The sequence below is a fragment of the Bemisia tabaci genome, chromosome 6 (assembly GCF_918797505.1).
Source record: "Bemisia tabaci chromosome 6, PGI_BMITA_v3".
Taxonomy (NCBI): Eukaryota; Metazoa; Arthropoda; class Insecta; order Hemiptera; family Aleyrodidae; genus Bemisia; species Bemisia tabaci.
Genome location: NC_092798.1, coordinates 30,443,187 through 30,515,275, shown reverse-complemented (window position 1 = coordinate 30,515,275; position 72,089 = coordinate 30,443,187). Strand labels below are relative to the sequence as shown.

Sequence of the window (72,089 nt, the reverse complement as noted above, 5' to 3'; positions counted from 1 at the left end):
ATTTATTACATTCCCTATGCCTTTTACCTCAAAACTAATTAGTAGCTTTGGATCCTTGACATTTTTTGGGAGGGGCCGAGCAGAATTGTGGGAGACCGGCCCTCTCCCCTCGCCCCGTATTTTCGCCCATGTCAAAGATCCATCGTAGCAAACGACGCGAAAGGTACAGCAAAAAAAGATATGTACTTAAAAAGAAATAATAAAAAAAAAAACTTTTAAAGGAAGTAAGAAAGTAAACTAAAAAGTAGGTTTTGGATGGTAATGGAGGTAATGTCATGTGGAATTTTTTCGAGAAGAACATGCATGAAATTCAGTTCACTCCATAAATTTTCTCATTCTATTCTTTATTCACACATATCTTACGTCGAATTATTAAAGGCTGATTATTCACGACTTTTTTTACGAGCTTTCTTCCGTAAGATTTTTAAACTCATTTAATTTTTTATTTTAATTTAATTTTCTCATGTCCTTCATTGAATTGATGTACTTACAGGAGCCGGGGTTGGCAGCGTCCTATTAGCTCAGAGAGCCTGGGATACAGACTTGAATAACACCAGAAAGGGGAAAAAGACGTTATAAGAATTAACATCAGAGACAGAAGGCTCCAAAACAAAAGAAGAGACCATGGGAATAATCTTTAAAACTAAAACTAACTGGCACGAAGAGAAGGCAAAATAAAAACTGGGAACAGCCCCTGTGATGTATGCAACAGATGCAGCATGAAGTATTACGAGCGCCGCTGCGCCGATGCATCTACTGCGAGCAGCCAAGGAAGGATGTGTAATTCTACCGTTTAAAGACATGGATCGTATCGGATACGAAGATAATTCTGCTTTTTTCATCGCTGAAGCAGCTCCATTTCGAATTTCAGGCTGAATCCACTCTGATCTTCACTGTTTGTTGAAGTTTGACTCCTTAATGTAGGGCTGCTTCAAAGTGTGCTTCTAGTTATTAGCAATATTCCTGTGATTTTCTTGTCATAATAGTTTTTTACACATTTAGAAAGCATCAGTCGAGTATCTTAATATCTGGTCGATGAGAATATCACGAATACGATACGTGATACGTTAAATTGTGCATTAAATTAAATCCCAAAGCGCTCCTCATTATTCCCGCTAAAAATTTGAAAAAATTTGAATTGTCAAGTATTCGCGGGTTCTTGATGGCGGCTTCCTCGCAAAACGGAACGGAACCATCCATCATTCATCAATCATCAATCGTCATAACCTAGAAAATTGGCGTGGTCATTGTTCGTGCAAGTTGAAAGCATAGAGAGTTGAAAGTAATTGTTTTTCTCAATTTTCTGTACTTTTCTTTCATTTCCATCGCTGGGTAAATTTTTCCACAGCCATATTTTCAGTAGTTTTCTCTTTACTTGCTTGATTAGTCTCCTGATGGAACACGATTTTGGTCTGGCATTGCTGCGAACTAGATTCAATGATGAAGGATTTCCCACGAAAACTTCTGAAGAACAGGTAATAAGTGCATCTATTCACAAATGATTTTTCAGTGAGTATTAGGCAACTTTTGACGTGAAAATCAGGTTGTTGTAGTTGTTTACAATTAGGATCTACGGACAGGGCTTCTTTTCTTTTCTCAAAAGTAGTAGACTTTCGTAGCGTGGACTTGAAAAAAAGTCAGCAGTCGAATTTCAGCCGAGGTTCTATCTTGCAGTTAAGGTATAAGCCTGAAACCAGCTTGTACGTGCTTAAGCTGTTTTTGCAAAAATTTGCATTTTGGACTGTCTATGTCCTGAGCCATTTCCCAAACAGCATTGCGCCAATAGCTCAATGCCCAAGCCCACTATAAGTTTATACCTTTTATAAGTTGGGTTGTTAGATCAATGAGAGGAAAAGAGGCAGTCTCAAAAATTGCACTAAGATTAAGGTGAGCACCTGCGGCAGTTAGCAAACTCATGGCTGTCCAGTGAGCAAATTATACTCATCATGGTTATTGATGGGGGCATGTTCACTTGCTACAGTGGCTTCAAGGATCTCTTCAAGTTAGTAAAGTGAAAATGAGGAGGCTGCATCGTACTCATGATGGGTCCAAGCAGATCCAAAACGCAGCCGTTTCTCTGATTGGTTAACCAGGTTAGCCCCAAATGAGGTCACTCTAAAAGGAAAATTTTCTCATATTGAGTTTTTTCCTTTGCGGTGAGTACCTATTTCTGTTTCAAAGAAACAAGCTCCAATGGGAATGATGTTACGTTAACATCACTGTCTTTAATCTGAAAGACATGGCGGATAAAGAATGATGGTCACATTTCAATTTTGGCTGTCATCTTGAATCGCTGTGATGTCAAGAGGGCACAGGTTTTGCCGTGCAATTCGAGGTTGAGCCGGCCCCCTGGCCTCAGCCGTCTCATGTACCGGATACCGTGTGATGTCCAGAGGATACAAAATGCGACCACCATTCTTCATCCGCCTTGTCTCAGAGGTGCTTTATACCTATTCTTATTCATTTTATATTTTAATTGGTCTCACAATTTGAAGTGGGCAGAAACAGAAGCGAAACATTGTAGTGCGTCTAAGGCAAGTGAATCTCCCAAAAACCTACTAATTTAACCTTGCTAATTTTTTGTAAATTCACGGTGAGTATCTAAATGCTTCAAAAAATCAATCAACATCCAGGAGAAAGGAAATTAGTGAGAATTTAAGTGAGGATGATTTTGAATGATCAGGACAGTCTCTTAATAGTCCATTTCCAGCCATGCAAGTACAGTATGTACGTCAACCACTATAGGTTACCTTAATGTATAAAATTAATTTACACTTGAGGGAACCTCTCTAAATCTTCAATTTGCATAAAATCCATGATTCAGCAATCAATCATCGAAACAATTTTAATAATTTTCAGTGCTCACAATTCATACCATTTTCTTAATCTTGAGCATCTTTTCAAAGCCTAGGATGGTCAAACCAATCTGGAATAGATGCCAACATCTGAACTCTCCCTATCAAGGAACCTCATTTTGTTAATTATGAAGTACCTATTTAATGATTTCTTCAAATCATTTTTACATGTGCTTTTCAGCCATTTACACCATATATATCAGAACCCCTCACTTGATTTGATTCTCTTTAGTCTCAATACTTTCATTTTTTTTTTTTTTTTTTTTTTTTTTTTTCAGGAAGAAGTGGAGGAGAGGGTACGTCACCTATACCAGTTATTTCATTTGGCAATGGAAGTAGACCCTGAGGAGCCAAAATTAGACGCTCAAAAACACATCTTATTTCTCAGAAAATATCTCCGAGGACTTCCATCCAAATATGAAGTGAGTTTGTACTATCTATGAAGATGCCATTTCAAATTTGACTTTTAGATAGATAGATAGATGAAACTTTATTATGCTCCTTTTTACAGTATAACAAGATTATTTAAATAAGTGCGAACAAAAGAAAAGTAACATAATAAAACCACCCACTAAGGTTGGACCTTGTGTCGGGTGGGGTCTTATTAATTGAAAAATAAATGTTCACTAATCATTAGAAAATGAAAGAAAGGCGGAACAAGAAGAGAAAAAAAGAAAGAACTAAGAAAGAAAGAAGGAAAAAAAAAACCACTTTATCCCCTTCCCAACCCCCGATTACCCTTTCTCCTTCCTCTCTTTGTAGATTATTCTGGGTTTTTACTTAGGTAATGATTTTTAATTTTTTTTGTGACAGCTGGGAGAGGAACTAAGTTGGATTGGCATTTTAGAGACCATTAACCTCTAAACGCAAACCCCTGATCTTAGTATCTTTTGCACCTTGTGTGTCAATTGTCTTTTGAAAACCGTTGCTCCTTGCTGTTTTTTCCAAACCCACTCGGCTCCTGTAGAATGTATGCAAAGATTAAAACCTAAACCCCCTACATTGATCCTCAGGTTTCTCGCTAGTACTTTTTTTTTTCAAGATACATTGCATCTAGGTAATTAACTAGGATTACAACAGGTAGCTCTGCGGAAATGTGTCTTTTAAGTGAAACACGGTCCAAAGGGTGAAGTTTCAGGTTATACCTACAATTAAAAAGGATAAAAAAATTGAATCCAAGAAAGGATTTAAAGGTTTAAAAAAGGAAAAGTACATTTTGGATCCAAGGAGCGGAATAGGGTCATAGTGATGCTGCCTTTGTGATGCCATGCTCTCGACTCAACACAAGCCTTCGAAAGTTATGAAAGCAGATAGGTCGTGCACAGTGTCCGAAACTCTGTTTGAAGTCTCAGAAGCCATTGGCCAGCAACTTTTTTTCTTAGGGGCCATCTTTGATTTCTCAGGAGCCCAAATGAAAAATATCTCTTTCGAAATGTCTCGATTTAGGAATACCCCATTGAATATCCCAATGCCGTATATGTTGAAGCCACATACAAAACCACCCGGCAATGTTACGCCAAGACCCGTTGTGTCACGAAACTTGACGAAGATGACAGGAAAGAATTGAAAACACAATACGGCACCTTGCAGAATACACTGAAAAATCCCAAAAACGGAGTTAAACAACGATGTTTTTAGCGGCCAAGACTTGGCTGCCAGTTTCATTTCTTAGCGGCCAAAAGCGATTTCTTACTGGCAAATTGCAGTGTGGCCGGTGTGTGTTTCGAACACTGGTTGTGCATGTATTAAGGATACAGTTTATAATGATTCTTTAGCTCCTAGTAACTGTATTCGATTCTTTTAGTGCATTGTTACACAAATTAACTACTTGCACTTAAAATAAAATGGGCACTCTAAAAATTCTCTACAGAGACTCCCCATTCTGCTTTCTTTGTCCTAAATGCAATTTTTTAGTTCTTATTTGTTCTTCAGATGCTCTTTTAATGTGAAACACAAAATTTGGTCCTTTTGACTAGATTTTATGCTCTGAAAGTGCATTTCCGCTGTATAACCTGTTTTGTTCCCATTTAATCCCATGGAATTTTTCTCTCCCTACAAAGAAGATGGTGCTAACAAGCAGTGCTATTCTGCCATGCTAAGAAAGAACGCCGTATGAGCCTTCAGGCATCGCCAAATTACTTTTGATGTAATTCGGAATTCCTCGGAAACTTGTGAATATTTTTCTACCAATTTTTTACAGGATTTTAATCACTATTTAATCTATAGTATCTGAAACTTTCAAGGGGAAATATTCATAACTTTCCTGAAAAATTAACATTTTACTGGAGGAAATTTGGCAACTCTCAAATGCTCATATTGCACTTTTCCTTAGCACGGCAGTATTGCAAGGGGTTCAAACTTTACCTTCACTCTGAAGAGACCTACTTGAGTTTGGTAAACAAAGCAAAGCTAAGGTTTTCAAAGGTTGTTGAATTATGGCACATCCTGCTTTACATTTTGTACCTTGTACCTTTGTACCAACATTTTGTACCTACCTATTGGATCTGTTGTTTTTCTCCTCTTTTGCTTCTTCTTTCAATATTTTGATCATTTGAAATAAAAATGGATGCATCTCAAATTGTTTCAGTGTTTAGATGCCAGTCAGCCTTGGTTACTATACTGGATATGTCACTCACTCACCATATTGCGAGAGGAGCTAACTCCCAAGGAAAAATCAGAAGTTGCTCAATATTTAGCCCTGTAAGTTTTTAACTTATCATTTTTTGTTATAAAATTTTACTCCCTCTATTTTTGGGGAAAGTTATAGGGAGAAAATTACAACAAATAACTAGGATGAAGGATGATAGTCATTATTTAAAATGATTAAATCCTCTCCTTGCTGCTGCATGGTTGATACCTTCAAACGTCCTGCGCTTTGCAACAATGAAAAATCTGGGTCATCGTTGAATAATTTGAACATAAAAGAAATTAGGAAATCCTCATAAAGGAATTTTTACTCGTCAACAGCTCAAAATCATAGGAATCAGCGCGGTAGATATCTGAATGTAATCATAATGAAACATAGTATAGTGGGAGTTATGAAGCCTATAATTAAGACTTATCATTCAAATGTTGCTCCAATTAACTCTTTTCTGTAGGAATTGTTTTTAGCTGTAATACAAGAACTCACCTACCTGAATTATAAATCAAGTGTATCTTGAGTTTTCAAAAGTATAAAACTTGGAACGAAAGTTGAAAAGCTAAGCTCTGTCTTGTTGCAGCGCTTGCCTCCGTCAATTTTTTTTAGTCTCTTTTTGAAGTTAATATCACCAGTTAAAAAGCAAATGAAAAATAAATATTTAAAGCTCATTATTGTAACATTCTGAAACATCATTAAAGAACAAAGCAGGTCAGTGCAAGTTTTGATTTGAAAGTTTTTTCAAGTAGGATAATATTTAATTAGCACAAAAATTGTTTTTCTTTGACTCCCTGAAAAGTTCAATTCTTTTTACTTCATTATAACTTTAATTTTGTGCAGGTGTCAATGCCCAGATGGAGGATTTGCGGGTGGACCGGGACAGAATGCTCATTTAGCACCTACTTATGCAGCTGTCCTTGCATTGTGCACCGTTGGCACAGAGGAAGCTTACAAAGTCATTGACAGGTAAAGTCTCTAATTGTTTGAAGTCACAATTTGCTCTCAGCATGAATTTTAGTATGTTAGGAGCAAGCATGAAGAATAATTTTGTCACAATGTAACCAGGGGCCAGCCCTTGTCAGCGTTCTTAATCTTGGGTTGCTTCAGGTGCTTAGGCACAGGGGTGTTCGAAAGATTTTTGCCGGTAAGCTATTGGTATTGTCTTAAACTGATACTGGTGGCAATGATATCATTAACAGTCAGCCTTATCGGATTCTAAGAGCTCGCTCTCAATGCATTGTTGCCCCGTGTGTCTGTTTGTCAGATTGCCTGGCGCGGCAGGGCGAAAAATAGATTTACACATGGCAACAGCTTATTTTCGTCAGCTCCAAAAACTCAGATTGCCATCAGTGAGAGCCCTCTTATTGTAACTTTTTCTTAACAGAATTGTTTTGGTCGCTTACCGACAACCGATAGAACAGCCCTACTTAGGCATGATAAACAGATCAATATTCAAACCACATTGTAATAATAAATCTGTTTGTCCACAAGTAATGATCTGACAATCTCACAAAACTGCTAATAAGCATGTTTTCTCATTCTAATTTAAACTGTCACATTATTTCTGACTCCGGTCAAAGAATGATCATGAAATCGGTTTGGAACTGCATTTGATGCTGGCAACAAATGGTACTTCTGTCTGATGGTTGCTTTCATAAACAGTGACTTGATGAAAATTTGATGTTTCCCCCCATTTAAGTATCAGAGCAAAACAAAATAAATTCATCTTGAAGAAATGAAAATTTAAGCTTTGTACTGGAGAGCTCTAAATATTTAGTTTTGCCCCGTACCTATTCAACCCTCATGGGGTAAAAGCACTCAATAGCCTAAAGGTATGCAAGTCCTTCCTATGCTTAGAAAAATTGAATTGTTTGCATTTGATACTCACTGGCAGCTGAATTGGCCAATCGAATCAGTACTAAAATGCTTGAACTGACTGTAGTTTATTGTTTCAGGGGTGTTAAGGTACCAGTCACTAGTTAGCAGAGCCTGCCTGCAGCCTGTTTTTTTGTATTCATGCATTTTAATCAGCCACTTCAGCTACAGAAGAGTATAGTGCAGGTTATGAGAATTGCAATTCATTTTGGAACCACCAAGACCGTCATGTGGTTTTTCCCTAAAATCTTGAGTTCCTGAATTGGATTCAGGCAACCCTTTAAATCTTGGGTATTGAAAAACCAAGTTGAATTTTATCCTCTTGTTTTCTGAAGAAGAAAGAATTAAGAGTCAAGTAATGCCTCCTCACAATTGATGCTTCATGTTAAAAAATTGTGAGAATGTTTTCTGTCAGTTCGAATCTGTACATATTGTTTTTATCAATTTTTCTAATCTGTATTTTCAGGGAAAAATTAGCTCAGTTTTTAAGGAAAGTCCGGCTACCGTCAGGAAGTTTTGTAATGAATGTAGATGGTGAAGAAGACATCAGAGGGGCATTTTGTGCTTTAATTGTCGCAAGATTAATCAATTTATCATTGAGTAGTGACATTTTTTGTAACACAGCTCATTGGGTTTCTCAGTAAGTATTCTTTTCCTTCTCTCTTAACCCCTCTCTGTCCAAGAGAATTTGAACCACAGGAAAGTGAAAATTGTTTCTTAGATGTCCTTGAACTGTGAACTTGAACCTTAAACCCGACAAAAGTGATTTTTTGGCAATCTCTTGGACTTTTTTACTCCTCCGTGTGCTAGCTTAGCCTCGTGAGTTTCAAGGATCCTGTTTTGCACCAACTTGCCACACAGATATTTAAGAGAAAACTTTTTGTGATAAAGGTTCTTTACAGAGGAGTGTTCATAAATCTGTAAAATTTCTTTTAAGATCTTGCATATACAGGGTGATCTCCTGAAGTGTGAAGGGTGATCTGTCTTCAGGGGTCTATCTTAATTCACTCAACAAAAATCTCCCTTTGACTGCCTCAGCTTTGTTTTGAAATTCAGTAGAGTGCATTTTGTAAACTGATTGTAGGTTTTCAAAGTATTTTCCAAAGAAAATACCCTATTTTTTTGCATTGATTCCCTCTCATAATGGGTCACTAAACCTTGTTTATTTTATTGAATATTCTGAAAGTGATATTGAGTAGATGATGAAGTGAAGAAGTGATGTGAGTAGATAACGTGGTGATTTTTCCGCATTTTTATGGAGCCGAAATCGCGGAGAAAACCGCTTTTGAAAAATCTAAAAACTGCAAGACATTTCAAACGCACCCGAATGGCGGGAAACTGACGGTGTTGATGTACTGCGGTAGTCATATTGCAGTCTTCTCTCATTTTCCTCTGATGTTTGCCAAAATAAAACTTATTCCAATGTGGAATTGTTGCTTGTTTATTACAGCTAACATATGAATGAGATTCGAGTTTTGAATTCAAAAGATATAATTTCGACTTTAGTATTGTTCTCATATACGAAGAGTAGATAGACATTTGACTGACGTCGTGGAAACCCGTGCCCGCTTCTGATTGGTGCCGGATGACATCATTCGGTGCGGCACGAAACCTGGGCGTTTTAAATTTGCGTATAAGTTGAGCGATTTGAACTGCGCATTTCTCAGTTATTGAGTTACTTTTTCGCGTTTTTAATATGCGCATCGTGTTCTATGCGTCATTTTCCTTCAGAAAACTATATTCGCAAGTCAAAATTCGTTCATGGTTAAGTGACCCATAGTGTGTACCCTGCCCTATCCTAACACCCTGAAATCTAAGTTACTTATCTCTTTTAACATTTTGTTTCGCAGGTGTCAAACCTATGAAGGAGGATTCGGTGGCAAGCCTGGGTTGGAGGCACATGGAGGCTATACTCTGTGTGGCTTTGCGAGTCTAGCATTACTGAATGCTATCCATTTATGTGATATTAATGCACTGCTGGTAAGAATGATAATTCACTCTCTTGGGCCATTCAAGCAGAGGTACATTTATTGATGAGCTTGTTTTCCAAAGTGCCTTTCGGAAGATAGAATTTTATTTTCCAAAATGTTGTCTTGCAATAGTTATTGGAATAATAATTAATTTCTCTATTACAGTTTTATTTCCGAAGAAACATAAAAACTTTCGTGTAATTAACTGAAATCTTACTTTAAGTGCAATTTACGATAATATTACTTTGTGTGCAGCTCCTCCTATGATCCTATCATATGGCTCAAAAGTTTAATTTTACTGAAATGCATGCCAGCGACGACAAGCCTCTATTCCTTCGGTCTCTTTTGAAATCTGAAAGGAAACCTAAATACTTGGTGTCTGAGAGGGACAGTCCTCTGATTGTAAGATTTTACTTTCGCCTTATATCCTTAATATCTGTTCTCTTCAATTTTCTATATCGATGAGCTCCTCCAAATAATATGCAGGTACATCAATATGTACGGAATATATTCTTTTCACACCAGTAGGTATAGTCAATATATTATTTGCTCGTCATTTTATATATATTAATATCAACCCAAAGAAAAGTCCATGAACTTGACCTTAAATACCAATGCCTGTCGCAAATTGAAATAACTAGCACAATATTAAGTATAATATAGATAACATGTTTTATATAATGTGAGTATGATACTGCATTATGTATGATATATTATACGATATCGTGTATTATGATATTGCATAATTATGCTGTACCTAAAAACATTCAGTGAATGGCTCATTTTTTTCTTTTCTTTTCTTTTTGATTTCAGAGGTGGGCAGTTATGAGGCAGATGAGTTTTGAAGGTGGATTTCAAGGTAGAACAAACAAATTATTTGATGGCTGTTACTCTTTTTGGGTCGGAGGCATCTTTCCACTTATTCAAAAATTTTTATCCAAGAAAGGTGAGCCAACCACTTTCCCATTGTGTATTAAAATCATGAACACTTTTGCACTACCTTACATTGAGATGAATTTAGGAGGTTTTTCATCAGTTGTACATGAGCTGGAACCGCAAATCTCTCGCCTCTGAGTTGAGTGCCTATCTTACAGGGCCACATCGATACATGGCTTCAGCAGTGGCATCACAGGAATTTGAACTCTTTTCAGTCCAAGTAAGGCCTTTGCCTTATTGTTTGAGGGAGAGGTGTGAAAAAATAGCACTTGGTGACTTTTGGCACAACCTTGGACAATAATAAATGCCTCTTATTTTATCATCTTCATTCATTAAACAATTGATTATTTGAAATAAAGGATCATTTTGGTCTCTATATGCCTGAATAATTGAAATTGTGTTGGAATATGGTTCTTAATCAGCAATTTTTCAACATATGTAATGTTTCGTATTTTTATTTTCAATCCTGAATTATTGAGGCGAGACAATAGATCCCTTGCCGACTTGAATCTTCTACCATCACTTCATCTATGCTCACCCTACAAAATGCAAAGTATGACTGCATAATACCTCAAATGTCTTAAGGATCTCACTAATTCAACTTTTTAATCCAAAATTTTATGACCTTCAATGAAAGTGCTCAGCAAGTGTATATCACCCTTTGGAACAATTCAGCAACAGCATTTTAAACACCCTAGAGTAGTGGTATTTATGTTTGACGTGACAATAGGAACGCAGGATCATATATCTTTTTGCGCACTGTATTTTAAGTATCGAAAAGAAATATAATAACACGGATTCATTAGCATTTAAAATAAAGAAACTACCTACATTTGCAAAAATCTATCAACTTTAAAGATTAAAGGATTAGTAACTTTTCAACAAGCATAGCAAAATTTGCAGACAATTTGCCACCCAATGTCCCATAAGCACCTGAGGGACTAGATATTATGTATCAGTCGTAGGTCACATATTACACATAGATTTCATTCAAAAATTGCCAAAAACATCAGCAGTGCAAAAAATGACATACAAAGCCACAAAGAAGTCACTTCTTGTTTTGGTATTAAACATCGTACTTATTTACTGGTAAGAATAATGCATGAACACAACCCAAAATTCATCGAAAAACAAACATGAGGAAATGATTAGACAAGCCTCAAATGCATGTGATGTATTCTAGCCTTGTTCACCTATTTTCTTGTGTTTGTTTGTCTTATTTACTGATCTTTAAATGACTATTAAGAGCATACAATAATTTTCTATTGCAAATTTTCAGCAACAAATTCAATTTTAGATGAACATTGGCTCTTCCATTCACAAGCCCTTCAAGAATGCATTTTAATTTGCTGTCAAACAAGTAAAGGTGGCTTCTGTGATAAACCCAAAGTGTAAGTATTACAAATTAGGTTACCTCCAAGATTTTTTGGAATAGCTGTAAAGAAAGTTTTTCGGATTGATAAAAGACTGGGGGTGGCTTTACTCCCATTATAATTTGTGAGCCACCCGTATCTTTCCAATTTTTCCTCTTTTTTGAAACTGAAGCCCATAAGTATCACTGCATTTACTTTTCTCGGTCCTAGAGTCCGCATGCTTCATAAGTTCACATATTTTTTAGAACGCAACGAAAGATTGGTCATCTTCAGTTTGTGTTGATAGTCATTACAAGACTGAAAATTGGACCAAGTTCATCAGAAAGGAGCCAACCCACATTTTCACAAACATTGAGTTAAGATTGTTTTTGAGTTCCTGAAGTGGTATATTTTCCTCTACCAAAAACTCTAAGTCGCAAAAAAAATATTAGTTTGTGGAAAGAGGGTTTAATTTAAAGTTTACTTTCTACATTGAGTCTTATGGAAGAATAAAACTTAGAACCTCTTTTTCTCTGTTTCAACTTGATGTTCGTTGGTTCCTTTCTGATAAACTTGGTCCAATCGTGCACTACTTTTTCACCTCAAAAGTGGGCAACTTATTTGGCATTGACTCTGAGAACTTAGAGTGAACAGCTTAGACTTTCAGGAAAGCAGAATTTTTTTTTTTTTTTTTTTTTTTTTTTTTTTCCAAGTCCGAAACTTTTCCATAGGAAAAAAAGATCACATTTTTATCACAGTGTCTTTAACTTGGCGCTAAGAGGTCCTTTGTCTTGTTTGAGGAATATTAGCTTCTGCAAACAAGAGAAAATCAGTTCGTTCTCTGCTTAAGTGCCGTGTGAGTGTGGCTACATTAATATGAATTAATCTCAATTTAGGTTTATAATCTCACTATTACCTGTATAGGCTACAGATATTAAATATCTGTGTGTAAGATTCGTCAGTGTAAACTTTTCTTCCAATTGGCACGATGAGAACCTATCATAAGTGAGGCCCACCTGAAGCATGTTGAAAACATTTGCCCAGGCTGTAAGCTCTCCCCCCTATTTTTGCATTGAAAACTTCGTAGTGTTATTTGTAACTCTAATTCTTAATTTTCGTGAAAACGGTTAAGGAGTTTTAAGCACTACACAAGAGTACGTAAAATTTAAAATTTTAAACAATTTAAAATTTTAAAACTTTTAAAAAACTTTTAAAAAACAATTTGTGAAAACACTCTTTTGCATAAAATGTTAACATGTCAAATGTTAAATGTAAATGTTGCAACATTTTATGCAAGTGAGTGTTTTCTTAAATTGTATTTTAAAAGTGTTTTAAAAGTTTTAAAATTGTAAGTTTTTTAAAATTTTAAATTTTGTTCTTAATTTTCGTCTTGTGACTTTGATTTCTCCTCAGAATAGTTATAACCCAGCAATATTACTGGTCAACTTGGGTAAGTTTGCCATAATTTGGAATAGGGATTCCTGTTAGATTTTTATCACTAATTCCAAAATTGACCTCCATTTTTCTGGATCAGTTTGATTTTTCGGCTTTTTCCCTAAAAATCGAGCTCTCTCAGAGAAAAAATCTATTTACCAGAAAATCTATGGATAATGGAGAAAAAACCAAGGTCATTTTCAGATTCCACAGCCAAAAATACAATGGAAATTATTTATTGCATGCCTATCATGATTTCCTTTCTATTTTTAATTTGTTTCAAGATTTTTCTAGTCAAGTGTTCCTTTCCGCCCTTGTACCAGTATGTAAAGCTCATCCAGTTGTTTTGCGTTGGAAAAGAAGGGAAACATTTATTCTCAGGTATTGAGCCGGGTTTTACCCACTTAATTTTTGCCGCTAAAGCTGGAAATGATATCCGTTCTCTTCCAAAACCTTTGGAGTGTCATGTCTCTACAAAAAGGATTTTTTTCTGAGCTGGAAAACGCAGTTTTGAAAAATCAATTTTTTAGAATTTTGGTAAGCTTTCAAAGAAATTGAAGGTCATTCATGGCTATAGGGGCCAAAATTGAGTGGGAATAACCCCACTTGTTACCATTGAACAAATTTTTTTCCCTCCTTCCCTATGCAAAACAAATGAATGAGCTTTACATGGTGGTTTATGCGTAGAATGGAGCACTTGACCGAAAAAACCTATATATTAGGAACAGAGAGTAAATTTCTATAGGCTTGCAATACATGGTCTCCATGGTATTTTTAGATATCAAATCTAAAAATGACCCCAGTTTTTTCTAGCATGCTCAGATTTTCCGAAAAATCGACTTTTTGCTAGAAAAGCTCAATTTTTATGAAAAATTCCGAAAAAATCAAACTGACCATGACGAACGGAGGTTATTTTCGGAGTCAGAGCTACAAAACTACTTGGAGTCTGTTGATAGTTTTTTGGCAGATTTAAGAAGAAAAAAACATGTTTATCAGTGATATTCCATAATCTTCCGTTCTATAATATACTTTCTATAAAAAGGAATCCTGTGGGTCAAATAGATTCAGAAAGACATCTTGTGATATTCATGATATGTTTGTACAACCTTATTAGGATTTCAGGAACGAAAACAGTGAATAGTAACTTACATATGTGTACATAATACGTATCTCCTAACCTGTACCTGCCTGTTTCAGACCTGCTGATGTATATCACACGTGTAATACTCTCTGTGGCCTTTCATTAGCCCAATATGAGCCCCTTTCAGAGTCTGCTGAGTATCCAATCGTATGTTTTTTTCTAAATTCTTGTAGTTCATAGTTTATACTTTAAATAATAAATTAATGCTGATCGTCATAATTAACTAAATGACCAATTACACAGATTTGTAACTTTAGCCTGTTCAATCAGGTTTGTGCACAGTTTCACATCAAACTGAGTGTTTCTTTAGGAACTTAAAAATTGTCTATAATGACACTTACTAAAAAAGCACCACTAATTGAAACAGACAAATCCGAATTGATTTGTTGTGAAAATGAAGCTGAAATTGGAGGCTGAACAACAAAAGACCATTTTTAGGTTTCAAGAGGAAAAGAGTGTGGAAAGTAAGGTTCCATTATTGCTTAATTTTACCTGCCAGTCCAAGGTGTTTTTCCTCTCTATATCTTGATCTTTTTTACTCATATTTTGAAGGTAGAATACTCCATTCATTTGAGTTTAATATGTAAATGGACATTTCTATGTCTGTAGGTACATTTTTCTATTCATTGTAGCTGAAGTTGACTTGCTCACTCTCATGCGTGAGGCTGAATATTCAATTTGCAAAATCTGAAGAAAACGCTAAAAAAATCAAAGATAAATTATTTGGCCTTTTTTCGCATCCATTATTTTTGCCCTATGAAATTTTTCTGCCATGTTGAGCATTAGGCTAGTGCACAATTTCTTCTCTTTTTGATTGGGAACCAACCCGGTAATTATCCAAGAGTTCTGTCACAAGCATTCAAGCTGAAGCAAATGCTTTTATAGTCCATTTCATGAAATCGGAGACTTTTTATTCGGCATTAAAATCTGTAAATGGCAACGCCTCAGACTCAGTAACCAGACCGCTCGCCGGACACCATCTTTTGTTTGTCACAGAGTCCGAGACTGATGTGTTGTCATTTACGGATTTTAATGCCGAATAAAAAGTCTCAGGTTTCGTGAAATGGACTACAATGAATTTTGTGGGTGAAGATAGGAGGTAGGATTTCAATAGTTCATTTCGTCACTTTCCGGCCAAAGTATCACAAGTGCTGTTTGTGCTTAGGCACTATCTTGCCTAACTTCTCAAACTCATCCAATTTTTGAAGGGAAAACTATTGAATAGAATCATTTGAAAAGTTTACCCTCTATTTTTTTTCATTTTGAAGATTAATCCTTGAAATTGTCAAGAAAGTTTCTCAAAAGTTGCATGGAAAATTTTGACTCCTTCTGCAACCTCTGTACTGAGAGTATAATTACTTTTCCCATTTAAATATTTTCTTTCTTTCTGGCTCGATTAGGGGATAGTAAGACTTGGTATTTCTTGCATCCTTGAACCTAATGCTGCAAATTACTTATTGGTACTAAATTAGTATCAGAAGTATCCGAGGAGCCATGATTGAGCATTCGTTGCCGAGATAAAACAATACAGTTAGACATATATGATTCTAGTTATTCTATTACGTAAGCAGTTAAATTGTGCCAACAATGAACTATTAGTTAAAATTTTCTTGTTCTGAAATCGAGAATATATTACTTTCTTTTTTCAATTTTAAGTTTTTTTCCTTCTTTTGCCTTTAAGGTGAAATCTTGAAAACAATTCCTCATGTTTTTCCTCTTTTGCAGGCCCAGATTCATCCTTTTATCAATTTGGAAGTCAGTCGATTACGAAATGCACTGGAGTATTTTTATGCGTTACCTCAAGTTGCCTAGTCTTCAAGTCCAAGGTTTCTAACTGGCAAGTTTCTTGTTCTTCCCCTTTTAAACAGTTCGCCAAAATTGAGTCTATTCTCTTAGGTTTGATAGATGGATCTCAGCCTCAGCATAAAGTCATTTCCTCTTTTGAAGTGACCAAGCACGTTTAAGGTCAGAAAAGGATTTAGCAAATAAAGAGTCATCAATTATCACGTACCTAAGTTAAAAAAGGTGCCGCACTTCTCTAGGTGTCCATGTGTCAGGCTAGCAATGAATTTAATTGCAATCTCATGTGCTAATTAGTCTGTTACTATCTCCAAAGCAAACAAGAAACTTTACAAAGAAAACAATGAGATTCAGTCACTAGTGAACACTTTCTGCCAGTTGATGCTGTTAAGCAGTAAAATAAAGTTTGATCGCTCCTTATCTAACTTTGGTGAACATGATTCATGATCGAAATCTTTTTTAAACCCTTCGAATGCGAAATCAGGGAGTTCACCACATGAAGCGCCGGGAGGTTATGACCGTCAGAGGCTGGTGCAGCACAGTTGGTAGCATGTCTATTTGAAGGGGCGAATTGTATCTCGAAACTCAAAAATTTCTTCAGGTACTTTTCCAAGAAATTCGCCAGTTTTGAGGTCCAATAACTTTACAAAATATTGAGCTGAATTCGAATTGGTGGAAACAAAGGAAGCTTTTAATGTTCAAAAAATGGTTTTGCGGCCAGTAGGCAAAGTGCAGGGAACAGGCAAGTTGTGTGAACACAATGGATCCAACACCACAATAGGCCTGGTTTTAGGGTAATAGGCCCTCACTGTAATCAGAAATTGCAATTATCTGCGCGCTCAATAATGCTCTTTTATTTCTTCTGTATGATCGCATTGCCCAGAATTCTGTGTTGCTACAGACAACTTATCTTTGAGAAGGATATTTTAACTAAAATGTTGCTGTTGAGCTTTTCTCTCGGTTGACAGAAATTCTGTGCAATTGAAAATATCACTATAGACGTTCTTAGGTGGCACATCAAGTTGCTCGTCAGGCTGCCTCATGAGCCTCCTGATGGCCCACTCAATGAGCTCTCCATCAGAGCACTCGTTATCCAAACTTAGAGTTCGTTCGGTGGAGGCCTTGTCGAGCAGCCTCCAGGGCCTGACAAGCGGCTTGATGCGCTGTCTAAGCGCATTTCAATAGCTAAGATATAAAGTCAACACTCTGATTTTTTTTTTTTTTTTAAACAAGAATCAAAAACTGACTTATTCATCATAATTTGGAACTTAAAATTTCTGGTGTTTATAAAAGTACAAAGATAAAGAAAACAGGAATACATATAGTTTGTAGTATATTTCCACGTCTATACTTTGTAAAAAATTATGCTCAATAGGAACTGACTGGAAAAGAGTATATAAGGCACTAAAGAAGATAAAGTAGTAATGTAGATAATCCATTATATCTATGAAGGTAACTAGAATTTTGAGGGAATGTCATAAATGCACTATTTGGTACTTGTTTACAAAAACTCCACTATTCTGATCTAATCATCATCAGAGTCATCATCATCACCTGCTTTGTATTTCTTGTCGCAAATATATACGTGGTTCGGAGTGAATCCTGGACTTACTGGGAGTAAGTCATTAGCAATGGCCGCCTTTCTCTCATCTGTTATTTCTGTGGATTGAGCCTTAGCGACAGTTGCCTTAAGATATTGGCGAATTAAGTTAATTAAAATTAAGCGAAAGTAGAAATAGAGGGAGGCTTCATTCGTTACAAAAAACTGTGTCTTTTAACAATTTTCAGAAATAAAATTGGAGTCTCCTTACGTTCTTTTTTAAAAATACAATACCTAGGGAAACAGAGGATGATCGCTTTTAAAATAGATGGTAACTATCGCCAATCCAGAAATAAAACTGTCACTCACTTGAGTCCATTTTGACGAAAATAATGGAGACACTACAGAAACGGAGGATGACTTTACGTCGTTTTAGGACAATGACGTCAGCTAAGACATTTTAGAAAAAAACTAAAAGTCATTTGCGTCTCTCTATGAAAAATTATTGGTTCATCGTGGAAAATAACTTCAGACTATACCTACGTACGTCTTTTTCGACAAAATGAGTACGAAAATGAAAATAAAGGAAGGCCAAAGTCGTTCCAAAGATGCGTGTCACTCAAGCCATTTCAGGGATAAAACTGGGGTTTACTTACATCCTCTATGATAAGAGTGGGAAAGGAGTTTACGTAGGAATTTACTTATGACAACAGAGGATGAACTACGTTGTTTCGAAAAATCATGTCACTTGAGTCATTTCAGAAATAAGGCTAGAATTCTGCCGTGCTAAGGATGAACGCCGTATGAACCTTCAGGCGTTGCCAAATTTCCCGCCGTCATTTTTGTGTCAAGGCCTCCATGAAAGGTGGAGGGTCACCATGTCCAGGGGGGGGGGGGCATTTGCCAATGTCGAGTAGGGGGGGTTCTACAGGGAAACCCCATAGGGAGGTCCGGGGGACGGGGCCTCCCTCGAGAACCACTCTACAAAGAAACCTCCTCGGATCCAATTTTAAGGCAAATGCTCTGACCCATAATGAATATAAGAGTTGTCTATCAGAAGTATGGGTAATATAAATTTTGAATACCTCACAATATAACAATCATCCCAATCACTTCTTTTAAACACTTCTTTTAAACACTTCTTTTTAATATTCTTTAAAAGCATCAAAAATTTTGGAAAGTCGGTGAGAAAAAGGTTTCATAACATCTTGAATCTCCCTAATTCTATAGAAATAATAAGAAGAACCCGGAGGATTCATTGTTACCAGTTCAGATGTTTCGTTGAAGCTGCTTCAATGCTTAATCCCGACTTCGGCAAGAAACCATTGTCGAGGGACAAACCAATTAGCACGCGTTGCTTCGGGTCAAAATGCAAATTTTGCACCTAGAAAATAAAGAAAACCAAAACTAAACATTACAGCTTTACTACAGGGGGGGGGGGGGCATTTGCCATGTCGAGTAGGGGGGGTTCTACAGGGAAACCCCATAGGGAGGTCCGGGGGACGGGGCCTCCCTCGAGAACCACTCTACAAATAAACCTCCTCGGATCCAATTTTAAGGCAAATGCTCTGACCCATAATGAATATAAGAGTTGTCTATCAGAAGTATGGGTAATATAAATTTTGAATACCTCACAATATAACAATCATCCCAATCACTTCTTTTAAACACTTCTTTTAAACACTTCTTTTTAATATTCTTTAAAAGCATCAAAAATTTTGGAAAGTCGGTGAGAAAAAGGTTTCATAACATCTTGAATCTCCCTAATTCTATAGAAATAATAAGAAGAACCCGGAGGATTCATTGTTACCAGTTCAGATGTTTCGTTGAAGCTGCTTCAATGCTTAATCCCGACTTCGGCAAGAAACCATTGTCGAGGGACAAACCAATTAGCACGCATTGCTTCGGGTCAAAATGCAAATTTTGCACCTAGAAAATAAAGAAAACCAAAACTAAACATTACAGCTTTACTACAGGGGGGGGGGGGGGCATTTGCCAATGTCGAGTAGGGGGGGTTCTACAGGGAAACCCCATAGGGAGGTCCGGGGGACGGGGCCTCCCTCGAGAACCACTCTACAAAGAAACCTCCTCGGATCCAATTTTAAGGCAAATGCTCTGACCCATAATGAATATAAGAGTTGTCTATCAGAAGTATGGGTAATATAAATTTTGAATACCTCACAATATAACAATCATCCCAATCACTTCTTTTAAACACTTCTTTTAAACACTTCTTTTTAATATTCTTTAAAAGCATCAAAAATTTTGGAAAGTCGGTGAGAAAAAGGTTTCATAACATCTTGAATCTCCCTAATTCTATAGAAATAATAAGAAGAACCCGGAGGATTCATTGTTACCAGTTCAGATGTTTCGTTGAAGCTGCTTCAATGCTTAATCCCGACTTCGGCAAGAAACCATTGTCGAGGGACAAACCAATTAGCACGCATTGCTTCGGGTCAAAATGCAAATTTTGCACCTAGAAAATAAAGAAAACCAAAACTAAACATTACAGCTTTACTACAGGGGGGGGGGGGGGCATTTGCCAATGTCGAGTAGGGGGGGTTCTACAGGGAAACCCCATAGGGAGGTCCGGGGGACGGGGCCTCCCTCGAGAACCACTCTACAAAGAAACCTCCTCGGATCCAATTTTAAGGCAAATGCTCTGACCCATAATGAATATAAGAGTTGTCTATCAGAAGTATGGGTAATATAAATTTTGAATACCTCACAATATAACAATCATCCCAATCACTTCTTTTAAACACTTCTTTTAAACACTTCTTTTTAATATTCTTTAAAAGCATCAAAAATTTTGGAAAGTCGGTGAGAAAAAGGTTTCATAACATCTTGAATCTCCCTAATTCTATAGAAATAATAAGAAGAACCCGGAGGATTCATTGTTACCAGTTCAGATGTTTCGTTGAAGCTGCTTCAATGCTTAATCCCGACTTCGGCAAGAAACCATTGTCGAGGGACAAACCAATTAGCACGCATTGCTTCGGGTCAAAATGCAAATTTTGCACCTAGAAAATAAAGAAAACCAAAACTAAACATTACAGCTTTACTACAGGGGGGGGGGGGGCATTTGCCAATGTCGAGTAGGGGGGGTTCTACAGGGAAACCCCATAGGGAGGTCCGGGGGACGGGGCCTCCCTCGAGAACCACTCTACAAAGAAACCTCCTCGGATCCAATTTTAAGGCAAATGCTCTGACCCATAATGAATATAAGAGTTGTCTATCAGAAGTATGGGTAATATAAATTTTGAATACCTCACAATATAACAATCATCCCAATCACTTCTTTTAAACACTTCTTTTAAACACTTCTTTTTAATATTCTTTAAAAGCATCAAAAATTTTGGAAAGTCGGTGAGAAAAAGGTTTCATAACATCTTGAATCTCCCTAATTCTATAGAAATAATAAGAAGAACCCGGAGGATTCATTGTTACCAGTTCAGATGTTTCGTTGAAGCTGCTTCAATGCTTAATCCCGACTTCGGCAAGAAACCATTGTCGAGGGACAAACCAATTAGCACGCATTGCTTCGGGTCAAAATGCAAATTTTGCACCTAGAAAATAAAGAAAACCAAAACTAAACATTACAGCTTTACTACAGGGGGGGGGGGGGGGGCATTTGCCAATGTCGAGTAGGGGGGGTTCTACAGGGAAACCCCATAGGGAGGTCCGGGGGACGGGGCCTCCCTCGAGAACCACTCTACAAAGAAACCTCCTCGGATCCAATTTTAAGGCAAATGCTCTGACCCATAATGAATATAAGAGTTGTCTATCAGAAGTATGGGTAATATAAATTTTGAATACCTCACAATATAACAATCATCCCAATCACTTCTTTTAAACACTTCTTTTAAACACTTCTTTTTAATATTCTTTAAAAGCATCAAAAATTTTGGAAAGTCGGTGAGAAAAAGGTTTCATAACATCTTGAATCTCCCTAATTCTATAGAAATAATAAGAAGAACCCGGAGGATTCATTGTTACCAGTTCAGATGTTTCGTTGAAGCTGCTTCAATGCTTAATCCCGACTTCGGCAAGAAACCATTGTCGAGGGACAAACCAATTAGCACGCATTGCTTCGGGTCAAAATGCAAATTTTGCACCTAGAAAATAAAGAAAACCAAAACTGAACATTACAGCTTTACGGAGAATTTAATTCTACCTCACATCATGGCTTTTATTTCGATCTTCGCAACTCCGCCTCCTTCAGGAAGAGTTTAGGTATAGAATAGCGCACCTGTACTGTTGGGCCTGATACCTTTCCTCTTGAGAAAACTTGTTTCCCTCTCTCCATTTTACGATAATCATTACAAAATTGACTAAAATAGTTGGCAACTCGGGGGTGGATTTTTATCGAAGATGTTTTAAATGAATCCGGTGGCATGAACGAAAATATTAGGGCAAGGGGCGCCTCTCCCCCCAAAAATCTACGTGGCCCGTGCCAAGAAATTCGGGTGTGATTTTTTTGGCACAAATACGGAGTATACCGCCTTTGCCATCGATTTGACCCCCGACTCGATACAATGTATCAAATCCGTGAGTTGCTCACCGGAAAGTGACTAGTGGGGCTCGTGCTGGAACTTTAAATGCTTGTAAAAAAGTTACTGCTACTTCAATCTTTTAGGTTGATTGATTTTCGTACTTTACTGTATTTTCTTATTGTAAATCTTAGAGATGAACGGGCTCCGTTATTTTGTTTTTTTTTTAAATACTTATAAAACCGTGTCAGGCCAATTTAAACATGGCTGAGGAATTCAGCAATCCTTGAATGTGAATATCACTTCTCCAGGATGTTTGAAACGCTACCTTTGAACATATCTGGGATCCCGATTATTTCTTGCTTACGGTGGTAGCCCTTATAAGTAAGCCAATTACCCGAAAGTGGAATCTGTGATGAGCCTCGAGACTAATTAGACTACGTGCTAACCGTGGCACATACATAAATCCACTTAGACATGCAAAAATCCACTTATCCCTCTCCTCCCTATGACATTAGACTCGGCATAAAATAAAGAGACTGACGTAGTCTCTTCATTCTATGACATTGGTTCGCGATTTTCGCGATTGGTTCGCGCATTGGTTCGAGTTTTCTTCCGTTTTTTGCAAGATTAGTGAAAAATGTGCTCCGCGGAACCTTTCGTTTGGTTTTTTTTTTTTTTTTTTTTTTTTTTTTTTTTGAAAAAATTTACCTGCTCAAGTTCGAAAGTAAAAAAATTGTTGTGATTTAGTCTTCACGTCGCCAAACATAAAAGAAAGATATTAAGTTTTACTGTTATTTACACGTAAAATAAGTAAAAAGTAGATTATTTACAATGCAGTACAACCATAAAATTACTGAAAATTAGATTATGTGAGGTTCGGTAGGAACAAATACAAGCATGAAGTAAGTAACATTAAATTAACATTAAATTAATTAGAAATATTCAATTACAATTACGAACATAAAATAAAAGTATTAAGTTTACCAAAAAAAATTAATTAGAATTATCCGATTACTGTTATGTACGCGTGAAATAAGTAAAATTTGATTATTAGAGATTATGCAGAAACAATTACAAACATGAAATGGGGAAGCATTAAATTAATAGGAGCAATTACAAACATAAAATAAGTAGAATTAAGTTAACATTAAATCAATTAGAAATATTCGATTACTGTCATTACAAACGTAAAATTCGGGATTATGCAGTGACAATTACAAACATGAAATATGTAAACATTAAATTAATGGAAGCAATTACAAACATAAAATAAGTAAAATTAAATTAACATTAAATCAATTGGAAATATTAGATTACTGTCATTACAAACGTAAAATTCGGGATTATGCAGGGACAATTACAAACATGAAATATGTAAACATTAAATTAATGGAAGCAATTACAACATAAATAAGTAAAATTAACATAAAATTAATGGAAGCAATTACAACATAAAATAAGTAAAATTAAATTAACATTAAATCAATTAGAAATATTAGATTACTGTCATTATTCGGGATTATGCAGGAACAATTACAAACATGAAATATGTAAACATAAAATTAATGGAAGCAATTACAAACATAAAATAAGTAAAATTAAATTAACATTTAATCAATTAGAAATATTAGATTACTGTCATTATTCGGGATTATGCAGGAACAATTACAAACATGAAATATGTAAACATAAAATTAATGGAAGCAATTACAAACATAAAATAAGTAAAATTAAATTAACATTTAATCAATTAGAAATATTAGATTACTGTCATTACAACGTAAAATAAGTAAAACTTTGATTATTCGGGATTATCTTGCATACGAAAATATTAAGTAAATTACTATTATTCGATTATGTATACAGCCTAACTACCAATACGGAACATTGGAGCGAAACGATTGAGCAGTTTTTCACATTTAACATGTGTAACGACTAGGTAACTTGCGATGGAGAGCCCATTTACTATTTACTCCTCCTCTTCGTCTGATGTGAAATAGCCGTCATCTAATCCTGATATAAGGTTCTTTAGGTACGCTTGTATTTTTAGGGCGTCGATTTCGGCTCTCTCTTCTTCATCGTCTCCTGGGAACGGATCTTCGTACCAAGAAAAAAATGTCACTCGCCAATTCGTTATCTTGTGGTGTTTCGTACTTTCCATAGACAATGTTCTCGAACGCTTCGATTAATTGACGCGGTTCAAGTCTATTTCTTTTTAAGAAAAGTTTTTCTAGGCGAGTCATTACTTTAGATTCGTTCCTGTTTGCTTCCATTCTGTTTTTTTTTTCACTTATTCCTAAACATATGAAAATAATGAAATCGATTAATTTATGTGTTTCTTACTTATTTCTAAACATAAAGGAAAAAAAAAATTTATAAAAAAAATCAATTAATTTTTGGATTTCTTAGTTAAAGCATGTATAGACTCAGTTAATATTGTACATTCAAAGAACAAGAGATCTTTCCTGTAGGAAGACTCCTCGGGAAACATCACTCTCTCTCTCTCTCAGACTTTACCACATGTAAGAAGAAATAAAACACATGTCCATGGAGAATGGAGAATGAATAACTGTTAGGAGGAGATTTGGCGGCGTTGCGCAGAGAATGCATTCAGGTAACCGAGGGAGTTAATTCTTTAAATTAGATCGCGGCCTTGTTTCTTTTTCATTCTTCGGGGATACGGCGAGTGCCGGAATTCTGTTGTTTCTGCCTCACATTGCGTTTTTTCGTCTTCTTCTTCTTCGTCTCCTCCGCTGGTGTTTGTGGAGTTTGTAGCCGGCGCGCTTATGGTTTCTGATTCGGGACGCCTAATTCTAATTGATCCTAAGGGGACGTGTTGATATATCACTTCTGGTTTTTGTGTTTGTTTTAAAGGCCACCATATACTCAACATTCCTCTTCCCCCCTTAATTATGTGTTTGCGGCAGAAATATGTTAAAATTAATAATAATAAGACTGAGAATAGGGAAATGTAAGCAACATGGCGGTTATCGTGGCTCGTCTGGAGCCCGGTGATTTCTGCGGCGTCCAGCAAATTTTTAATTTCGCTTATTTTTCTGCCTGTCTCCACGACTTCGTGGAGGTGGATATTCATAGGGAGTAAATGGGAACTTATGTTTATTTCCGCCGGTCTTACTCTAGCCATTGTCTCTTCCACGAGAGTGGGTAGTGAAATTGAGGTCAAGGGGATTATTGGTCTTTGTACTTCAATGGCGGATTTATACTTCCCGACTCCCCTGAGTTGGGCGCTGTCTGACAAATACATACACCCCCCTTTTAAGCTGAGGAATCCTCTTCCTGACAGTGGTACTTTTATTGCGTTGCCCGTAGTGAGAGAGCCGTCTCTACACGTGATTATACCAGATTCAGATGCCGGAATCACGAAGAGCCATAGGTTCGGAGTTGGGGTTCTAATCCACAGAGGTCTTTTTAATTCTACTACGCGTAGGTCGCATTCGGAGCCGATTGACATTCTGTTTTTAAAAATTCCTACTGTGCAGCTTTCTGTGTGACTGTGGAAGTCATGGACAATGGATCCTAGAGGGCATAGTCGGCCGTTGCTGATTCGTTTACATAGTTTCTGTTCCTCTCGCGAGAACAGCACATAATGTAAATCCTGGTTAGATAATCCTATAAATTCGCTGTCTGGTTTAATAAAAATGTAGGTTCCATTGTTATAGGGCGATTCATAAGGGAACGGAGTAACCTCGTTCATCGTGTACGTTTCGGAGTCTACTGGCGGGACCTTAATTATCAATGTGAGATTTCCTCCTACTGTGAAAGCCGAAACGTCAACGATGTCATAAAAGTAGTGAAAACCTGTATTTGTGGGTTCGATTGGGAAAGCTAATCCAGGTGGAAGTTTGATTTTTCTGAGTTCCGGAATTAAACGTTCAGGTGATAAAACTAAGGGATTTATTTTTCCCTGCCTTGCGTCCTCGAAAGTCTTCAATATCAACTGCATGTTATCCTTCGCTGACGTAATTAACTCTGTTAGAATGTTGTGAGCTTCCGTCTCGGTCCGGATAACCTGAAGTTGATCGAAAACGTTCGCCACGTCGTGGCTAAGCCCACGTTCCATTGCTGTGATATTACCTATTGCTTCCTCTATCCTGATTCTATTTTCCTCCCAATCTACTAAAGTACCATTCAAAGAATGTACTGTAGCAGACATGAGCGTCGTCTGCTGTGCTGCCAGACTGTAGATATCATGGGTACCTGCACTAATCTCTTTTAATTTTTTCTCGAAGTATTCTCCGTCAGCCGCGTCTAAATTACCTGAAATGAGTTTTATGGCCGTTCCTAACGAGTTGAAAATTCCTTTTCTGACTCTCTTAACGCGTTTTTGTACTTCCTCTTTTCCCGAAAAATTACTAGTCAATGAATATTCTACGAACTTAGTTCCGGGTTTTCTGCGACCTATTTCTATCGCCGGTTTTGTTAGTAATGATTTGAAAATTGGCAACCACCTGGCACTCTCTACGATAATATTTCTCTTTTCTCTGTGTTCAGGTTTACCATCTCCTGACAATAATGACTTTAATGCTATCAACCCCGCGTGGAGCTTTATTATTTCCGTCCCTATGTTGCTTAGATCCGTGTTTGAGACGCTGGACGTCTCGTACTTATTTCTTATTTCCGCTAAGGAGTGAAACAATATTTTGGCTTTGTCTGCCTGGTCATATAGGTGTTCCGTCGAGATTTCAGAGACTAAAGTCCAATGGTCCTGTATTAGTTTGAATTGAAACGCATTTTTGAACAGTAGCCCTGGATTTGTCCGTCCTTCTGTCACATTGAAGACGGATTGTTTATCTGACGATGCTGCTCTGTCCATCCATGCCACAACTAAAATGAAAATCAGGCGTGAGCTGAAGATCATCCTGCGGATGGTCGTACCGGAGTCCGTCCGAGCGGCTTGGCGTTCTCCTTGGTGTTCGCAGGTCTTTTGATAGTCAGGCTCTTTGACCGTCAGGTTGGCTTGGTTGTTGATGTTAGAGCGGCCTTCAGGGTGGTACTTCTTCAGCTGCAGCGCTTCAATCGGTCTTGAAAATTGTGAAAACTGGATCGCGGCGCGGTAGCACTAAGGCGCAGGTGGGCACGAGTTCGCCGCTGGGTGATTAGTACGTTTAACCACCCCACACCTGACACCAAATTTGTGATGGCAAAGGGGGAGAATCGGGGGATGATGATAAAAAAAAATATAAGTCCGGAAATATGGCAGATAAGAATATAATACGTGAAAAAATATGGCAACAAAAAAAAAACTCAGGAAATACAAAGAAAAACAGTGACGAAATCGGGAACTCAGGAAAATATCAGATCAGAAAGAAAAAAATGGGGCTGAACCAAATCGGTAATCTGGGCAAGTCTCTCGAAAAAGGAAATGTGTCCTCTAAGAGAGTCGCGGCGAGAGTGCCGTGGCCTCCCCTTTCGGGAAGGCCCCGGACTCCTCTCGTCCTCCCTTTTGCCATTTTCGCCGGACAACCCCCAAAGTTGGCCATTGGTTGTCCTAGGTCAGGAGAGAGGGATGCTGCGACACGGCGTTGCGACTTCGGGGTCGCTGGGGTCGTGGACCAGGCAGGATGGCCCCTGGTCGGGTGGCAATTTGGGGCCCCCGCAAAGGCGCGGCTTGTGACTGGTCAGTCTGGGCTGACCAGTGTGGACCCCGTAGCTCGAAAGAGCCTAGGCCCCCCCGTCGTTTCGGGAGCGAGGATGCGTGGTCCAGCGGGGCAGTGATAACGGCCCATAAAAAAAAACTCAGGTGGCCGCGAGAGGGATTTTGAATGGTTTGGCCCAGTACGGCGAGTGACCATTTGTCTCTCTTTTTCCTGCCCGGTCGTGCTGTAGGCATCCTCGTCGCTCTGGTATGCATTGTCTTGGGCCCGGTGGTGCCCGGTCCCCGATCCCATGCTTCTCCGTGTCGCTAAGGCCGTATCATCACAGTATATCATTTTGATCAGGTCTCGATCGGGTTGTATTCTGAAGCCGAATTCGAGGCACCCATCGGATATCTTTTGGAGAAACTCAACCGTGCTTTCTCCAGTTTTAACGACAGCTAAAACTGTCTGCAAAAGCAATTCCACACCAAAAGTGGGGAATTTCCTCTTATGGGCAGTCATACCAGCGACAAGGATCAGCGTAGCGTTTTCAGCTGAGCCTCCTCTTATTGCAGCCTTAAGGGCATCATCATCAGCAAGGTCTGGGTACAATTCGGTAGCTTTTCTGCGAATTGCTGCGGAGACATCTACATCCGGAAAATCCAATGTCTGCGACATAGCCATCTTTAAGAGATCTTGTGCTGGACTTTGCTGGAGGCGCTCATTGTGCAGTTTAGGAAAAATTGCTTCTTCAATGGTGCCCAAAAGTAGGACTTGGTCTGAGACGGCTGCATCACCTTGTCTCCCATGGCACAAGATCCTAGCCCCATTGACAAGACTCGCAATGTTAAATCCGCCAGAATGTGGAGGCAAGTTGATGTTTCCTAAAACAAACTCTCTGAGGAGAGGTTCTGTTTGTACAAACTCACCCCATAATGGCAGTTGGTCCGCAAAACCGCGGATTTCATTTGCGTGCGCAAGAAGAGCTACTATAGGATCTTAGGCTTGCTCCATTGTTAACCAGGCTAGATGTTCAACTAAAGAGAATGATGGAAAAGAGGGATGATTAAGTAAAATAGAACAAAATTTTGAGAATTAAATTTCTAGAAATGAGAAGCTGAAACTGATAACTTGAGAGACGACTAAGAGATATGTTCTAAACCAAGTTAATGATTTATTATTTCTCTTGTGTAGTCCACTCTGATTTATGAGGAGGTAAATGTTCCAGCCTTTTAACAAATGATTAGGTTTTTAAAAATTAGACCTACTAAGGGGCTCAAAAATTTAATTTTCAGCATGAGACCGAAAACAAAAGTACATTAGAGCACAATTTTCCTTCAGAGGCTTCCTCTGTATGGTGCAACACTAGTAATTACCAATCAGGAAGGCAACCTTGGACACGTATTAGGACTCCATCATCAGCACAGCTCAGTATCCTAATTTTCAGTTTTAAAACTCAGAGACATCATGAAAGCTATGCTAAAGTTTGGGCAAGCAGCTGTAGCTGATCATTGAAGGAAGGAAAAGGATCAACATTTTACTTACCTAACTCATCCCTGAAAGATTTTTCCGTCAGTGCTGCGATCAGCTTTCTAGGAGAACAAACTTTATTCAACGACATCACAGAATAAAAATAATAACACTTTCGCAAAATTACTCAAGAGAAATACTGAAAGAGCCAACTCACAGCATAGTCATGTGCATCAGAAATAAAAACTAAGAAAAAGGGAGCATTTGAGGCGTTATCCGTTGAACCAAGAAATTCACTTTTGAGGATAGGAACAACACGTTTTTGTGCGGATCGACGCACGATGGATCGGATGAAAAGTATAAGATCTAGATTAAGTTGCAGATTTCAAGAGATGTATACATACGAAATGTTATTACTTACCATCGTCATTTTCTTCACTCTTTAATGTGGTCTTGCACATGTCTATTTGGGCCCTCGCCACTAATAAGGCAGTCCTACCGGAGACCACTTTCCTTAAAAGTGACATACTTCACACCCAGTTCAACACATAGCACAGGAAACAACTTCTCTTTTTTTTCAAAAAAAACACGAATCACGAATCTAAACAGCTAAATCACGCACTGTAGGTGATAATTCAGTTACAGCACTAGCACGGAGTTTGCATCGCGAGAATTCGAGGGACATTCTAATTTGAGGTTATGTTGTTGCAGTTACCACGCTAAAATCCACGGTGACAGTAAAAGTCGCCGAGCTCCGTACTCCGTAGGCGGATGAAAATGACGCGGACGGGAAAGTACGCTTACTATTAGCGCTAGTGTGGCTGACTGTCTTGTACATTGCAAGGCAGAAAGTGACTCACACATAGTGACTCTAGTCACTTTCTTCAGAAGAGTCACTTTGTGCCCTAACCGATACGATATATATATATATATATATATATATATATATATATATATATATATATATATACCGCGTGACAGTGGGTAGGGCATGCTGAGAAAATTACGGCAGAAGGTTTTTTTGAACAGCTTTAAGCTTCTTCACCTCGTATTCTTAAAATTCTAGGTGGCGGTAGCCACCCAGGCCCAATCCTAAAAAACTCCCCCTAAAAAATTAAAAAAAAAAAAAAAAAAAAAAAAAAAAAAAAAAAAAAAAATCTGACAACGACGGGTGGCTGCTGCCTAACTAGATATACACGAAACATCTCAATCGGGCTTTTCTGCGCGGTTTGCGGCCCATTTAGCTCTCCTGCTAATTATGTCGTAAAGTAAAGCCCAAAAACCCTATAATATTTGGGTAGAGTATGCTCAGCTCTACATGTAATGCCCACCCTTTTTAAATTTAGTTAAATATTAAAAAAGTTATTAAGCTTTAACGACAAATTTTGGACTCACAAAACCGGCTATGAAAAAGACCGCGAAACGCTCGCCCGCCCGGGATTTAGTTTAACGACCTACAGGTATAACCGTAGAAAAAAACCCTATAAAACTATAGATATTCTGAATCAGCGTTTAATGAACTACAAATGCATTTTTTTATATTTGATATTGTGGAGATATAAGCTAGAACGACCTATAATTAGGTCATTTATTGATGTTTTCAAATCGATCTGTCGTCACGGCTGCGGAGGTAAGGGCGGCATAAAACCCATTAAACTAGGTATAATTTTAATCTGTAGACTCCGAGGATTCCACTTCCGAAAAGTTTGCAGACTTATATTGTCGTAGAAAAGAGAATTAATCGAAAGAAGTAGGGTCCCTAATTCTTCAAAAAAATTTGAATTTGAAAAGAACATTCGTAGAACCGCGCGGTGGATGGTGAGATTCGGCGCAGAACACGAACCAAACTTTAGGTTATGTTTATGTTATTATGGCCACATTATTTATTTGAAATATCTTAATAATAAGAACAAGATGGATTAATTCATGCGTGTTTCAATATTATCATAGCGAAAGAGAACTGGATTCATTTCTATAAAATTCTTTTATGATTCCTGCACCCCTGTTAAGTGCTCAGACCAACCAGCCATTTCATCCCAGCGGCACTGATCTTAGTGATTTTTTCAAGCGATTGTTTATAATGGTCGATTGATTATATCCCATTATAGTAAGTCCTAGATACCACATCTCATTACTCAGATTCAGGAATTGTTTCTAGCAGAGCATTCTTTCTCTCATTACGATGAAATCTGTCGGGCTCGGGGTGTCAATCAATGTTGAATGAAACAGCGATAACTGAAAGTGATTCTCATAAAATTGTCCTATGTCCTCTCGGCCTACCGCCTCTGGAGTTAATGTGTCATTTTACTGGTGTATGAAGCCCAAATCTTTTCAGACTTACGATAAAGGAGCAACGCTTCATTCTGGCTTTGCTGTGTTGAATCGGTATAATGAAATCGACTAATTGTCACAAAATCAGAGATACTTGACTTCAAGCATTTTCTTAATTTGATTATTAGCAAGTCTCTTTGATTCTGCGTCAGAAGTTGATTGAATCGTCACTTTTGCCTGTGTTTTAATTGATAAGATACTTCAAATCAAAGTCTTTCTCATTGACCTCTGCAGAAGGTACGTAGCCTTACAATTTCCTTAGTTTGATAAAATTAAGAGTAAAAGTTAACCAGTGCAGGATATATTTGGTGATAACCTCTCAATTCAAGGGCGATGGAAAGTTTCCATCATGACCCACCGCACGAAGGAGACTGGACAATACAGTCATCATGGTATGACATGAAATATAACTTACTCCTTTCCTCTTGCTCATCCAAGTCCTTACCTAACAAGTTCGCTCACTATGAGGGTGCGACAATCAGCTGTTTCATTTTATCGCTGAGAGTAAATACAAGAATTAATTCTCTGCCCCACCCGAAAGTGCGTTTTAACTCATTAGATGAGAACCTTGGATGACTGGAAGTGGCATATTTATTAGTGAACGCTATCAATTGATAGCATGAGCATCCACAGACAATTTTCTTTGATGAAGAGTAAACTCCATTTCTCAAATGATTGCCAGAGTTTGAGGAGACACCTCTCATAAAACAGAAAATACTACCTGCTACTGTCTTCATGAAACGGTAAGCTGCTGCCTGGATCTGCTGGCTGAGATGATGGAACGCTACATAACTAACATTACCTGAATTGAGCTGTAGAATTTAGTTTGCATTCTATTTTGCTTGATAGAATCATAAGATAAGATAATTGTCGCATGACGTACGATATAAAACCCAGCCTTAGGTATATATATAGAATAGATCATGTTGCAACTATAAACTCTGGTTTACCGCCTACAGTGCACAAGAGACTGAACAATTCAGAATAATCATAGACCATGAGTGGCTCTAAGTTGTTGTTCATCTGAGTCCTTAGCTGATAAGTTCACGCATATTGAGGGTGTGACAGAAAATCGACTGTTTTGATTTCATCATTGGTAGGAATTGAAACCGAGAATTAAAACAGTATCTCTGTCTTACCCTGATAGTTGTGCATTTAAACTCAAACACTACGGATTCTGCAAGACCAGAATTGTTGTTGGCAGATACAGGTCGGGCAAAAATGGCTCCCATGTTGTTGATTATCTATGCCTTTGCCTACCAACTTCACCAACTTTGAATATTTATCCATCTAAGTGAAGACTCCTCTTGAAATTAAAAACAAGTGAAGATTCCTCTTGAAATTAAAAAAAATTAAAAATTTATCATCATATTAGAAATAAAAAGTCAGGAAATCAAAAAGACACAGAAAAATCTCCACTTTCAGAAAAATGTTTTTATTCAATTAATAGAATATTCAATTAACAGAAATCATCGGCGACCGCCCTGAAACAAAAGAACATAAAAAAAAAAGTTACTTAAATTATTACCAGTCCTTTTCTAGATAAGAGAAAGCGAAATTTGTAATTAGAAGATTACTATCCAATGAATACCTAATGTTTATGATTTCCAAATCGATTTTATATGAGGCGTTTATAAATAAATATTCATAATATAATCAACACCCCAGGTAAAAAATTTTCTCCTGTAACTTTTGCTTTGCATTTTGTGTTGCGTGGGATTGATCAAGATTCCACCACAAAAGACCGAAGAAAAATCAAATAATTATGCAGTTAGCCAGGTTCTAGGCGGCAGCATCCACCGAAGCCCAAAAACAAGGTAGAACAAGTAATTATCAATGTTGTATGTATATATCTCACTTTGGAATGTGAAAAAGTAAGTATGACTCGTTTTCTGCACTTCCGTACAACTGCCTTTTATTTAACACCTAACTTACCGGTAGATCCCTTCTTAATCAAGCTAGGATTAATATATGAAAGGCACATATTATGGGAGGAAAGCTGCTCCCTAAAAATAAAAGAAATTCAATGAATTTTATACTTGAAAAAAATGAGATTGTATCACCAGATCCACAACCTACGAAGCGTGCAAACTAAGAAAATTCTCTAAAAAAAGTGATAATCGCAGAATCAATCACAATATATAAAAAATATAATTACTAGTTGGCGAATAATTACTAGTTGGCGAAGAAGCCACTCTCATATTATACAGCTCATTACCATTGGAACTGCAGGGCAAGGGGAAAAAAGTGAAACCTGGAGGAAACTATTGATAAAGAGACAAATCATCAAACGATCAAACAACCAACCAGGCAAGCTTAAAAAATTTGATAATAAAAAGCGATTCACCAACTTGAAAGGAAAAATAAAATAATTAGAAATTGGTGAAGAAGCAACTCTGATATTATACACCTTATATATCAAACCGATGAAGCCACTGTTATTACATTATATGAAGCCACTCTTATATTATATGAAGCCACTATATATATTATATACAGTTCATTACCACTGGAACTGCAGGGCAAGGGGAAAAAAGTGAAACCTGGAGGAAACTATTGATAAAGAGACAAATCATCAAACGATCAAACAACCAACCAGGCAAGCTTAAAAAATTTGTTAATAAAAAGCGATCCACCAACTTGAAAGGAAAAATAAAATAATTAGAAATTGGTGAAGAAACAACTTTGATATTATACAGCTCACCCCAGTTGGAATTCCATTGTATGGAACATACCGATGGAGCCATTCTTATTCTTATATTATGCAGTTCATAATAACCGCTGGAACTCCAGGGCAAGAAAAAAAAAGAGTGAAACCTAGAGGAAACTATTGATGAAAAAGAGTCAAATCAAACTGTCTAACAACCAACCAGGCAAAAGTTGAAAATTTGAGAACAAAAAGCAATTCAAGGACTGGGAAGGAAAAAAAGGAAAATATTTACAGCGTTATAATTGCAAGCCTTTAATCCCTTCCATTCATGATAAGGGTGATGCAAAGCCTGAAATCTTTGCATCACTTTTTCTTACTTACGATGATATTGACTGGAAGAGTGTAGAATAAAATGAAAGACCCCTTCTCCCGCCGGAATTTCTTTAGAAAGCTGGAATAAATTAAATTTTCTTTATAATTTTGCAACTGTTGACGCCCAGGTAATTGAAAAAATTCATTGCTGAGCTATTGATTGACACCAAAAATTGTAGGACCAAAAAGAGAGCCAAAAAGGCCAGAGTCCAGAGTCTATTTTCGTGCTGTTCAAAACTAAAAGTTGTGACCGTCGTGGCTGATTATTCACTTCCTTTCTAAAATCATGATACCGAAATGCATGAGGGAAAAAATTTACATAATAGATTCACACTATTATATACTTTCTCGAATTCTCACATTGGACACCATAATGATGAAAGGCGAGGGAAAAAATTCCCCCCACTTTTCCCTCCTCTCATTAATATTGGCTCATCCAGCTCAGAGCCTTCATCAAGTTTCTTCACTCCTCATTATTTTATTATGTCAATCAAGATAAATATTCAAGACAAAAAAATCACAAACTTACCTTCCTTCTCCTCTTCACTTTGCTGCCTCCTTCTTGCTCCTTCCTCTCTCTTTCTTGAGCCTTCCTCTCATCTTCTTCTTCTTTTGATTTTCTTGCTCTTTCTTCTTCCACCTTTCTCTCTTCTTCTTCTTTCAACTTCTTCACTCTCTCTTCCTGGGCTTTTTTCTCTTCTTCAGCTCTCCTCTCTTCTTCTTTTGACTTCCTCGCTCTTTCCTCCTTCTCCCGGGCCTTTCGTTCCTCTTCTTCTTTCAATTTTCTTTCTTGGCGCTCTCTCTGATCTCTGCGATCTCTCTCTCTCCTTTCCGCTTTCTCTCTTTCTTGTCTCTCTCTATCTTTCTTCTCTGCTTTCTTCCTCTCCTACAAAAAAGAAAAATGTAAAGTTAAAAATTTATTTCATGACCCCTTTTTTTCTCTCTAATTACAGTAAAAAGTATTAATTCATTGACTTATTGAGTGATGGCCAATTGTAAAATTAAAAATTTACTTGATGACGCCTTTTTCTCTCTCTCCTCACAGAAAAGACTAATTCGTTGACTCAGTAAATGATGGCCAATCACAGTCAGATCAAAATTCTTCTTAGTTAAAATTTTAAAATTTTTACAGCATTCATTTCTGCCTTCGCAAAGCTTCCATCCGATTACAAAAATCCAAATGAATAAGAGCAGCCAGAAAATTACATTAAGTCTTTTCTTCTAAAATCTGCCTGTTTAATATAATTAATCCGTTACCTGGTTCTGAAATATTTAAACGTCTTCTACAAAACCTCTCCAGGGAACCATTTAAAAAAGTATCAAATTATCCGAAATCAGGAACTCTTTATGTGACATCAATCTAAAAACCGTGCACTCAAAACTCTTACCTCTTCCCTAAACTTCCGCATCTCTTCTCGTACTGCTTCCTTAACATCATCTTTCTGAAAAAAAAAAAAATAAACAAAAGAAAAAGATAGAAATTAAAAAAATTAAAATAGTAACTTAAATTATGTTCCAGAAAGACAGGTAAGATAAAAATGGGAGTCTGTCATGCTTTCATTCTTCCTACTTTTATATTTCCTTGATGCACCTTCTGAGGATCTCCTAGAATGCTTAATCTTTCTTGTCTTTACTGACTACTAATCAAATTTAATATGCTACTCATGAAATCTTCAACACTTACTCTTGCCATAGAAAGCTGCCTTGCCACACATGTTAACAATTAAAAATCAACACGGACATAGGTTGTTATACACACACTCTGTTTCAGAGACACTTATTTTTCTTAATTATCACCCTTGTTAGTCTCAGTATTTTTAACTGTTGCCCAGGTGTTATAGGTGGAAGGAATTTGGATTATAAAATAAGTCAATTTGACAGTGAGAAAGGTAGGCTGGAATTGAATGGGATTAGCCCTTGATGGCTAGTTGAAGTATAAAAAAAAAGAAAAAAAAAAAAAAATTTAAAATAGCCAAATGTAGAGGTGGCACCTATTCTATATGATTGTTCCTCTTTCTCTTTCTGATTGCACTCTACCCTCTCACCCTTGCATTTAAAATTCTGATATGTCCTTCCTGATTTTCTTGTATATTTGTTTACATACGTCAGTATTTGGAATGGTCCATCAAATTTAATTATTTACAGTTTGAAGAGAAATCAAACGGCTGAGTGTGTAAAATAGACAATTATGATACATCCCACTCAAAGTACCTTCTGCAATTCAGCACTTCCACGCAGGTTCGCAGGCAGGGGCGCGGGCAGGGGCGCGGGCATGTTCGGAGGCAGGGGCGCGTGCAGGGGCCCAGGCCTCGCCCACCCAACATGGGGCCACCCTGGAATCCCTGGATAGTATGACGGCTGCAGTGCGGGCGGGTAGGACGGTGGGGGCGGCGGTGGAGGCTGCACCTGCGCAACATATTGCAGGATTTGTGCTTCCGATACTCCATTCACTGGAACAAAAAAACAAAATGAGTCCTATGTATAAAAAACATAAGGAACTATTTGAATAATGAATAATTGAAATAAAAAAAAAATTACTGATCACCTCATTGTTTCAATCGTTATTATCGGATACATCATAACTGCCCCTAAGTACTTTTTTTCATATTCAATAGAAAGCCTTTCTTAGTCAATAAAAATATTTCACTACATTTTGCGCTTAGGAACTACAATTTTTACCATTTCCATTAAAACACTTTTGAGCATAACAATACTAATCGTGCATAAGCACCTACGTCATTTTTAAACTGAGCTGGAAATTTGAGTTCCTAAAATTGCAAGATGAAGTCCAATTCAAAGTATATTCTATTCTAAAGATACTTAAATGTACTCACACAAAATGATTCGTTCAGGAAAGCTATGGAGAAAATGATTTTTTCATCAAGAGGAAAAGGCACAGCATTCTCCGCCTCTTCCTCCCCCCACGATTTGCCGTTCTTCCTGCTGTTTTTAACGATTTTCTTCTCATAAGGGCGTCCATGCACATGGAGAGGTATGTCTCCCGATGAGGACGATTTCAATTCGATTGCGAACCTGTAACAAGAGAAGAAAAAAAGTATTCATCAATAATTTAAACTTAAGTACTTAGCTTTAACATTGAAGCGACATTTAAGTAGGTCGGCTTCCGGAGAAGATGCTTCCTGGGCGTTTTCGATTTGGTGCCCGGGTGGGCCAGGGAACGTATTTTAAGCACCGTTCATACTGCTGGCTCATGCTCCGGTAGGCTCTCACCAGAGCCTCGTGGTCCTCGTAAACGTATATGAGGAGGCCGATGATAAAAGAAGTAGTAGAATTAGAACTAGATCAAAGGCACATATGCTTTACTGCAATAACAAATTCTTAAACTAGTAGCTGCCAATGTTTCAATTCTTTGGGCATAACCTAGCATCACTAATATGTAGGTGACACTTATTTCTAAGCATCACTAGCACTGTATAGAGTATAGGTAGCACTAACAAGTTGGGAGGGTGAAAACATACGTTGACGTCTTATTAAAAATATCGCGCATCCTAATAAAAATATGACTGAGAAGAGCCAAAGGAAAATCTGTGCACAATCTTGCAGCTATGACGCAACCTTTGAAAGAAATATTGACCAAAAGGATATTTTATAAAGTTTTAACTGCTTGGAGACTACTGTATAATTTAACATTTCCCTAAGCAGATGTATAATAAAGTAGAATAAATAAAATAAGTAGAAAGCTAAGAAAGAAAAAAAAACAAAAAAAATTAAAAAATCCAAAAAAAAAAAAAAACAAAAACAAGATTTTTAAATTCTGGTGCAGGTTGAAAGGCACAATTCTTTCAGACTAAGTAAAGATGACCAAATAGATTAGATTATCATTGTAATCAATATTTCTGATGATCGCAATTCACTTTTTTTTGAGCTGATTGTGGATGTAAATGCAGACTGATGAAAAGGGTCTAGCTTTGAGGAGTGGTTCTTGTTCATACATTTTCTTGCTTTTTTGTCTTGAAGGGGCAATCCTTATCTTATTACCAAAATATTTAGAAATAATACTTCTTTGTTCATTAGTCCAACGAGGTCTCTTGGGTTTTCGTTCAGCTGCACCTGATTCAGAATCAGACTCCTTATCTGGCTCGGAACCTGATTCAATAATTTGGCCAGAGCGTCTTTTCATTGGTTTTACCACAGATTCATCCTCCAAGTCACTGTGTTGAGAATCAGCAGTATCTAAGGTATCCATTTTGTAGCTTTCCTCTGCTGCAGTTACAGCAGGAGAGGTTTCTTGCAGATCTGAAGTCAACCTCTCAGAAGTGACATCTAAGCGATGTTCATCTACATTTTGATCATTTGTTTCTTCTTCTGGAGTTGAGGAAAAAGAATGTTCTTTAGGATCTGAAATCAAGCTTCTAGGAGAGACATCGGAGACACTTTCATCCTCATTTTGTGTATTATTTCCTTGTGATTATCTAAATTTCATCAAGCGTGCTCCTATTTGAGACCTAAAAATCACGGATATTGGCAGCTTATAGTTTTTCAGATGGACTTTCAGTGTATGCCCCATAAAATCGGCTAAGTTGTTTGTGTACGCCGCATCATGGTGATGAAGTTGTGTATCCGTGGCAATATGATGCCGTAAACCGGTGCAAGTCATGTCAGCTGGTTTCTTTAATGGAACTTTTTTGACAAATTCAGATAACACATTGGAACCATCAAAAGCAACCCAGTCATTTCCCTCTGTTTTCTTCGAAAATATAAGATCCTTTTCACCTGAGGGAACTTGTAATGCACTCCTTGAATGAATAAGACACTGAATACCTGCTTCCATATGTTGTGTCAGGAGTATGGGCACCTGTTTGTCGTTTTTGCCCGGCACAAAAAAGACAAGAAGATTTTGACCAGCCTTTTTCTCTTCCATGCTTAAAATTTCATCAGTGGAAGATTGGCCATCATCATTTGTTCTTAAGGAATACTGTTGAAGATTTGATAGACATACCTCCCCTGGCCGCCGACGACAAAAAACTAAGATATCGGCAATGACTACCTTGCAAAGTTTTTCAAATGTCTTTTGGTCAGGTTGATTCAAAATGAATCTTTGCCTCTAAATTGGCAATAATGTTATCAACATCATATTCAGATGCTAAATTAGCTAATCCCCTACCTTGCTTTCTTTGATGGCTTTGATAAGAGAATTTAGGTCCTAAAGCTACAACTTTCAATACATATTCTGGAATAACTTTATCAGATGCATTTAAAACCCAATGTTTCCAAGTTAAGTCAAACTGCTTGGTCTTTGATAATATTCCTGCCTGATCTTTTAACCTTTCTAATTTTTTCTTTGAAGGAACCCTAGGAACCTATCATAAACACTTCTTGGCACAATGACCGACAACGGCCGCCAATGACTGCGGGTAGCCGCAGCGTTAGACTATTGAAGAAGACAATATGTTCGTGATCTTGAGCAACAGGCACAAACAATTGAGTCTTCGATACCTGGGTCACATGTGTAATATTGTAATAGTAGTCTTTTTATATTCTGTTAAATAAGAATTTTAGATAGATTCAGTTTGCTAACCTCAGACAAACAGGCTCTAGGGGTCCAGGCTCCACTGCTACATTACACGTTAAGTTCTTCAAGTAGGTGGAACTCTTAGGTGCACGATTTGATTCTGATACACTAGTTGAATTCCTAAGCGCAGAGACTACGTCCAACAAACTTTTTTTCAAACTTGTCAAAGGGGTATTATGCAAAAAATTGATGCTGCTGAATCCTCTGAGTGAGAGTCTCCTTCAGGATTTATGAGACTTTGGTTGTCTTGTTGATTATTCGGACCTTCTGCCATTTCACAGTTGTAGTGAACAGAAACTTGGGTTTGTGTTATTTGAAGGGTTTTGTAAGGTAATCTATGTCGTCGGTCGTAAGCCTTAGGAATTTCTCTTTGTATTTCAGGGTGAAGAACTTGGAGTCAGCCACTCCATTCAGAGCCTCTTGAAATGGTCGTAAAGGGTGAATGTCCTTGATGTAGTGAGAGGGGGGGGGGGGGGGCTTCGGGACTGCCTTTTCGACCGGAAGAGCAGAATAGGCGTTTGCAGTTGGCGTCAAGAACTGGCTGGGCTTATTATGTTGTTTTCTAGGTTTTGAATATGGTACTTGAGACTACGAACGAGAAACATCTGGGGTTGAGCTGAAAGAGGGGTTCGTGAGTTCTTTCTGATGCATTTAGCCAGTGGAGGTACCGGCCGCGAGAGAAGGGGGGTTTGAGCGAGTGCTATGCTGGGGCTTGGCAATTTTCGAGGGGGGAACTCGAGTTAGATCTGAGTCCGAGGACGAAAAGTCATCTTCGAGGGTAAAAGATACCATGTCCATGTCAGAATGAGAAGCAGATTGCTTATTTTTTATTTTTTAACCATCGTGAGAGATCACGAGAGTAAACGAGGAGAGGGTAAAATTTTTACGGACTTTTTACGACCACGCGCGGTGACGATCGACGAGGGTCCCCTCGTCTCGGCCGCGAGAAGACGGGAGGGGAGGGGGGACGCGCACCGGGGTGAGCCGAGCACTATCACTGCACTCCCGCACTGTAATTATCGGATATTTCCAATTGAAATATTTAATCGGGGGAAGGATTTTACAGATTATAAATAACACTAGCACATTGGTAAGGTCAAACCACGCACTTTGATGTAACTCCCGAATTGATAGTCGTACCGAGAGCGCGGTTACCGCAGATTTAAACGGAGCGCCACGAAACACGTCGTTCCGTGACGAACCAGAGCGGCCAACTCCGACGTTATCAAGCTTCTTTTGACGCTTGCTTTCCAGGCCCGGTGTTGAGGTTATGTTGGCATTTTATGCTTTCACCAAACAACACCAAATACACCGGTTACTTAAAGAGGATGCCAAACTGTGCATTTTCGAAAAAAACCAGTTTCGTAGGTGCCAAACTTACCGAGTTATGACTATAAATCGGAAATAAATCAAAATTGTCCCTATTCACCCGCCTGTCCCCATTCACCCCATATTACGGTACTCCGATGCTACAAACTTTTCTTTCTCATACTTCTCCCTCACGGTTGGAGCTTGGTGTAAATTAAGAGATACGCTGAAGAGCAGCCTTGATTGCTACTCCAATCATAGGGTCTTATGCTCTCATCGTCCGCTTCAACGCGATGTCCACCGGACTGAATTACAGTTGTGTAGTGTCCAGACTCGATACTCGAACCATGGTGACGGACATTTGCGTGTAATTCGTACCGATCTGACCCGAGGGTAAGATTTTTCGTCGCAAGCTCTGTCACTTGGAATCGATCATTTTTCACGAAAATACCTTCCTGAATTTCAGTTGTGCGTAGAATTTGAATGGCCAACACATTGCCGGGGTTTCGTACGACTGTGCGGCTAGTACATTTGCCTGAGCTTCTTTGGTCATCCGCTAATATACTCTCACAGCGGGTGTCATCGTTCGGAGACCAAGCGCTCAGCTCTGACTCTAAAACTCTTTTAAGAGTAAATTCTAAAGGCAGCGGCAAATGGAAAGTCCTCCCCACAACCTTGGAGGTCAAGTGGGTCGACGGTATTTTCCAGTTCATTACCGTCCCCGCTTTGACCACAACTTGAGAAGGCTTTAACAAGTTGAATGAACATTTTCTCGAAGCTGTTCAAACATCCAATTTCTGGTGGAATCGGAGAAGCTTCCATTTGATTGATGGATGCAGTCGGAGGTATGGTGTTGTTTGTTATTTTCAAGTGACAGTAGTCACAGATCCAATCGCAACACGCCCCTTACTCGCAACACGAGGACGGATCCCAGGAGTATTGACAGAGCAGCTACAGCGAACATGATGACGTTTTGGATAAGAGCCGTAGACGGATCAAATTCTACTGGTAAAGAATGTCCAAACGCAAGAATCGCCTAATCAACCACCCCCTTCCCGTCGCTTACTCACACTGCTCTATGTATGGATTTATCGCTGCAATAATCTTCGCCCGGGCGCGCGCTGTAGTCGCACGGGGGCGACTTTTCCGGGGGGGGGGGGGGGAGTATAGGCGGGCGGGGCGGGCGTATGTGAATCGCACGCGGAGAGCAGGGTGGACCGAAATTGTTATTTTTCTGGAAATCCGGAAACGGCTCGGGCTCAAAAGTTCTCAGTAGGCATCAAAAACGAGAAAATAATCCCATGCAATAACTCCTTATCTTGATCATCAACATGGACATCGAAGCTTTGAGGGCTGAATATGCCGATTTGTCGAGTTTTTTTTTACAATAAAATTGCGCTTCACGGCCCCCTTTGGGTCAAAACTTGTCCAACTACAGGTACTCCTAAGTAGGTATTTTGAGTCGAGGAATCCTTTTTTGAATGAAAAGAAACGATATTACTTGGAATAAGGAGTAACAACGTGGCGAGCCCCCTTTTTAGTTTTTTTGCCGGCAATTGATGGTTTTGTATTTGAATTTGAATCAGGCGGTTAACCTTTTTTATTATTATTTTTTAATCAATGAAGGTGTCAATGAATTCAAGTAAGGAGATAAAAATAGAACTAAAAAGAAGGTACGAACAAATTAAAACGATTTAACTTAATCTTCCTGAAACTCGACCTTAAGGGTTTGCAATATTCTTTTGATTGTATGATCAACCAAGCTCTGCAAGGTGGTTTTTGCAGTCGTTTCGCTTATTTCTGTCTCATTCAAATCAGGATAGCAATCTTTATTGCATCCTGAATTTTTTTGTAGGTGGGATAAATGTTAGCACATTGTTTTTTGGCACTTTTTTGAATGAGTTCGTAAGAATCTCTAGTAAGACGTGCGTCTATAAATAGTGCCAAACCCTCCTCCGGAGAGTATTTACGGATCTGATTGTCGTCCAACCACATTTTTTTAAAAGTAATTGCTACCTCGGGAGGCGATTCTGAGAGTTCTCTCACAATGTTAGCAGCATCTCTTTTGCCTGATTTATACAGGCTAGAGGAGGCTGCAAAACTGAGTTCCTCGCCAGACACTCTCTCAACCAGAGGTGCTATTTTTCGTCGCTTCGCAGGTGTGCTCAGTGACGGAAAATCTTTTTCTGGCCGACCCGTCCTAGGTTTAGGTTCTCTTCCGCTGGTCAAAACAAATTTGATCTTATATTTAAAAAAAAAATGCTCCCTTTTAGTCGGAGTTTCATACTTTCTGAAGTGCTTCTCCCATCTTTTCTTCATTGATGGATTAAATTTCCCGATTTTGTTGGTATTCGCCAGAGAATCCTGCTTATTGAGCGGTCCGCTTACTTTCTCATCTATGAATTTCCGAACTAGCTTATTTTTTTCTACCATGGTTGAACCTTTCTTCCATTCGTCGAAAAGTTCTTGACGAGTGACTAAGCAAACCTCTTGAAAAAGCGAAAAAGACACATAAAAGTTTCTAAGCAACATAGCATGATGTGTGAAGGTATAAAAAAAAGTATACAATTCTGGGATTTGAACTTGAGTCGTGTAAATGAGAGTCAAGCAAAAGTGTAATTGACCTGTTTCCGTGATCGTCTATCACAGGAACTAATCAACTATAATAGGTTTGAAAGATATGCCAAACGGCTAGGGTTCCATGCGCCAGATCAGACAGTGACCCGCCGCGCCGCGCCTAGTGCATCAAGAACGCCTCGACGCCGGGCCATTAATCTTCGCATATCTCTCTGAACCGCAAAAAACCGCAAGATATCTCTACAGATTATCAAACTACATAAAATTCTGCGTCACCTAGTACAAGTCTGATATTGGTATTCGCCGGTATTTGATACATTCCAATCCTCTGAAGTTTAAAAACACAGATGTTTCAGAGCAGGTGTTAAAAAAATAGAAACTATAAGAAAAAATGATGAGGAAATAAAATGAATGATTTGACTTACTTCTCAGGGGCTCTGCCATGCTGGAAAACCATCAATTGCATAACCTGTTGCGTGAACATCATCAGTATGGAACGCATTTGTTGCGTCTTCCATCTGGGCTTCCAGTCTTACCTGTTTACGCTCACGGTTCATCATCAATTTTTTGATAACAAACAAGATTCTGGTGAATTTAATCACTGATTTGGTGTCAGTGGATATCTGAGAATGAAATGCAGCCTCTGGTATCTTTCTACCAAACACTTGAAATTTCGACTTTTGAGCGGCTAGATTGGTCGTTTTCCTCACTGTGCGTTCATACTGCTGGCTCATGCTCCAGGAGGCTCTCACCAGAGCCTCGTGTTCCTCGTAAACAAATATGAAGAGGCCGATGATATATATTATAGTGATACAAGTAAGAGCTATTAATGCTTTATCTGTAAGCGGTACAAGTCCCCACAACCTGGAAAAAAAGAAATGAAGTTTAAAAGTCATAATGGACCTGTTCGGAAAATCTTGGTCTCATTACATGAACTTAGCAACGCAGCGTATAAATCCAACGTTTTTATTGCAGCAGTTTCAGTGGATGCGAATGTTTAGGCTCCGGCCCCCCCCCCAAAAATCTCCTCTAATCTACGTCGCGACTGTCGCACTACCTTCCAGGACTTGTTAATTCACTGGCCGTCAGTGTTGCCGTTATTTCAGATAGGTGCACCGTTGATAGTTGCACGTGAAGTGCGATAGTTTTTTCAACGGCAACTTTTTAATAAACTCGGCCAATACCATTGAGCCGTCATAAGGTTCAGAGGTGTAAGTTTTTGGAAATAATAGAGAATTTTCGTTACTGAGAATATGCAGCCGCCGTCTAACACTAAGCAAGCACTCGATTCCTTTCTTCATTAGAGGGGTGACAAGTATCGGCACCTGCTTGTGACTCTTACCGTTCACTCGGAAAATTTGAAGAGTGTTTCCGGTTTTTTTCTCCTCTTCCGTTAATACGTCTTCTTCGTAATCAACATCTTGTTCTTTTTCGCAGTTTTTGTATTCTTCTATCGTCGCATGAGTTACTTCGAAAGGCCGCCTCCGATTTAATATCAAAATATCAACAATGATGAGCTCGGTAAGAGCTGCAAAGTTTTGTTCACAAGTGTTCTGTCGTAATTTATCTGTAAGTCGTTGATAAGACTCCTCGACCTTCTTTGTGACGAGTGAAAGGTCTTCATCAGAAGGGAGAATATCTAACTTATTTCCATAAATCCTCCTTCTTGATTTCTCACAATTTGTCCCTATTTCAAATTTCCACTGCTTCTCTATACAATACAAAAAATCTGTGACGCTCTCTTTGACAGCAGCTTTTTCTTCAGGGGTCAATTCCTCGCTTTGAATCGCGTTTATCTTCACAATATCCGCGCATTCCTTCAACATACTATTAAATCGTCCAGAGATGCTGGGAACTCCTACTTGCCCCGTCTCTTCATTTAGTTGCGCAAGTCCATGGATTGCCCTCATCAGCTTTTCAAAATTTTGGGCTTTTAGCAGGTCTTCAAAGTGCACGATATCCTCTTCATTTTCGTCAGCTATATAGGAGGAAGAGACGTGCCAGATCACGCATCTTCCTCCTAACTTGATGATGATGAACCTAAAATGATTTTTTCATCAGGAGGAAAAGGCACAGCATTCTCGGCCTCTTCCTCCCCCCACGATGCGCCGTTCTTCCTGCTGTTTTTAACGATTTTCTTCTCATAAGGGCGTCCATGCACATGGAGAGGTGTGTCTCCCGATGAGGACGATTTTAATTCGATTGCGAACCTGTAACAAGAGAAGAAAAAAAGTATTCATCAATAATTTAAACTTAAGTACTTAGCTTTAACATTGTAGCGACATTTAAGTAGGTCGGCTTCCGGAGAAGATGGTTCCTGGGCGTTTTCGATTTGGTGCCCGGGTGGGCCAGGGAACGTATTTTAAGCACCGTGCATACTGCTGGCTCATGCTCCGGTAGGCTCTCACCAGAGCCTCGTGGTCCTCGTAAACGTATATGAGGAGGCCGATGATATATATTATAGTGATACAAGTAAGAGCTATTAATGCTTTATCTCTAAGTGGTACAAGTCCCCACAACCTGGAAAAAAAGAAATGAAGTTTAAGAGTCATAATGGACCTGTTCGGAAAATCTTGGTCTCAAACGCATCCCAATCTCCTCTATCAAAACATTCTAAAAAGTCACCACAGTCTAGCCTAGTCCTTCCATCCTCCTTTTTTGCCTTCCTTTTCTTTCCTTGTGGTGGAGAATTATAATTACTAGGTCCACCTTTGCCTGCAAATAATAAAAATAATATTGATGGTAAAAATAAAAATTTCTCATCTTTAGGTATTAGCATAGTTTCCAGATTTTTGACAGGACTCGGCGTTTTAGGTACATTGTCACAAATTTTGGTGGATTTAGCCTTCTTTTGTAGGGCATCGAGGTATCCTCTTGATAATAGGTCGTCCAGTGATGACCAGTCCCCGGCGTCAAACATCTCCACATAATTAGAAAAAAAATTTGATTTTTTTGGGTGTGGGGCAAGGTTTCTTGATTCATGCCTTTTTCTTTTGACATCCCTCTAATGGACGATCAGGTTTTCTTTGTCTTAAAGATAGAAAAAAGCACTAATTAATTTCATGAAATTTACTATGAACAAATGAAAAATAAAAGCTATCTCTTCTTGTTATTTAAATGGTGGCATAATGACAAATTGTGCTAACATGAAGTTGACAGATCTTCTGTCGCAGTCTAAGGTCAGCGGGCCGATTATTGAAATTTATAGACAAAACTATAGACAAAGAAGGCACAGGGAGTATGGAGCAATCCCATTGGTTGAAACTGGTGGTCTTTACAGACTAAGAGGAAAAATGATGGACTAACTGTCAGATCTCTTGTCGGTTGCCGTTAGTTAGTCTATCACCTACCTTCTTTGTCCATTGCAACCACCCGCTTCCACCAATAGCATCCCTCCTTATCCTTTTTGTCTTCTTTGTCTATTGCTATGTCGATCAATTTCAATTAATCGGCCCGCAGGTCATGCTTGTTTGGCTTTAACACTGAGCAATCTTAATGTAAACAAAATAATTTTAGGGCCATCGTTTGAGGGGCAAAGGGTACATTTGCCACAGATATTGAAGATGTAGGTGATGCATGGACCTCGTTCAGAAGACAGCCAGCGGAGATTCTCCAACGTTCCGCATGCATCTCTTTGCGTTATTTAACCTTTTATTAGGGCGCAAGATTGGAAACTTCGAGTGGAATTGGAACTCGAGTTAGATCTGAGTCCGAGGACGAAAAGTCATCTTCGAGGGTAAAAGATACAATGTCCATGTCAGAATGAGAAGCAGATTGCTTATTTTTTCTTTTTTTAACCATCGTGAGAAATTACGAGAGTCAACGAGAAGATGGTAAAATTTTTATGGACTACGACCACGCGGTGACGATGGACGAGGTCCCCTCGTCTCGGCCGCGAGAAGACGGGAGGGGAGGGGGACGCGCACCGGGGTGAGCCGAGCACTATCACTGCACTCCCGCACTGTAATTATCGGATATTTCCAATTGAAATATTTAATCGGGGGAAGGATTTTACAGATTATAAATAACACTAGCACATTGGTAAGGTCAAACCACGCACTTTTGATGTAACTCCCGAATTGATAGTCGCACCGAGAGCGCGGAAGCAAGGAAGAACCAGCTCAACGCAACCCCAAGAAAATCTGCAGCAAGTGAGTGAGATCAACTGTAAAAACTGCGGACAACTTCATCCCATCCTCGTCGCCATGTTTGTAGGTGTGAAGGTGGTGGGCTGATATTTGATGTAATGGACCTGATTCCCATTGGACACTTCATTTGCTCTTTGCTTCCCAGTTTCCACAGAACGACAAATCTTGACTACCTTGTCTAAATCAAACTCTTCACCGAGGAGCCTTTCTTGCACCGTTTTGTTGTTGATCCCAACAACTAATCTATCACGACTGAGTTCCGCTTTCAGAGTTCCAAAGTCGCAATTATCGGCTAACTTCTTAACCGAGAGAAAGGAGGCCTCGAATTCCTCCGATTCCTGCTGACAACGGGAGTTAAACAGAAACCGCGAATAAACAAGGTTTTTCTTAGGTTTGATGTAAGAGTCTATTGCTTGAATGATGTTTGAAACTTTCGAACTTTGTGCTTCGGATAAATTTAACGTGTTTAGCAATTCACAAGCCTCCTCACCAACGATATTCTTAAAGATAGCGACCTGGACCGCATCACTTTTCGCGTCTAATTCGTACCCGATAGAATAGTTCTTGTAACTTTCTTTGAACCGTTTCCAATTTTCGCTAAGAGATCCCGATAGTTCTAGAGGTGATGGCACTCTCAACTCCATTGTTAAAATTACCGAACAAGAGCACACATAAAATGGAACAAAAGAACAAAAATCGAAATGAGGCTAAAATTGATTAAAACTGGTTATTTAAAACTGAGCGCCACAAAACACGTCGTTCCGTGACAAACTAGAGCTGCCAACCCCGACGTTATCAAGAGAGGTCATACGGCAACACTGTCACATGAAAGGCGGCAATTTTTGCCGAGCGGGTGTTCTCAAATTAGAACGATCGGGTTTGTTTTTGTCATATAGCTTAGAAAGGGTAATGTTGGTTGCGTTGTAATAGTAATTTTTCTTCTTGTTCAGATGTGATGATTCCGAGACAGATTACTATTTGTGTTATTTAGGGGTCTCCTGTGTCCGCATTGAAATAGATATCCAGGATGTGGTGTCTCTTCAATCTTCGGGTTGTTTGGCTATTATCTAATAAGGCGAGAGCAAGTGGATTAGGATGATTCATTAGTCTGAGGATATGGCGATGGGTAATGGACGATACATAATCCTCGACGAATGGAATTTTTGCATTTCTATGGATTACATCCACATATTGAAATTTATGGCATCCTGTTATATGGCGTAGGAACTTGTTCTGTGCAGTTTGAAAGCTTCTTTTAACGCTTGTTTTCCAGGTCCGGTTTTGAGGTTATGTTGACATTTTATGCTTTCACCAAACAACACCAATTACACCGGTTACTTAAATAGGATGCCAAACTGTACATTTTCGAAAAAAACGAGTTTCGTAGGTGCCAAACTTACCGAGTTATGACTATAAATCGGAAATAAATCAAAATTGTCCCTATTCACTCGCCTGTCCCCATTCACCCCATATTACGGTACTCCGATGCTACAAACTTTTCTTTCTCATACTTCTTCCTCACGGTTGGAGCTTGGTGTAAATTAAGAGATACGCTGAAGAGCAGCCTTGATTGCTACTCCAATCATGGGGTCTTATGCTCTCATCGTCCGCTTCAACGTACTGTCCACCGGACTGAATTACAGTTGTGTAGTGTCCAGACTCGATACTCGAACCATGGTGACGGACATTTGCGTGTAATTCGTACCGATCTGACCCGAGGGTAAGATTTTTCGTCGCAAGCTCTGTCACTTGGAATCGATCATTTTTCACGAAAATACCTTCCTGAATTTCAGTTGTGCGTAGAATTTGAATGGCCAACACATTGCCGGGGTTTCGTACGACTGTGCGGCTAATACATTTGCCTGAGCATCTTTGGCCATCCGCTAATATACTCTCACAGCGGGTGTCATCGTTCGGAGACCAAGCGCTCAGCTCTGACTCTAAAACTCTTTTAAGAGTAAATTCTAAGGGCAGCGGCAAATGGAAAGTCCTCCCCACAACCTTGGAGGTCAAGTGGGTCGACGGTATTTTCCAGTTCATTACCGTCCCCGCTTTGACCACAACTTAGAAGGCTTTAACAAGTTGAATGAACATTTTCTCGAAGCTGTTCAAACATCCAATTTCTGGTGGAATCGGAGAAGCTTCCATTTGATTGATGGATGTAGTCGGAGGTATTGTGTTGTTTGTTATTTTCAAGTGACAGTAGTCACAGATCCAATCGCAACACGAGGACGGATCCCAGGAGTATTGACAGAGCAGCTCCAGCGAACATGATGGTGACGTTTTGGATAAGAGCCGTAGACGAATCAAATTCTACTGGTGAAGAGTGTCCAAACGCAAGAATCTCCTAATCAACCACCCCCTTCCCGTCGCTTACTCACACTGCTCTATGTATGGATTAATCGCTGCAATAATCTTCGCCCGGGCGAGCGCTGTAGTCGCACGGGGGCGACTTTTCCGGGGGGGGGGGGGGAGTATAGGCGGGGCGGGCGTATGTGAATCGCACGCGGGGAGCAGGGTGGACCGAAATTGTTATTTTTCTGGAAATCCGGAAACGGCTCGGGCTCAAAAGTTCTCAGTAGGCATCAAGAACGAGAAAATAATCCCATGCAATAACTCATTATCTTGATCATCAACATGGACATCGAAGCTTTGAGGGCTAAATATGCCGATTTGTCGAGTTTTTTTTTACAATAAAATTGCTCTCCACGGCCCCCTTTGGGTCAAAACTTGTCCAACTACAGGTACTCCTAAGTAGGTATTTTGAGTCGAGGAATCCTTTTTTGAATGAAAAGAAACGATATTACTTGGAATAAGGAGTAACAACGTGGCGAGCCCCCTTTTTAGTTTTTTTGCCGGCAATTGATGGTTTTGTATTTGAATTCGAATCAAGCAGTTAACCTTTTTTATTATTATTTTTTAATCAATGAAGGTGTCAATGAATTCAAGTAAGGAGATAAAAATAGAACTAAAAAGAAGTTACGAACAAATTAAAACGATTTAACTTAATCTTCCTGAAACTCGACCTTAAGGGTTTGCAATATTCTTTTGATTGTATGATCAACCAAGCTCTGCAAGGTGGTTTTTGCAGTCGTTTCGCTTATTTCTGTCTCATTCAAATCAGGATAGCAATCTTTCTTTGCATCCTGAATTTTTTTGTAGGTGGGATAAATGTTAGCACATTGTTTTTTGGCACTTTTTTGAATGAGTTCGTAAGAATCTCTAGTAAGACGTGCGTCTATGAATAGTGCCAAACCCTCCTCCGGAGAGTATTTACGGATCAGATTGTCGTCCAACCGCATTTTTTTAAAAGTAATTGCTACCTCGGGAGGCGATTCTGAGAGTTCTCTCACAATGTTAGCAGCATCTCTTTTGCCTGATTTATACAGGCTAGAGGAGGCTGCAAAACTGAGTTCCTCGCCAGACACTCTCTCAACCAGAGGTGCTATTTTCCGTCGCTTTGCAGGTGTGCTCAGTGACGGAAAATCTTTTTCTGGCCGACCCGTCCTAGGTTTAGGTTCTCTTCCGCTGGTCAAAACAAATTCGATCTTATATTTTTTAAAAAAAATGCTCCCTTTTAGTCAAAGTTGCATACTTTCTGAAGTGCTTCTCCCATCTTTTCTTCATTGATTGATTAAATTTCCCGATTTTGTTGGTATTCGCCAGAGAGTCCTGCTTATTGAGCGGTCCGCTTACCTTCTCATCGATGAATTTCCGAAAAAAATTAGCTGAAATTTCAAAAAAGTCAATGGCTAGACAAACAACAATCAATGATTGGCATGTAACCAAAAAAATGTTGGTAGAAATTCTGCAACATAGCATATGTATTCCACCCCCTAAATATGAGGAAAAGTTATGAAATATAAATCAATACTTGCACAAGTCTTGATTTGGAATAAAAATAACAAAAATGTAATATTAAATGAATAAAATATATAAAAATAATCTATATATTAAAAATAATAAAGTAAAAAAAACTCATTTCCCGGAAAAGGTGAGAATGAAAGAAAAAATGTAGATATATCAAAGAGATGTATGGTTTGAAAATTTTCGGTCAGCTTGGATACAATGATCTTTTTCCTATTTTTGTTTCATTCTTTTTTCAACCATAAAATGAATATGCGTGACAACAGGATTTAGACCTCTACTTTTTAATGCTGGTTCTTTTTCCAACATTTTTGCTATTTTAGATCGTTCTGAATTGATCCCAGCTGCCATTAATTTTCCAAAATACTTGTTAATTATGCTTTCTTCTTCAGGAGAGTAGCGCTTCTTTTTTTTTATCTTTTTTGGAGCCATCGAAATTTCTTCGTCCGACGAAGCTTCATTCTCTAAAATTAATTCATTGCTTCGCCTTTTTCGGCATGTAATTGGAGAGTCGTCATCAATATGTGTCTGGATACCCGATGGGTAGTTTCCTGAGATTAACAACGAATCTTATTTACGAGCATTTAAAACATACTAACATACTCTAATCACTGGTGATAAGATGATCATGGTTGTTGTACTTAATCGTCATGTTTCCCTTGACCTTTTCAATGTCTCCATAGGAAAATCAATCATATACTAACCTTTCTTTTGGTGCTGCTCAATTCCCAGCATCTGGAACATTTTACTCGTACGAGAAGACATCACAAGCCGGGTACTTAGTCATTCACAAGAGAAACACTTGAACTTGCACTTAACTTCTATTATACATTCAATTTTGACATTTTCGTGAGTAAAATAAAAAACTTTCACTTGAACAGGTGTAAGGTGGAAGAGAGGTAAGGTTATGTTATGGTTATGTTCAAAGGCGATCCCGCTCCGCACGCCGCGTTGCGCCGCTGCCTCGTATCTAGTAATTTCGCCGACGGTACGATTCTGAACTAAAAGCGCCACTTGTTTTCTCTGTCTGGATCACAATATCCCGCATGGGCCACAATATATAAAATCTCACTCCTTATCCTAGGTAATTCCAAAAATGTACGTCTTCAAGGCTACCATAGAGATTTCTCTCGCTAAAAATAATGTGACACATAGAAAGAGCAAACAAAAACATACCATTTTGGAAGCAGAGGCAAGCCACTTAACCTGAAAAATATTTTAGTTAAAAGCACCCACTTAAGCTACAAAAGAGCAGCCCTGCTATGTTACAGAGCTTTATTGCTTCTTCAAGCACCAATTATTAAACGCCCTAACAATGGGACCGTGTTTAGCAGAAAGGAACTAAGCCACATCAGCTATTGCCAAATTTAACTGGGCAATTTAATTTTTACAAGAGAACGTTGGTTTGGTTTCTTTTGAAAATTTTTAAGAATTAACTTCGTAATGTGCAGAAAATTCACCGAAATTTACAAAAAAAAATACGCACAATCGTTTTAATGTAGAAAATTAAATAGCTTCATTAAATTTGGCGATAGCTGATGAGGTTTGGTTCCTTTCTGCTTAATGCAGTCCATATGATAAAATAAATCTAAGAAAAAAACCATGAGGAATTACCAGTCCAATTAGCGAGAGTTGACATACTCTAGAAACGGACTTGTAAGAAAACTCCTTGTTTATATTTGAGGTGGGTTGTATTTAAAATACAAAAAAAGATAAAAATTAGAAAACTAACTGTTCTGTAGCAGCTTAAATAGTGAAAGAACAAAATTCTTCGCTTACTCAAAGCAAGTAATGGAACGAAAAGGTAACAAATTAGAATTAAGACACCTTAATAGCACCTTAATGGTGGAAGGTAACATCATTTGGACCGCGTTAAACAGAAAGGAGCCAAGCCACATCAGTTATTGCCGAATTTCATCGGGCAATTTAATTTTCAACATGGAAACGGTTGTGCGGATTTCCGTGCAAATTTCAGTGAATTTTCTCCATAGACCAAAGCAAATTCTTTAAAATTTTCAAAGGAATCCGCACAAACGTTTTCTCGTAAAAAATTTAACTGTGCAGTTAAATTTGGCAATCGCTGATGTGGCCTGGTTCCTGTCTGTTAAACGCGGTCCAGTTTTTGGTTAACAGCAGCCTAAAATGAACCAAAATTCAATTTTTTTTTTTTTTTTTTTTTTTTTTTTTTTTTTTTTTACAAAAATATCAGCTATAAGCTAAGAGAATGTCAATAGAAATAGAGATATATCTACATTGGGGTTTTGATTAATACTAATCTCTAATAGTTTGCTCCTAGGTACATATGTTAGATATGCAAGTTGTCTTTTTTTTGCGCATCATTGTCAGTCTATTAAATTTTTCAATACATCCGATCTAAAACATTTTGATTTTCAACTATTAAGGGAAAAGCATAAAACACCTGATGTAAATAGCTATCTATTGCTAAATGACATCCAATTACAGTGACAATCCGTCATTGGAATTCACTGGATACCCAAATAGGTACTTTTTCCTTATGTCTCATTCACTGTCACTTAGGTCACTAAAATAACCTTTGGCTAATTTTCCTTTAATGTAATTATTAACTAAGCCATCTACCTGGGTCCAAGTTCTCCCTCCCATCTGCAAAACCCTCTCTGCGCGGATGCATGCCTCACTCCGCTTCTGTTTTGGGTTTTCTTTGTCTCTCATGCAGTCCCACAGCTGTCTTTTAACTGCCTTTCTCTCTTCTTTTCCCCATCTTTTCTTTGAGTGTTTCGTCTCCTGTGGCTCTAAAACATAATCTGTTTTTGTGGCTGCGCTTTTCTTAACTTTTTTCCCTTTCTTGCCTTTCTTAGGCAAATATTGGAGTATTAAAGCCTCCAAATCTTCAGTTGGTTCCTCTTCATCCTGGTTCATCTTTTCATTCTGAACCTCATTTTCTTTCGCTTCCGGATCTTATAATCCATCTGAAATTTCTTCATTTCGTGAATCTTCTGAATCACTTAAGATTCTCCCTTTTTGACCAGAGGATGTGTGCAAATTTTGATTCTTAATTCTATCGCTAACTGAATTACTTTCAGGATTATGCTCATCAGCGACACGTATTTCACTGTCTGATTCATTGGATGGTATTGATGTTTTGACATCTGCTGATAATGGTGCTGACATATTGTCATGCTTTGACTGAGAGCTTTCACCTCGATTTTTTGATGAGGTTGCAATTAAATTGCCTCGTGCTGCCGCTAGTAGCACCTCCCCGACGACACCTCTTTGTACTTCTTTCTGAGGTAGAGCATAGTATCTTTCGTGAGTTGACATGTCATGGCCAAGAGACTGCGCTATTTTGGCCTTCTTTTGAGTATCGAAATTACAAACTGCGGACATGGTTGCGAGATTGGTCCGTAATCCTCGACTTGTCATGCTTGACGGATCTTTTAATTTGATTTTTGCTCTAATATCTCTCAATATTTTGGTCCCATCATAAGGATACTCTGAGTAACACTTTGGGAAAAGGTATGGATTGTCTTTTGATACACCAACTGCATCTCTCATGTCAATGAGCAGCTCAATGCTTAGTTCCATCTGCTCGGTGATAAGAACAGGCACACGGCGCGTTCTTTTGCCTAAAATTTGAACTGACTTGAATTTCTTGGCTGCAGTTTGTTTGCCAAATCAGAGATATCAAAACCTCTTCCAGAGGATGGCAATACGTTACCGAAGGTAGTTTCACATATGTTCTCTTGGTCTCCAGCAGCAAGGTCCAAGCATTTAGAATTATCTTTTTCAGTAGACTTTCCATCAGCACAAATGGGGTGTTCTGAGATATCAAAACCTCTTCCAGAGGATGGCAATACGTCACCGAAGGTAGCATCACATATATTCTCTTGGTCTTCCACATCAATTATCTGACCACTATTGTTCACATCATGACTCTGTGAAAAGAAAATAATCAAATGTGAAATTCATCAATAAATGGAATTTTGGTCCCATACTCTCAACCTGGTAACCTAACTCGAGGTTCATAGGCTGTTCTTACCCAAGTATGGTTCTGCATTTACGCAATCTCCAATTCCAGGTTTCGTTGGAAAAAGTTACAAAGACATCATTGATACCACAAATAATGGAATCACAAGTTTTTAATCACGACTTCCAGGAACATAAAAAATCGTTAAGAATTCGAATAAAGGTAAATCATGAAAAATATCAACAGGTCACCAGGAACGTTACGTGTCTCGTTATTCCTTCCTCTAGCATCGTAAGGTAACGTTGTGATATAACGTCTTTCTCGTAACGTCGTCATCGCAACATCGCTCAATCATACGTTGCATTAACATCCTTCTATAACGTTGACAGATACGTTGATACAACGCTGTATCGATAACGTTATGTTTAACCCATCGCAAATCGCGTTGTTACAACGATGTAGATTGTTACGTTACGTTAAAATAAAATGATCAAGATTCGTCTTTCTAAATGTAACACTTCATACCTTTTGAGCTACCATATTCTAGGAAAAGTTCATGTACCATGGACTCAAAAACTGAATAAATAACAATCTTCCTAATTTTTTTTGAGTATGGAAAAGTATCGCGAAAGCCGCTAGCTAGGTATTTCAGACCTAGAGGAATCGTCTCGTAAACTAATCCGAGTACCATTTATTTACAGAAAAAATCACGAGGTGTTCGATTTGCACAGCCGTTTTGAACTTCTAAATGTGATTATGAATTCGTTAATTTCTCTCTGATATTCATTCCTTTCAAAACCCTTAATCAGTCGTATAATATATGTTAGAATAGCTACTTACTGTTTCAATGGTCAAAGCTGTTATCTTTGCCGTGTAATTTGCGGTGGTTCGTTGAAGCATTTCAGAGTAATTTGCGATGGTTTGTTGAAGCATTCCAGAGTACTTTGGGATGGTTTCTTGATTCGTTTCAGTGCAATTTGCTACATACTCCCTAAGCAGTCTGTTTTCCGCTTTAAGAGTGGGCACATCTTCTAACTTCTCACTCGGGTATTCCAAAAGCCTGGGCAAATAACGCACCTTTGAAACACATCGAAATACATGTTTAATTATTATTTTTTAAAAATAAAAAAAAAAAAAAAAAAAAAAAAAAAAATCCTACTTTCGTACTTTCCAAGATTCCCCTCCCCAAAAGGCAGTACTTACTTAAGATTTAGATTCAAGGATTATGGGTCTTTTTGACGGGGAAATTTCGTTCTTGGGAGGCATTTCATATTGCTGCAGGGCCTCAGTTCAATATCCTAGGTGCAAACGACTAATTAAAGATGACTTCTCCTTTTTGCTGTCTGGTGTTGATACGATCAAATTCAACATTGACTTTTCCTCAGGTGAGAGGTGTTTCTCTACCTCATCCACGAAAATTTCTTGAGACATTTTGCTAGTCGAATCGGAAGATTCTACTAGATCTGTGTTGGTTATCCATGTCTTGGAAATTTTATGGGGAACACTTTCTTCCAACACCTTGCCTGGGGTTACATTTAAACTAAGCAAATAGCTAGTACTTTCGTGTAATTTTGTATCAAACGCATCCCAATCTCCTCTATCAAAACATTCTAAAAAGTCACTACAGTCTAGCCTAGTCCTTCCATCCTCCTTTTTTGCCTTCCTTTTCTTTCCTTGTGGTGGAGAATTATAATTACTACGTCCACCTTTGCCTGCAAATAATAAAAATAATATTGATGGTAAAAATAAAAATTTCACACATTTCGACTATATCTTAAAAAATGTTTCATACAGATTGGATCATCCATGAATACTAATAATGATAGTAATGGATAAAAACCCTTCCCTGCCTCACACATGGGGTCTTCATTTGGTTCTACTGAACAACGGTCTGAGTTAAGTTAAGTTAGTTCCAAGTTAAGTTCCGTAACAAAAATACTACAAGATTGATGCTGAGTTTAAAAAACAGGAAGGCGATCACACCCAAAAAAGCGCATGGCATATCTCCTCTCCGCACTCATCATTTTCATGATGACCTGCTTGGAATGTTACACGTCTAGGTAATTGAGCCACTCGTCACGGTAACTATGCTACGCGCATAGACAGAGGTCAAGAACCTGTGCTACGCCTACATAGCATAGTTACCTGGATGAGTGACTCAGCAACCTTATTCCGAGCAGGTCTTCATGAAAATGACAAATGTGGGGAGGAGACAACAAGATTTGGGCCCTACAGGCTGATTGTTAAAATTTTGTGTTTGTTGGGTAGACAGAGATGATATAGGTTAAAAGGCAGAGTGTGATTGGTTGGCTATGTCTTATCGCTACTTTATGATGCCTTTGTCAAGTGGAATGGAGAACATACCATCAGAAACTTGAAGAGGTGCCTTTAGCTTGTCGTGAGTTCCACCGGACATAGGCACGACAAAGCCGACCAATCACGCTCCGCCTTTTAACCTATGTCATCTGTGTCTACCCGACAAACACAAAATTTCAACTATCAGGCTACAGATCCTTGAGTACTTCACCAGTTAAGGTGATTCGTCAAGCTCAAGTGACGTGGTCGAACTAGCGCACTGGGGCTCAACTGGCTTTAGAAGCTTCCAAGCTCCCACTAATTTCTATGGGACATAAAGGAGCCTGAGTTAAGGACATTTGGCAGAAGCTTCTAAAATCTAGAATTGTTGGTTAGTGCTGAGTAGAGGTGTGGTCCGAATGCTATTTTGTGAAGCGTAAAGCTCAGTCTAGAGCAATGAATAGACCTCCTTTCAACCAAAGATCAGCTCTGAATAAAAAAGAGAGAAGAAAGCAATTTGGAATGCTTCAAAGAAGTTCCTTTCACTTACCGCACACCATATCAAGCATCATTTGGCCTCGAGTCATTTTCCCCAACTGTAAAACGCACTACTGTGCACTCGCGTCACGACACGACACGCACGCTGTTAATATCAAAACATAACCTACAAATAATAACCAAAACAAACTCGATCACACAAGCAAAAAACCAAAACTCAACTCGGCACCGACTTTCCGACACAGCGGCTAAATTTGGCGTTAGCGCTAGCTGTCTTTGCTGTCCGGCCACAATCGGATGTTTCATTTCCGGCTCCAGACCACGATCGCACGCTAATGTGCCCCCCATTGCGGTCGGCAATTGTGTACGGGTGGTGGCCACAATCACTGGTAATTATAACCACAATCGGCCACAATCGGGGCATTCAGGGATCTATATGTATAAAACCCGGTCTAGTCACAGCGAGAGACCAGTTTAACGATAACAGGAGACATGACAAACATCAACACAAACAATAACAATAAGCCCCCGCCACTGAGAGGCAGTACTCATACATAATGAAAGTTTTCAACGATTAGAAAAATATTCCTCAAAGTGAGCAAACTCAGTCCTAGAATTTATGACATTTTGGTTATTTAAAATACACAACCCCTCTAAATTCAACCTAAGTTGTTCATTCTTCTCTCTCTTCAACACCCTGGTGTTATTGAAATCAAAGGAATAACCCTTTTCTCTCATGTGTTGCTGCATGTGTTCGCGGTGTGTGTGTATGTGTGTGTGTATATATATAGTTAATTCTCATTTGATTTTGGTCATTTGAAACCAATTGAGCCTTTGTCCCCTCAGTTCCGAAGTCAACAGCTTTTAGGTAGTATTTTGGACGCAGACCAGCTAATGCGTAAGATTTTCCCGTGATGGCCTCAACATCATCATTTAGATCATTAAAAGTGAAGTTAGCTGGTATTATTTCATTCGGATTCAACAAAAGTGGATTCTGTGGGGCATTGTCCCATTGACAACCAGGTATCGGATTATTCTGGTAAAATCTGATTCTTTCTGCTACTGGTGTGGCAGCTAAGCTCAACGCCTCAACTGTCTGGCGGAGATTGGTAGCAGTAATGTTTTCGGGTCGTGGTACAAATCTTTCACCGCCTGCTAGTGTATCCCTCGCATACATGGGAAAGTATGATACATCAACTTCCTTCACTACTCCGATCTGGTTTATTGGACGAGACAAACAATCTGGAAGAATGATATAGGATCGGACTACATTCTGGAAGTCACTCGACAGGAAGGGGGTGTCGAAGGATAGATTATCACGAATTGGAAGGTTGAATGCTTTCTTGAGGCCATGCATTTTGGCGTGGTGTGTAAAGATTGCTACACGGTAATACTCGTAGAGAGTACCTCCAACAGGAACACGATTTGGAGGCATTTGTGCCAGAGCTGTAAATATACATGCAACTCCAAAGCCCATCTGACGGGTAGTAATGGCAATAACGACGGCACGGTTGGTATTGTACGACTCAAGTCTACTCGCTGCATTTTCTCCCGTTTTTACTCCAGGAAGAAGTTTATTTGTGAGGTCGCGATTTAACGCTTCTTGCAGATCTTGGTTTTGTTTTGACCGATGGCTCTCTTGTCGGTTACTCGAACGACTGCCTTTGCTGTTGGTGTTGGTTCGCCGACCACCAGAGCGCTGCTGTTGTCCTTGCTGCACTATGTGAGCACCTGCATTGTAAGACTGCTGCGGGCTGGAAGCGTTGACAAATGCATTTGAGAATTCGGCTGGGGTAGCCCTTCCCCTAGTAACGTACTTTCTGTTTGGCATTTTTGCGCTTTGAAAGGAACAACGGATAGCCTGAAGTTTCTGAGATATATATATATATATATATATATATATATATATATATATAGTTAGTTGTTATCGCAAGTGCGACGGCTCGATTTGAGTTATACGATTCTAGACGGCTTGCTGCGTGCTCGCCGGTTTTCACACCGGGCAGTAACTTATTCGTTAGGTCACGATTGAGTGCCTCTTGCAAGTCCTGATTCTGTTTCGAACGATGACTTTCTTGTCGATTGTTTGATCTGCTGCCTTTATAACTGTTGTTATTAGATCTTCGACTACCAGAGCGTTGTTGTTGACCAGATTGCACAATTTGTGCTCCCGCAATGTAGGACTGCTGAGGTGTTGGAGCATTAACAAAAGCGTTGCTAAAATCAGCTAGAGTCCTGATCTGCCCAAATGTGGCCCATGGAATTTTAATGTCCAATCGTGACTCATTTTTCAAAAGCGGTGAAATTGGCTAGAGCAAATTATATGTTCGGGTTTTTCCACATATATACACGTAACAGACCGTTCTGTATGTAGTTATAACCTCAAAATCTAAAAATATAATCTCTTAAATATTAGGGTTTTTGTGGTCCTTAATTGTGCCCCGCCTTGATTGTGGCCCTCGATTGTGCCCCTTGATTGTGGCCCACACATATATGTTTACATATGTGATTTTTTAGTCTTACAATAACCAGAACTGAATTTCTCACATGCATTTTCCAAAAATTTTTTTTTACTGAGAAAGTTTTATAAAACATCGATTTGAGGGTCGAGTGTGCAAGATGCAGCAAAGAAGAAAGAATTTGACAAAGAACTCAGAGGTTCAACACTTTTTTTTTTTTTTTTTTTTTTTTTGAGTTTCTGAATTGAGTTCATAATTTCCAGGTGTTCCATAGCAACCAGATTTTATCAGATGAAGTAATAAAAATTTAGTACCATAAAATTGGATTCAATTTTGCATCTTTAAACTGTTTCCAGTGCTCTTATAGGTATTCGCCCTTCGAATTTTGTAAATTTAAAAATTCATGATTGAAGATGTGAAAATAAAGATAACTTTAAATTTTCGAAATTGCGTCAGTAATTTAAACTATTTCAATGTAACAACTGCCATGGCGAAAGGAGGTGTTACATGCAATGTGGGAGCGTAAACTTCCAGAAGGGCCTTGAGAGGATAGGGCACTATGGCGGTTAGGTGTCCCAGAGTTCCAGGGAGCGCTGTGAAAGCAGCTTTTATGTATTTGGAATGAAAATTTGTTTCTTAGTTTGTTGGCAAGAAATTCACAAGCGAAGATGCAAAGTTGTGCCATTCATTGAATCACAAAGATTTCAAGGATTTCTAAGACTATTTAATTGATTTTGTAATATGTTGGAAACTTTGGACCAAAAAAATTTGGAAAAATCAAAGCAAATACATGAAAGTATTTTTAAGTACCTGCACAAACCATGATGCTTACTAACTTGGAGAAGGGTTTGTTCATGAATGACAAATTGTTCTTTTAGACGAAATAAACTATATTTTGAAATTAGAAACAAATTTAAATTATGATATAAAAGGAGGAACGAAATAGAAAATATTAAGCAACAAAAATGCTTATGACACGTGATGTAAAAAAAGGTAATTCAAGTATCACTATTACTCTACAACATGCACCTTGGAACATGAAACATGAATATACGAGGGTTGTCCAGAAAGTAATTTTACCTCTTCGTTATCTCCTAAACTAAGATACCTAGATAAAGAAAATCCCGCACGGAGAGGAGGTGGGCTCAGAAAAATTCACTTTTCTAGAAGAAAATTTAAAAATATATATTGCGTTAGAAAGCTGAGAGTGGTGGCTTTTCAATGCTTTTTACAGATTTTCTTTATTTATCTTAGTTTAGGAGATAATGAACAGGTAAACTTACTTTCTGGACGACCCTCACAACAAAAAAAAAAAAGGGAAACAAAAAGGTAATTATATAGTATCACTCATAAGTTATGACTTTTTCTTTTGAACATGAGACTTTCTTAAAAGTTTAAAGGCATTAAATAAGAAGAACCCTAGTCTAATGAACACAAAAAAGCATTTGAAAAATTGTTTTGATTCTCCTTAGGCGAATCAATCATTTTCGTAGATTTCTCAGGAATTTGGATTTAAGGCATATTATATCCTTTTGTATTTTTGGTTTTTAAGTTTTAATATTTTTGGCTACGGACGCCCATAGATGTATGTGACTATGTTACTGAGTATGCCCTAATTTTTAAAAATCACCTAAAATATCCATGTTGTGTGGAGATGAGAAATAAAACTCACAAAATAGATCATTCACCAAGTTCCAGGATCATGAAATTAGGGAGTAATCAAATTTTAACACTGAATATGATGTTTCATTTTATGTCTTCAAAATGAAGTCCTTAAATTTTTGCAGGCTTCCTTTTTTAAAGGAAATTCAAAGTCCATTTAACTAAAAGCATATGTGAATATTGAGTAAATTTTAGTAGTAAAGAAAGTATAAAGCTATGACAAACATGTCACAGAAATTAATAACACCAAATTACACGCTGAATGTGAAGTTAACAAGTAAGTGACAAATTTTTACAATTAAGTTTTTTCTTTTATCTGAGTGAATTAAGTCCGTCAATGTTTATAAAAACTATACAATGGCGGTTAAAATCTGTTGAGGCATCATTAAATGAGATGAATTCGAATAAATAAAGAGACAAAACAAACGCTAAAAATCATTAACAGGCAATATTATTATTCAATTGACAGTGATAATGCAAACGAATGCTTACTAACCCCGATTTCGTTTTCTTCGTTTATTTTAATTCATTTCGACTGATGGTGAACCAAACAGGTTGGAATGGTAATCATGTAGTTCTTTAAACATTGATGCATTCAAATAAGGGAAAAAAGTAATTGTGAATACTACGCACCTGGATAAAGAAAAGTACTACGACCTAAGTAACATATTAACACAGCAATGGCTGCATTTTACTGCAATTCAAGTAACAATGACTGAGCATCATTTGTATAAATGGTACGGTAAAATTGAAGGGGGAAGGGGGAACACATTAGCAGAAAAATGTCACCCAAAGGCAACCATTGATTGTCAAAGGATTTTTCTCCTTTTCATTACTTCACTTCTACTTTGAGCAGGTTATAGGTCTATGAAAATCAACGTTACTGTGCACATGAACAGGGGTTAGAAATTCTCAAAGTCAACCAAGGTCATAAATATGACCTCTATTTCCTTTTATTCTTACCCGCAAGACAATAGATATATGTAACCACTGCATTAAGTTGACGAGACCTGAGAGAAGGATTATTTTCATAAACCTTTTTAACTTTATGTCTGGGTGGGTTAATGCCTGCCTTAATCTGTTCTCCAAAATGGAGAAATATTAAGTTTTTATCTTCATCTGACCATCTGGCTTTCTTCATTTTTTTCTTCTGGGGAGCTTCAAACTCACTTCCGTCCGATGACTGTGAGTCATATTCTTCACTGAGTACTCTTAGTCTCTTCTGCTTATTAGCTTCTTGACCGTTATCTGACTGGCTGCTTTCCATTTGTTCTTCCCTCGGAGACACTTGAAATTCACTCTGTGCTTCATTCTCTTCATCGAAAACTTTGTTGGCGCACTCCTCGATCGATTCTGTGTTACTCTGAGGTAAATTCCCAGCATTAAGATCCTCAGTTGGTAAATCAATTGATGAGTTGCAAGAAACTGGGGTAGTTGATGTCGCGGTGTGGGGGATACTGTCCACATTTTCAGGTTTATTTGATACTTCTTCTGTTGGCTTTGAGGCTGGTTTTCGAAATGAAAGCAAACGGGCACCAATTTGAATTCTATGGAAATGTGCCAGTGGTCTTCTGTAATGTACATCATGAATGTTGCCTGTATGACCCATAAATGTTGCCAGGTTTTTGGTAGCTGTGGCATCATATCGTTGCAGTTGCGAAGCTGTGGCAATATGGCGCCTAAGGGAGCGACAATTAAGAAGCTGAGGCTTCTGTAATTTACCCTTTCTCACAAATTCTGAAAAAATTATCGAACCATCGTAGGCCCCTCCAGTGAAAGGAACCGGGAATAGAAGATCATTATCTTCCGATTTCAAATGAAACTGGCCCCTGCATTCTTTTAATAAAGTAATACCCTCTTCCATCAAGGATGTTACGAGGATTGGGACAGGAACATTGCCCTTCCCTGGAACTTAAAAGATCTTGAGGAGACCACCTACTTTTTTATCTGCGTCAGTTAGATAATCAGCATTAGCTTCCTTTTCATCCTGAAAAACTACTTTTGAGTAAGCAAGGAGAGTTGCATGGCATACTTCAGTGGGACGCCTACGACATAAAAGAATTATATCTACGATGATAAGTCTGCAAAGAGCTACAAAATTTGTTGCTGACTTTTCTTTTTTTAGCATCTCAATAGTAACAGGATACAAGCTTTCAACTTGCAGACTTAACTTACGGATGTCCTCATCTAATGGGATAACTTCCTCTTTACTGGCAACATTGATTTTCCTGGATGTTTCGCATATACTACCAATTTTGTACTGCCATTCAAATCTTAGAACGTGCAACCATTTTTGCATTTTTTCTTTGATTGCATTTTTGTCTGATTCAAGCAGCGTTTTACTTTGATAGGCATTAGATAGGAGGACATCAGCACATATTTTAAGTGGGTTACTGTACCTACCAGAGACACTTGCTACTTTTACTGCCCCTGTTTTGGCATCGTATCCAGCTAAAGCCTGCAAAGCTTTGGCAACTATATCAAATTTCAGAGGATCAATGCAGTCGGTTAAATCTTTGACCATTTGTGAGGACTCAATACATGTTCCCCCCTCTTCTTCTTCATCTTGGATCTCATCAACTGCTATATATAACCGCGCAAGGTCTCGTATTATTTTCCTGACTTGTTTTACATGTTTTGGGAGTCTATGGCTCTCAAAAAATCGTTGACCAACCTCAAGAATAAGTGGATCTGACTGAGCGATTAGCGTTACTAAATTGTTTCTCATCCCATTTAAAATGGTGCTTTTAAATTCTTCCGAAACACCTTCAGGTGTCACATTTAGAAGCTGCAAGGAAGTTTAAAGAACACGCTTGCGAGTAGCCTCTATTATCTCAGGATCTTCATCGTTATCTGGAGAACTGATGCATTGTGCGGGGTGGGCAGGCAAGTTATCAATACGCAATGTTTTCAAACAGTTAGTACATGGTGCATTAGGGTGTAGCGAAAAAAACTTTTTTTCGCGCATGACATTCGCTACCCCTGGAAAGTATGTGGTTGGTGCACAAAAGAGCCCACAAAAAATTTCAGCGACCTACGATGACCGTAACCACTGCCACTTTTGTGTCAAAGTTTCAGATTTTGGGCGAAAAATCGCTAAAAACGCAACCCGCAACGCATCTCTCGGGGGTCGTTCCGGAGGACATGGGAAAATTTTTTCGCATAAAACTTTTCCTGGGCGCTTTTTAGCTTTAAGAAAACCTGCAAATGACTTCAAAACGATAGAATACTCATCGGATGTCCATGATCTAGTTGTACTTGTGTCTTTCTTCACAGGCCTTTCCTTTGTTTTAATATTTTCTTCTGAGAAAGAAACAGATGAGTCTTCTGATTGATTTTCATCTTCTTCATAGGTAGGATCCTTTTTCTCATCCTCAGTCTCAGTTTCTGTGATGGACTGACTGGGATGCTGAAGTGTAGGATCCATTGCGGCAGGAGCCTGTCTTGACTGACTTTGTTCCTTTTCGATGCTTTCACCATCACATTTACCTCGTCTCTCTAATAATCTTGCTCCAACCTTAGAGACTTGCAGCAGTGGAACAGGGAGCTGATAATTGCTCTCGTGAACGGATTCAGTGTGCCCCATATGTGATGCTAGAACACTGGTGTAATTTTTATCCGCATTTTGAATTTTGGAATGAGTGGCTACTTCATGCCTTAACCCTGTCGAAGTAAAATGATCTGGCTTTTGGAGATTAATCTTCGATTTCAAGTCCCTTATGATCCTGCAAGAGTCATACGGACGATCAGAATATAGCCTGGGAAACAGCAATTTATTTTTATTTGGTACCTCCAGTTTGTCTCTCAATGTGACAAGTAAATCTACACATTTTTTCATAGTTTCAGTCATCAAAATAGGCACGCTGCGGCCTCTTTTTCCAAGAATGTAGAATGTTGTTAGAGATGCTTTGGCTGCTAATTCTGATGGTGAAAGAAGTGATTCTAAATTTTCCTCAAATTCGACATTGTTTCGTGACAAATAATCATTTAGTTCCGCTCTCGCTACTTCTCCTGCTTGCCGGCAGTTAAAGACGATTAAATCAGCGATAACTGCCTCACACATCTTTTCAAATAAATTTGGATCTGGACATTCTTTCAACTTATCATACAGTGAATTCTCCAGTTCGGTTAAATATGTGCTCATGGTTTTAATGTCTGCTTCCAGAGGCATTAGGGGGACTTTGTTTCTTCGTTTAGCATTTGCAAATTTTGCAGCGTTTGTAGAGATGACGAATTTCCAATCTTTTCTCATGTATTCTTCTGTTGTTTGAAAATCAAAAATGAGTTCTTTCTTAGACTCATAAGAAATGTTTTGATCGGCTCGTATGTCCATTCTCAGGATATGTAATGCTAAATGTAGGTATTGCAGTTTTCAGTCGGGCAGGCATACTAGGAATTCCAACAATACCTGTTGTTTCGTCAAACCCACTTAACTCTTGCACTGCTTTGAATAAAAGTTGAACATTTTGAGACTTTAAACAATCTTTAAAGCATTTAATGTTACTATTCCATTGTTGCATTATGATGAAAAGACTTGCAAGGTCTCTCATTTTAGATGTGATGTGAGTTTTTACTTGATGCTCTTTATGATTACTCCGCAATTTAGAACCAATCCTTAAAATAAGTACATCCTTCTTTACAACTTCCCCTTTTTCATCCAATCGTACAAGTGGTAATACATTATCAATAAGATCCTTTGAGCCTCCTATAGAGTCAGCATTTACGAATATAGAGCCACTTTGAAGAACTCTCCTATGCCCCCCATGATTAGCCTTCTTCTGCTTATCTTCTATAATATTTGGTTTGTTTTCACAGTGCTTGTAATGCTTACTGTTTGTCAACAATCCTTCTGGTAGAATTTTTCTACAAAATTTGCATTCTTTTCTATTATCTCCACATTTCCAACAGAGTTTTCTGTGGAGAAAAAAATTCTTTCTCTTGATCATAACCAAACAATATGAACAAGCGACGAAATGTTTTTTTTTTGGAGATTGATCATGGAGAGGTCTTCGAGCAGGAATGTATGAGGACTCATGATCAACTGAATTATGTAGATAATTCCCTTTATTTACAAGCTCCTTTAGTAACGCTTTTCTTTTAATACTTTTTTTAGGCAATGCATTAATGTGTACCACATCAATTTCATTCTTATGCTTTCTCAGTAAATGCCGCGAATAGTTAGAGCAAGTGACCAATTGATGACAGTAGTAGCAAGAATTCTTTTTCCGCTCTTTTTTATTGACATCATCTGTTTCATCTGTTTCTGATGGCATTTCTAGAATTCCATTACCATCCTCAAATTCTGACACATATTCAAGAACCGGAGAGGCAATAGTCTCTGAGAAAGCAGCCTCATTCTCAGGAGTATGATTTCTGGTAGAACCCCCCGGTTCACGGCTTTTTAGGGTTCACATCCCTAAAAAGTAAAAAATAAACAGAATCAGAGTACTTGAAAGAATTAAAAGAATGTGCGCAAGTTTTTGTTCATTATTTCTGGTGTGAAAATTGTTTTCCAGTGAGTCAGTAAACTATGTCTGAAATAGCAATCATAATTATGTTTGTCAAATGTAAAATTTTACACAGAACTTGATAGTCCATTGCCGACCTTGTAAAATTGGCTCAGCAACAATGCATTCAATACTTCGAGGTTTTCCAGGGTTTACACGATTTTCAAAGCAATCTCTCAACTGCCGCTTAACGGCCTTCCGTTCTTCCCTTGACCATCGTCTCTTAGGTTTCTTTACATTTTCTGAATTTAAAGTGTAAGCAGGAGTTTTCCTTACTGCTACCCTTCCTTGAGGCAGTTTTTCTTGTTTTTTAGATTTTTGCATCGATGCAAAGGAACGTTTCAGTTTTAGTACTTTGGCCGACAAAATTTCCTCATCAGAATCTGAAGAGTCCTGTATCACTGGATGAGAACGCTGATACAATTGATACAGGTGATGAAGATTTATCATCTGAGGCTGAAGAATCACTTTTTTGCTCAGTTGTATTTTCTTTGTTTTGTATCTCTGTCTCGGAGGCATGAAGTGTTGAATCTTCTTCGGAATCATCTAAATTAGTCACTCTACATGGATAACAGGTAGCTCCTTCTTCATCATTTAATTCAACATCATTACTGATGACACTGTCGTCCTCAGTTTGATTTTCTTGTGTTTTGCTGGCTATGCCTGTTTTATTAAGTTTGTCAGGTTGACATTCTGAATGCATGTCCGTTGATGATCCAGCTTGGGAGAACTTTTCTACCATATTACCTTTTGCTGCAGCTAATATAATTTCACCGATCACGCCCCTTTCAATCTCCTTCTGAGGCAAAGCATAGTGAGATTCATGAGTGGAACGGTCATGACCTAGAGCTCGTGCGAGTTTTTTTTTTTCTGAGAATCGATGTTACAGACGGCAGACATAGTTGCAATATTTGTGCGTAATCCTCTGCTCGTCAAGGCTGTGGGATTCTTTAGTTTAATTTTACTTCGTAATTCTTGTAAGATTTTTGTGCCGTCATGAGGATTTTCGGAGTACAATTTAGGGAACAAATATGGATTGTTTTCAGAGATGGCAACTTGGCTTCGTAACTCAATCAGGCGATCAATGGCTCGTTCCATGTTTTTAGTGATTAGAACAGGTACGCGGCGGGTTCTTTTTCCCAGAATTTGAAACGAAGAAAACATCTTGGCCGCAGCTTGCTGAGATGAACTCATTGAGTTAAAGATTTCCTTGTTGGTTTCTCGAAGATCTCTGTTAACATAATAGTGCAGTTCAATACGTGCAGCCTCTCCTGCTCGCCTGCGGTTGTAAATAATTATCAGAGCTATCAAAATTTTGCAAAGCTTTTCGAAGTTAGGAAATAAATCTTGGCCCAGCTGTAACTCACTGTAATGATGTAAAAGTTGGTCCTCTAGATATTCAGTGAATAACTTTACATCATTATTGTCAGCAATTATCTGGCTTTTGGAAGCATCCCTTCTTTTTTTGCTCTTTTCAGCATTGCTAGATACATTGAAAGCCCATCTGTTACTAAATAGAGTTTGCATCAGTTCAGCATCCCTCTGCGCTGACAGGGCCACATCTTGCGGTGTCGATTCATTTTCAATGATCCTACACATGTTCAACTGAATACATAACTTAATGGATGTTCCAATGCGAGTTGGCATTGAAATAACATCAACCTTACCAGACATCTCATCATATCGGCATAACTCTCTAGTTGCCTCCACAATAAATTTAAATTTGGAGGGGAATAGAGCATCTGACAAACTTGTTATGCTCTTGTCCAGCTTTCGCAACTTAACTAGAAGCCTGGCCAGTTCTCTCATTCTGGTGGCAACTTGCCGTAATTGATTAAATTGAAGGTGATTTTGGATGATTTCAGATCCAAAAAGACAGATAACCTCATCATTCTTAGCAATCAAAGCTGTTTCATCCTTAGTAAAAATAGGAAATACTTTTTCTCTCAATAACTTGGTGGCTGTAATATTTTTGTTTTGTGTGAATAGATTACTGCATTCGGCTCTTTCCTTTTGCAACACTCGTAATTTCCGTTTCATTTTCTTAAATGAAGGATCGACTTCTTTGACTTTGACTTTACAAATTTTCATATGTCTACACAAAGTTTTTTCCTTGTACATCATACAGGGTGTACCAAAAGTCCGTCCCACCCCTGCTAACTTTTGAACGAATTGAGCCAGGGTAATGAAACTTTGGGAATGTTCCTATCTCAAAGGGGACCATCTTTTGGGGGGGTCAAAATTTTGGTCCCCCCTCAGGGGGGGGCGGGGGGCCCCCAACTTTTTTTTTTCAAATGACAACCCCTATCTTGTGGTACCTCATTTGAAAGAGCATAAAAAACTAAGAATTTTGGCGCAAACCGCAGATCAATATCTTAATTTTTGACCGAGTTATGATAGGTCAAAGGTCAAATTTGACCTATTTTCAAAAAATCATAACTCCGGTTCAAATTATCGTAAAGAAAAAAATAAAACGGGAAAATTTACCAAATTGTGTCTGCTTTTAAGTAAAAATTGCAGAAATCACTTCGATTTAATTTTAAGGGGGGGCTCGGACCCCAAATACGTCAATTCAAAGGTCATTCAATTTTCCCGCGAAATAAGCCAATTTACCCTAGATTTGCCTCCACATTATCTCAGTAAGGCCAAAATCAGTTCAACATTACGTTGGCAAGTCCCCAAATTTCGGGAAAAGTTAAAAAAAAACGAAATTTAAGGTGATTAAAGTTGACCGTTTAAATTTCGTTTTTTTTTAACTTTTCCCGAAATTTGGGGACTTGCCAACGTAATGTTGAACTGATTTTGGCCTTACTGAGATAATGTGGAGGCAAATCTAGGGTAAATTGGCTTATTTCGCGGGAAAATTGAATGACCTTTGAATTGACGTATTTGGGGTCCGAGCCCCCCCTTAAAATTAAATCGAAGTGATTTCTGCAATTTTTACTTAAAAGCAGACACAATTTGGTAAATTTTCCCGTTTTATTTTTTTCTTTACGATAATTTGAACCGGAGTTATGATTTTTTGAAAATAGGTCAAATTTGACCTTTGACCTATCATAACTCGGTCAAAAATTAAGATATTGATCTGCGGGTTGCGCCAAAATTCTTAGTTTTTTATGCTCTTTCAAATGAGGTACCACAAGATAGGGGTTGTCATTTGAAAAAAAAAAAGTTGGGGGCCCCCCGCCCCCCCCCTGAGGGGGGACCAAAATTTTGACCCCCCCAAAAGATGGTCCCCTTTGAGATAAGAACATTCCCAAAGTTTCATTACCCTAGCTCAATTCGTTCAAAAGTTAGCAGGGGTGGGACGGACTTTTGGTACACCCTGTATGACATTCTGGGCAGGCCACAAAGGTGTCTAATGATACTGATTTTACTTTGGAGTTAAGGGCCAAGTTCCGAGCTGGTAACATTTCTTTACCCTCTTCTACCTGGCCTAGATTATATTCTAAATCTCCTGTACCTTTCAAAATTGCAGAAATTTGTTGGCGTCTAATATTTGAAGTCTCTTTCAGCGAATATTCTTTTAATAGTGGAATGAGTATTAATAATTTGGAGATTTCTTGTTTTCTCTCATCTGTGGTCGTATCTGCCTCTAACTCATTCTTCAGTAATTTTTCATCGTGCTGAAAAACATTACTCTTAATACGACGAGTGAAACAAGTTACAAGTTTTCTACAGAAAATACAATAATGCTCTCGATGCTTATAATATTTCTTTTTTGATACCTTCTTTTGGTCAGTTGATGAGATAACTTTTGACTGCTCGTTCTGATCAGTTGATGAGATGACTTCTGAAAGGTTGTCCTGGTCAATCGATGAAGTAACTCCTG

General features: G+C 38.3%; 4 protein-coding genes across 6 annotated transcripts in view; 1 reads left to right on the top strand and 3 right to left on the bottom strand.

The window, feature by feature from the left end:
* Positions 1-16,922, top strand: part of Fntb (Farnesyl transferase beta subunit) — a 167,901-nt gene extending 150,979 nt beyond the window's left edge. The window contains exons 2-11 of one of the 2 annotated variants that reach the window (XM_072301819.1): positions 1,276-1,475; positions 3,134-3,277; positions 5,443-5,555; positions 6,334-6,459; positions 7,835-8,008; positions 9,219-9,348; positions 10,152-10,284; positions 11,554-11,665; positions 14,258-14,348; positions 15,927-16,922. In XM_072301819.1, coding sequence (XP_072157920.1) covers positions 1,395-1,475; positions 3,134-3,277; positions 5,443-5,555; positions 6,334-6,459; positions 7,835-8,008; positions 9,219-9,348; positions 10,152-10,284; positions 11,554-11,665; positions 14,258-14,348; positions 15,927-16,013 — 1,191 coding nt within the window. In that variant the 5' untranslated portion in view covers positions 1,276-1,394 and the 3' untranslated portion in view covers positions 16,014-16,922. Of the gene's footprint in view, positions 1-1,229; positions 1,476-3,133; positions 3,278-5,442; positions 5,556-6,333; positions 6,460-7,834; positions 8,009-9,218; positions 9,349-10,151; positions 10,285-11,553; positions 11,666-14,257; positions 14,349-15,926 lie in introns of those variants that run through there. The other variant, XM_019062082.2, reaches the window with a different exon arrangement.
* A 15,927-nt stretch (positions 16,923-32,849) lies between these two features.
* Positions 32,850-40,401, bottom strand: LOC109037419 (uncharacterized). Its single transcript, XM_072302003.1, has 5 exons — positions 36,669-40,401; positions 35,846-35,899; positions 34,987-35,343; positions 34,467-34,536; positions 32,850-32,919 (listed from the first exon to the last, which is right to left on the bottom strand). Exons 1-5 carry the CDS (start codon positions 36,729-36,731, stop codon positions 32,891-32,893), a joined length of 573 nt encoding a protein of 190 aa, XP_072158104.1. The 5' UTR covers positions 36,732-40,401; the 3' UTR covers positions 32,850-32,890.
* Positions 40,402-48,061: 7,660 nt separating this feature from the next.
* Positions 48,062-48,667, bottom strand: LOC140224826 (uncharacterized). Its single transcript, XM_072301548.1, has one exon. The coding sequence runs from the start codon at positions 48,665-48,667 to the stop codon at positions 48,062-48,064; it is 606 nt and encodes a 201-aa protein (XP_072157649.1).
* A 5,488-nt stretch (positions 48,668-54,155) lies between these two features.
* Positions 54,156-59,577, bottom strand: LOC140224913 (uncharacterized). 2 transcript variants are annotated; one of them, XM_072302001.1, is made up of 2 exons: positions 56,677-59,577; positions 54,156-55,804 (listed from the first exon to the last, which is right to left on the bottom strand). In XM_072302001.1, the coding sequence occupies exon 2, from the start codon at positions 55,452-55,454 to the stop codon at positions 54,828-54,830; it is 627 nt and encodes a 208-aa protein (XP_072158102.1). In that variant the 5' UTR covers positions 55,455-55,804; positions 56,677-59,577; the 3' UTR covers positions 54,156-54,827. The 2 variants fall into 2 exon arrangements, with proteins under 2 accessions (XP_072158102.1, XP_072158103.1); XM_072302002.1 differs by having other exon boundaries at positions 54,159-55,804; positions 56,677-59,572.
* Positions 59,578-72,089: the final 12,512 nt, after the last annotated feature.

Excerpts from the sequence above, each read along its gene's own strand:
- LOC109037419 (XM_072302003.1), bottom strand. The coding sequence starts at position 36,731 with ATGCCCGCGCCCCTGCCCGCGCCCCTGCCTGCGAACCTGCGTGGAAGT. Across the intron at positions 35,900-36,668 it reads GAAGTGCTGAATTGCAGAAG|AAAGATGATGTTAAGGAAGC; the intron begins GTACTTTGAGTG and ends TTTTTTTTTCAG. Across the intron at positions 32,920-34,466 it reads CTCTTCCAGTCAATATCATC|GGCGGTCGCCGATGATTTCT; the intron begins GTAAGTAAGAAA and ends CTTTTGTTTCAG.
- LOC140224826 (XM_072301548.1), bottom strand. The coding sequence starts at position 48,667 with ATGGAGTTGAGAGTGCCATCACCTCTAGAACTATCGGGATCTCTTAGC.
- LOC140224913 (XM_072302001.1), bottom strand. The coding sequence starts at position 55,454 with ATGGAACTAAGCATTGAGCTGCTCATTGACATGAGAGATGCAGTTGGT.